At 41.9% G+C, this 72,089-nt stretch overlaps 2 protein-coding genes across 2 annotated transcripts; both read left to right on the forward strand.

The window, feature by feature from the left end:
• The first annotated feature begins 7,569 nt into the window (after window positions 1–7,569).
• olig4 (oligodendrocyte transcription factor 4) lies at window positions 7,570–8,929 on the forward strand. The gene has a single exon (XM_085257328.1). It carries the CDS (start codon window positions 7,737–7,739, stop codon window positions 8,511–8,513), a length of 777 nt encoding a protein of 258 aa, XP_085113454.1. The 5' UTR covers window positions 7,570–7,736; the 3' UTR covers window positions 8,514–8,929.
• A 5,674-nt stretch (window positions 8,930–14,603) lies between these two features.
• bsdc1 (BSD domain containing 1) lies at window positions 14,604–24,357 on the forward strand. The gene is made up of 11 exons (XM_085257637.1): window positions 14,604–14,686; window positions 15,210–15,264; window positions 17,781–17,897; window positions 17,994–18,161; window positions 19,259–19,313; window positions 20,096–20,211; window positions 20,299–20,367; window positions 21,820–21,904; window positions 21,988–22,470; window positions 22,633–22,736; window positions 22,835–24,357. The coding sequence occupies exons 1-11, from the start codon at window positions 14,676–14,678 to the stop codon at window positions 22,862–22,864; spliced, it is 1,293 nt and encodes a 430-aa protein (XP_085113763.1). The 5' UTR covers window positions 14,604–14,675; the 3' UTR covers window positions 22,865–24,357.
• The last annotated feature ends 47,732 nt before the right edge of the window (window positions 24,358–72,089 follow it).

Raw genomic sequence — 72,089 nt, forward strand, 5'->3', positions numbered from 1 at the left:
GACCCACACAAAAGGACGGCATCATGTACTCTCCGAATACAGTGGCGTTGCCGCCGGCAGCCTTATGAATAGACACATGGCAGGCCTATCCACAGATGGGATGGCGAGGAAGAGGGGGTGCGTGAGTGTGTTACCGTGGTGAGGGAGCACAAGCGGCGGTAACGCACTGAAACAATGGTGCTGATGAAAGGCAGGAGTCGTGCCTGGGCTTCGGGGAGGGAGATTATTGGGAAAGCAGGTCCCCAGTTTTATCAAGATGGATAACGCAGAGATGAGGGGGATGGAGGGGGATGGAGGAGACAGGACGGGAGGGGGGGCGCAGACCGCTGACACAAAGCCACCCCCCATGCATCAGTGAGCAGCCAACTGTTCGAAAGTGTGACCAACACAATGGCAAACAGATACACTTTGTGAGCATCTGTATAGGCTTGTAAGCATGCGTGTGACTTTTTTGACTGATTGGAATGTATTTAAATGTTTTAAGCTCATTCGGACTACTTGAAGCCAATTCTCACGTTTACTTAATTTTATGTCCTTTTGAGCCATGACATGTTATCAAAGCTTAGAGGAACAAAAAGGAAAACATAATTAAGCTACCCAGGTTCAGTTTCACTTGTGGGGCTTGCTGCAGAAAAGTTTTCTGAGACACTAAATCATAATTTGAATTAATAAATATAATTTTTGGATCAACCCTTTAAAGCAGAAGGAACGTAGAGGTGCCTTCTGCTTTAAACAATCCATCCATTCGCTTATCCTTTTCAGGGTCGCGGGAGCCTATCCCAGCTGTCATAGTGCAAGAGGCAGGGTACACCCTGGACAGGTCGCCAGTCTGTCGCAGGGCCAACACACAGAGACAGACAACCATTCACACTCACTTTCATTCTCACATTCACACCTAGTGACACTTAATGGCAATTTGGATTACCCAATTAACCTATCCCCACAAGCTGCATGTCTTTGGACGGTGGGAGGAAGCCGGAGTACCCGAAGTGAACCCACACAAACACGGGGAGAACATGCAAACTCCACACAGAAAGACCCGGGCCTGATGTTGGAATTGAACTCAGGACCTTCTTGCTGTGCGGCAACAGTGCTAACCACCATGCCACCGTGCTGCCTGCTTTAAACAATAAAAAGTTTATTTATTTATTTATTTGTTAAATCTGTTGTTTAGTTACCTTGTAAAGGTCCATTTTTTGGGGAACCAGAAAGTTTTATGTATGTATGTATGTTAAAGTGAAAATGGGTGCAAAAAGGAAGACTTGCAGAAAGCTGTCACCCCCTCTTAAAGAATACCTTCTGCCTATTAAGCCTCACCTATATTTGCTGCACCACCTGGCCAGGTAATAAAATGTATTATTAAATAGAGAAATACACATTTGACCTGATTTCTGCAGCAGAAACATCGGCATATTTATCATAAATATTTACATTCACATATTACATAGAATGTAAACGCTTGCAGAAAATCCTAATGACACATGTCCAAGTCCCTCACTGCGAATCCTGAGACCTGTCAGCCTTAGTAATAAAAACAGACAAAACATTAAACCCAGTGCAATTACTTTATTTTTTATTCATGACTCTTAAAATAAATAAAATGTTGTTTGCAAGAGTTTTTAGGCCAAGACAGACAACAGTACAATCACTACTAGCTGCACAGATTAGTACAAATACACAGAACAAGTATACTATGTATATAAGATAAAGTGTAAAATACAAAAAATACAACCAAAAATCACCTTAAATAAATTCAGTGAGACCGGCTGCTTAAGATTTAACAGCTGATTCCCCGAGTCGAGGGCTGCACAGTTTTTCCAAATTCAGCATGAAATTTCAGGACAAACAGGAGGAAAGAGTCACTGGGTAAGATGGGAATACAGCAAAAATAGGCTGAATATAACAGAAACTGAATATTCAAAATTAGAAACAGAGTGGGTGATTCATAACTCTATAATCCCAAAATGAAATAAACTAATAACACACAGCATGCAGTGATCATAGGAGTTAAACCAACAGAAATTTTGTGATCAAAAGTGCTCTTGCACAGTGCAGTTCCTCTAGTGTGTTTACACCCCGACTGCAAGTTTCACAGTTTTGGAGATATCAACATCAATACAGAAATTCAGCCTTCTCTTTAAGAGAACGGAACCAGATGGCATGCGCCTTGAGGTGCTCGACACACCACAAATTTAATTTAAAAGACTCAGCAGCAGTCTCTCCTTTCATTGCTCGGTTTATCAACATGCTCCACAAATACTGCTATGAGCATTTTTAATGTGTTTCACTATTTTCCTCTTTCACCAGACGTCACCTACCAAAATATCGTTGTGGAGAAGGAAGCACCAAGAGGAACCCTAGGATCATGTTAAACACAAATATACAGGTACATTAGTAGAAAAGAGTAATAAAGGCAGCAATATAACCTAGAATGTAAAAATAAAACTACTGTGAGCCATCAAACTCCTGTTTACTAAAAAAAAACAACAGCATTTTTCAATTTAAATGAATAATTTGTGGTTTCTACTCTGAAAAGTCAAAGGAGGTCCCCATCATTTGAGTCCCAGCAACCTGAAGGCTAACATCTGGACCCGATGCCTACAACTCCTGACGATGGTCTGCTCAGCAACCGGTTCTGCTCTGTCCCCTTTCACTCTCTCCCCCTCTCGCCTGTCTGTCCTCCCTCGGTGTCCCCCCAGGGTAATAGTGGGGTAATTTATGAAGTTCTAGCAGCATGGAGCAGGTCGGTGTATGGGACAGCCTGCTGACCGAGCTCCATTCAGCTCCAGAGGAGAGGGCCTGCACTCCTTTCATCCTGCTCATAATCAGCACCTCTCCCTCAGCCCGAATCCCCATCCTCACTCCTCTCGCCCTGCAGCCCTCCTCAGCATGCAATCCTTCATGGCCGCTTAAAGATGAAGGGGAAAGTTATTGGACTCTTTAGTGACTCATAAACATCCTAGGGGATTTTCATAGTGCCTTTGTGTCGCGGCCGAGATAATGCAATTGTTTCAGGCAGTGTAAATGAATAAATCACCGAGCAGTTTGTCCCAGCGGTGAGAGATAACAAAGGGCAGCACTCCCCGTTCTCAGAAACACTTGTCTGCCTGTTCAGTTACTTCATGAAACAACTTTATATCTCTCTGCACAGACACCGGTACTGAGAGGGAAATGTTTAGATCCACAGATGAATCAAAACAACCCGATTCCTCATATCAGCTTCTGCTGAACACTGTGATCTCACAGTCCTGATGTGGAAGCAACACTGAGACAAACGGTGGAAACTAAAGGCAGCTGTATGTCCTCTACAGGCTCTCAAGCAGCAGATTAAACCCCAGTGTGTGTGTGTGTGTGTGTGTGTGTGTGTGTGTGTGTGTGTGTGTGTGTGTGTGTGTGTACAGAAGATCAAGCCACTGATCCTGTTGAACAATGACCAGCAGAGAGTGAAGGAAGCCTTATGGTACACAGCGCAGGTTTGCTCTCCAGCTTAGCGCTTTATTGAGCCATGATAGGCCCTAATCTTGCCTGATCCTCTGTCACTACAAGCATATGCCTGTGATAATGCCCTCATTTTCTGGTCACCTGAGCACTTTCACTGGAGTGCACCAGAAAGGGCAGCAGTGAGGGGGTCTCTAAAGCCTAAAAAAAGTCTGTTGCAGAGCTCAGAATTGGATGAAGGGCCCTGAAAGGTGGCACCCAGAGAAGAAAGTCAAACACTCTAGTGCAGGGTTAAAAATTGAAGGATTATGTGGACACATGAAGGGTGGCTACGCTTTCATTTGTAAAATGCAGAGATCCTTAAGTCTCTCTGTGTGGCCCGTTGCCTCTGTAAACACATGAATAAGAATAAGATTGAGGCCAAGAATGGGATTTATCGGGCTCATGCATAAAATAATGGAGTAAAAGGAGGACTGATTACACTTGTTACTTGGATAAAGTTCCTGTCGGTGATCCCGATATACATTCTGTACTTTTACTAATACACAGCTCCTGGTTTCAGCTCTATTCCACTGATGTGCTGTTCCTCATTCGTTTCATATAAGTGACATTCTCGCTAATCTAACTTCATGTATGGTTAATAAGTAGCTTGGCACATTTTCCTGTATTTATAGATAATTTATTAAGACTATTGATGACCCACTATAAATCCCTTTCTCCTTTCCTTGTGTGTAAAACACAATGAAAACTGTGGCACAGAACCAGCCATTGAAGGGCCTGAAAGACTGGAAAAAAAGAATGAAATCTGGAGCATTGTGTTCAACTCAGTTAATTAGGAACTGACCCAATTAGCAAAGGAGAGTCCAGCAGCCATGTTGGCTCCAAGCCTAACGATGGGAAAATCCATATGCTCCAAATATCTGGCCCATGCTGGCTCTCAAAGTTCCCCAATTATAATATCACTGAATGGTGGCCGAGCCAAAGCACCCTGCAGGGCCCCCCGACGGAGCTGTGGTGGGGGGGTATCGAGAGCCCTCTTGATTCTCGGTTCTAACTTTGTGTGGGTTTGTGAGTGTAAGGGATCACAAGCCCACTGACACGGAGACCAGCAATAGATTTACCAAAATCTGCACATATTTTAAAATTAGTGGTTCTTTAGATTCAAGCTCAAGTGAAGTTGTGTTTCCTCAGTGTGCCCCTGTAGGAAGAAGGAGAATTTAGGCACAGATTATTAGAAGCTAATAAGCACACTTACCTGGAAATGACTGATTCCACGTTGTCCGTTTACTATAAGGGACCTGACTTTATCAGATAAAGGAAGATGATCAGAAGAACCGCATCGTCAGAGAGAAACAGTCTGAATTTCTAACCTGATTACCTCAAGCCTGATGGGCTTAAACCTTTCAAACATTTTTGTGTGGTCTATTCTCAAATGGGGGGTACTTTAAATGATGCATATGAGTCATGCACAACTCTGGGGAAAAAATCCACTATAATAAGTAGAATAAAGAAAATTTAATAAACCACTTTGCAGTCAGCTTCCATAAAACCTCACCAACACAAAAAGCAGCAAACACAGTTAAGTTCACTGCCCGAGGGAGGCCAATTTTAAGATTATTAATAATAGACAAAAATCAAGAAAACTGTTTTTTGTGGTTGAAATGCTGCAGCAATTCAACCACAAAACAAAGCAAAGAAAATCTGTTTGAACACGAACACGACCTCCTCACTAATCCCTCACCGAGGAACATACGAGAAAAACCAGGTTAAATGAAAGTACAAGGTCGTCTTGGCATCGCTGCATGATCACAAAAACATGCGTATTTAGTCGTATTAAACATTGGAAATGTAGCTTTAATAAATCAAATACTGATGGTGCAGTGCTGTGCTGCAGCCCTTTACATGGGCCTTTTTTCTATTCATACAAAAACCCCACTAATGCAAAAACAATCTTACACACACACACGCACACAAACACTCCTTCATACACCAAGTTGTTTTTTGCACAATGCTCAGTCTGTTGCACAACCCGCTGTCATTGTTGCACTTTTCTGTCTGGTGTCTTAGTTTTGGGGGGTTTTTGCAATTTTTGCATTTTGCACTTTATGTAGTCCTGTGTTTGCTGGTCTGTTATATGCTATATGTATCACCATGGTCTTGCACATTGTCTCGTTTCACTGTGTACTGTACCACTGCACATGACAATAAAGCAACTTGACTTGGAATTCAAATATATTTATATTATTCAAAACTCTTCTGAGAACCTCAACTGGATTTTAACTGCCCTCACATTAGTTATCTGAGAACAGTTAGAAGTTTTTGATGAGGACAATGTGGTTGACTCTGTAATTAGTTTGACTTAAAAATATTCTTGTAAAAGAAGAGATGTGATTTTGCACTGCTTTCAAAAGACTATTTAATGGTTGGAACAATTCAATGGGACTCTCGCACACTCTCTTGCTGACTGCTGAAATATTTATTAAACCATACTTTGGTCTGTCATCTCATCAGATAATCAGAGGACTGGTGAGATCAGTCTAACTTTGCTCGCATATGCATCAGCAGTGGCATTAGCAGGATATCAAAAGACTCAACATGAGAGCATTAAGCAAGAACAAAAACAAATTTAAAAGCAAAGAGCATGAGATATATGTCATAAATGTTGCACTAGGTTCATACTACAGCGAGTAAAAGATTTAGATTCATCAAAAGATTCATCCTGCTGTTTACAACGCAGAGAAAGGCAAATATTTTCTTAGCCGAGCAACCAGATGAACACAAAAATCCAGACCTGATGCCTGTGAAATGAACACAATATACTTTTCTATGATGGCTTTTCAGTTGTTGTGCTCCAGGCAAGAATCAATGCAACGAATCAATTCACAAAACTGCTGTTTTTGCCATCCTTAGAAAAGCATTATGTTCTCAAAGTCCTGGCCCTCCAGCACTGCTTCACTTGGTGCTTTGCTTGGCACAAGGAAGGCAGGAAATTCCTGAGCTGCGTGGTGAAAGCCAGCCTCTGAACACCACGTGGAGAACTCTGCTTGGTCACAGCGCCACAACATTAAAGCAGCAGATATATGTTGGATGCGAAGCCTGGAAGGAATTTTAATGCCATAAATTTAAACGAGGAAGAACGTTTTCCTTGTGTTCCTGATAGCTAACAAGATAAAGTAAAAAAACAAAGAACAATAGGTGCCAGTAGCTTTATGGTTGAATTATAGGGAGACAATGCTGCGCCCACTCATTTAGTATCTTTTTAACTACCTCCCCCTGGACTGAAAGACCCCCTTCCAGTGATAGTGATGTGATTTCACAGACTGTTTGGGAAACCAAGTCAAATTTATCTGACCCCTTTTGTTTTGAGCTTCTGGTTGAATTGTATCTAGTCTGCCATTAACGCTGCCCTTTACATGTTTAAGAGCCTCATATGGTGCCTCATACCTTCCTCCAAAGTATCTCATGGATACCATATGTAAATAAGGCCTTAAAGGCATCATCTATCTGGTGTTATGGAAGGGGGCAATAAAAACGGTGGCCTGCTCACTTTCACTTTAACATCCGCGTAGAGAACTTTCAAGTAAAGTAAACATGTTTTTACAGCTGAGGAAGAAACTTTTGCAGATTATAGAGGTAAATTAATACGAGAAGAATTTTAAAATTTGAGATAATAAAGTCATAAATTTATGTTTATTCATCTTTTTTTCTTGGATTTTTTCTATTATTATTAAATCACCTCTCCCTTGTTCCAGGATTACTTTAAAATCTGTGCTGAAACATAAAAAAATATGCAAATACTGCCAGTTTTTAATTAAAGTTTTAACAGAGCTCTGGTTAACTCAGCCTTACACAACATGGGATCATACCTCTGTTTGGTTAACGTGCAGGGGGGTTCATCAGCAAGTGGGAGAATTAATGTGGTTGTGGGGAGGTGGACTGGGGGGCGCAGGAAGGAGTTGTTAAGAGAGGGGGGTAAAAGTGTGTCCCTTCTGCAATTGGCTGGGGCCATAAGTGTCTCATTATGCGGTGTATTGTTCCTTTGTTGTGTCGGTGGTATAAATACACCCCAGCAGGCCCATGGGGTGACAGTTTAGACACACTCACTCCTGGGGAGAGGCTGAGCATCAGGCCGAACAGCACAAACTCAGGGAAAAGTGAGGCTGTACAAAAACTGCAGGGAACTAAGAGAGTTTGGAAACCTACAGTTCAGGTCCTAAGCTCAAGCTGTCACGATTTAAGAGTTTTGGGGTTTTTTTTGGATCCTTGTTTTTGTTCCTGAATTTTCTCCCTCAGCTGAAATGGATTCCGATGCTGGCTCCACCTGCAGTCGCTCCTCGTCTCCAGACCTGGTGGTGGATGACTCTGCAGGGAGCTTCTTCTCCAATAAGATGTTCCAGAAGTACTGCCACGAGAACAGAGCAGACAGTGAGGCCGGCCAAGGCAGGACGGACTGCTGTAGCGTGGGCGGTAAGAGCAAATCCAGATCTGAGCTCAGCAAGGAAGAGATGCAAGATCAGAGGCTGAAAGTTAACAGTCGAGAAAGGAAGAGGATGCATGATCTGAACCAGGCGATGGATGGCCTCAGAGAGGTCATGCCATACGCACATGGACCCTCGGTCCGCAAGCTGTCAAAGATTTCCACCTTGCTCTTGGCTCGCAATTACATCCTCATGCTTTCCAGCTCTTTGGAGGAGATGAAGAAACTGGTTGGGGACGTTTATGGTGGCAATGCCGCCGTCCAGAGCCGCACAGCTCCCCATCCCACCATTACCCCTGCGGCCACGACCGCCCACCTCCCTCTGCATCCTCTGGCCCAGTCCCTTCACTCTCTGGTGGGCAGCACACCTTCAGCTCTTCAGCATCACTCATCTTCTGCCTCCTCAGCCCCAGCTCCACACTCCCCTCCATCAGCCGGCTTCCTGGGCTTTCACGCTCCAGTCCAGAGCCTCCTGAAGGACCCTCTCCACCTGAGCAGCTCCTACAGACACTTCCCCGGCATGCCGTGCCCTTGCTCACTCTGCCAGCCTCTGCCCACCACTACCTCCACATTACACAGCCTGTCTATGAGCAAGTGAGCAGGTCTCTCTTAAAATAGACTGTCCGGACCACAAACAGGAGACTGATGAAAAAAAAAATTATAAAATGATGGCTGGGGCAAAACCTTGTACATACTGTATATACACATATAGCTATCTTTTGGGATACAAACTGCTGCTATTTTTTTATTAATTGCCTCTTTTTCTTTTCTTCTTTTTTTTTTTTTACAGAAGTATTCTAAATGTTCTGGGGATTTTTTTTCATCAGAGTAGCTTATGTGAAATAAGTGGTGATGAAACACTGTCAAAATGGAACTGTTGTGTCTGACTGGCACAAATGCTATTTTCCTAAATTAAAATGTTGTTTTGATAATAACTACTTCTGGGCGTCTTCTTTTAAATGTGCAGTTGATTTTTAGTTTGTGAAAAATGTCTCTTCTTTCTCAGCGTCACTATTTTGGAAACGTTCTGGACATGTACAAATACACAGTAATATCACAGCAATACTACAAGGGCATTTATTGGTGCTTTAAAGGACAAACTTAGAAGTGCTAAAGCTGACATTCAGGAAAAAAGGTTGTCATTTGTTGCTAACCAGTTTCAGACAGCCTAACCTCTGAAGAGCTAAAAAGGGACAGAAGGGCGAGACAATACACCAGAACAGAAGCTGAATGTGGTGTTCTTGAGCCTGGGGACCATCCATCTTCACCTCAACAGGGTGTAGGAGATGAAAGGACGACACAGGCGCCGGGAAGGCGCGTCACTTTTGTCTGACGCAGGCAAGGGACATAGCCATGTCCTCAGCTCTAGGCCAGCCATTTGTCACTGTCTCATAAGAACATGGATATAGGAACACAAAGGGCAGATTTTAAGCAAAGGACATAATGGAGTCTATATTAAAAAAAACAGGTCATTTTAATTCATACAGGATGAATATTTCTATCAGCACATTAAGACATCAAATCAAGTTCCAGCTTTCTTCTAAAAATAAAAAACTGAACAAGCATACGTTCACTTTACACACGCACACTGCCATGAACATGATTTAGTCAAACAGCTCAACAAGGACTAGCCTTCACTTAGCAGCAAATCAGGCGTGTAAAATACATGCTTATCCTCCCACGGCTGACAGATGAGTTGGAGACCAGGGGAGAGATGAAGAGATGTAAATCATTCTCACCCACCTCTCACTTTTACCCCTCCTTCTGCTCTTGAAAGTGCTGAATAGGTTCGAACAATAGCCATGCGTGGGACACAAAGGCCGGGGGAGTCCGAGCTCTCGTGCCTGGGACACAGACCCCCTCCATTCAATCTACATTTCATCATGGTAACAAGCGCTGTCTGGCCAAAAGGCCTGACACCCTCGCTCACCACAAAGGCGGTTAGCTCTAATATATGAGGCTATTGACACTGTAAAGAGCCCCTGTCAGTACTGGGGGATTGTCAGCTGTGGGATGTCTCAGTGGGGGGAAGCAGCTGCCAGCCAAACCAAGCGATGAAGCTTCTGTCGTGGGGACTGGCGCTGCAGCGTCACCTGGTCCCCAGTCCCTTGACACAGAGACCCCCGGTCCTCCCACAAGACCCCCCTTTATTGGGACACAGGTGGGAATGGGAAGCAGAACACATTGTAGAGATTAGTGGGGATCGGCCTCCCTTTGCTCTAGGTAGATAATTAGAGACAGTGACTTGTGCAAAGCTGGTGTTTCCTGATTGGCACCAGATGGTGTTAACCCACAGTACGGCATCAGCGGTCTGCAGAGTGCGCGCAAGTGTGGGTGTGATGACTGCGGTGTGTAATGGATATACCTCTTAAATCATACAATATGGACATGTCCTCTGTGCACCATTATGGTCAGCCGCTGCTGTCACCACAGTGCTCTTTAGCATACGCTAACCAGCAGTGGCAGCACTGGTTTCAGTCACAATGTTGTGCACAATTAACTCCGAAAATTACACACGCTGGTCTATATTAGCAAGGGTGGAACAAGTATTCAAATCCTTTATGTTTCCATTTTCTGCACTTATAATACTCAACAGTGAGTGAAAGTTATGCATTTAAAATATCGCCTAAACAAAAGTAGCTGCTCTGCTGAATGCCTCTGAGAATACAACTGAGAATATAAGATTAATTCTCATTTTACATACATTTGGTGATTTATGTGCATCGCCCAAGGCATGGTTTATTCCAAGCAACTTTAAAGATAGCTATCTTAAAATATTGCATCAAATATGTCCAAAAGACACAATTTTAGGAGGCTGAAAGCAAAAGGTACTGGCAGGAAGGTATTTGACATGCATTTATTTATTCTATCAGGTTAAAAACATTGTTTTCATGCACTCTGGATAACCCCAAGAACACTAATTTCATTACTGTTACAGCAACAATTAACCGAGGCACGGTGCTCAGAGCAACAGCCTTTAAATGTTTAATTAGAGCCCCGTTAGTCTCGCAACCCCAACTAATTTGACCTCAGCTGTCTTTTTGTAGACTGAAATATAAAAAGTTAAGATATAGAAAGTCATTTGCTCCAGGGATGCAAAACTGTATAATATATTTTGCAAAACAACACTCATAATTACTGCTGATAAGAAAAAATTATAATCATCTATTTTGAAAGAAAGATAAAATGATTTCTCTTCACTTTTTCCTCTCAGTTCAGTGCCATCACTTAAATGACTTCTAACTGATATTAATTTGTATTTTGAAGCTGTTAAATATTTAACAAATAAACACACAAAAGTATTACATCATCCTTTGATGTAGCTGTAGACTGTTACACCAGTTAATGCATTTTATTTGGTGTAGTTGATCCAAATGAATGTTTAGATAGATAGATAGATAGATAGATAGATAGATAGATAGATAGATAGATAGATAGATAGATAGATAGATAGATAGATAGATAGATAGATAGATAGATAGATAGATAGATAGATAGATAGATAGATAGATAGATAGATAGATAATATTAGCCATGAAGATATTTTGAAAGCCTTGAACTGAACATAAATTTTGATTATAAACACAGTTTATAATCTGGCAAAGACATATGGAGTCAAAAAAGACAGAAATATCTTTTAACAGCACAAAGGATGCACTGATGTTATTACACCATGACCTTTTGTAGATGAAATGTAGACAGATGGATAAGTTAACCGCTTCAGATACTGATCAATAGTGGAGTACTTATCCCAACTTGGCTCAGGCCAACCTGCACTGACAGAGTTAATTAGGGGACTGAAAGACCCAATTAAGAGGAATGAGGGGCCGGACGGGGGACTTGTATTGGAGGACATACGCACACATTGTGCAGATTCTAGATAAAAGAGAACTTCAATTAAGAGAGAGCACACTTCCAGAAGCTTGATGCCTGTTCTTTTTACATTTTATGCTTAGTAAAGCCCAGCTCCCCACCACCACCCCTTTTCACTCAGAATACTGATGAGGGGAAAGCACAGCTGCTGGGGGTCAACACACATATGCAGTATGGTGTGCACATACGCTCACATGTATGCACACAGATGTACAGAGGAGGGAGATTGATGGGGGGACTCAGGCTGGAACTGCTTAATGCTGATTAGTCAACATAATGTCTGAAGAAGGAACGCACCGGTCTGGATTTGATGGGTTTCATAAACAGCTTATTGGTTAAATTAGTGTTAATTAAAAGAGAAAAATCAGCATATTTTTAAATTATTACTTTCCTCCATGAAAGATCTGGGTTATAGTTTCTCATTGTCTCTCTGATGCACTTCTCCAAACTATGCTGTAAGATTGGTTGCCTGCTTTTGGTCACAACAGCAAGACTATTGTTTCCAAAAATGAGTGATGAGACCGTGTAACTGTCAATAAAAAATTTTTTGTAGGTCAATTAAACCCTCCCTTAATCTGAAAATTTTAAATGGAAAGGTTGTGTAATACTTAGGAAAATAACTGGTGGAACATCTTTAAACTAGTCAATAGGATATTAGGCTATTATTAAAAAAAAAATACCATCCAAGAAAAGCAGAGATTTCCAGAAGTAAAGGTGAGGAAAGCTAAGCACTCTTGCCTGCATGCAAGGGGCAAGGAAAAAACCACTACTGAATGGCGTTGGCTTTTGGGTGGTGAACTAAGGACAGCCAGACTTGGAAATCACTCCACAGGCTCAGGAACACCAATAAGAACATACAAGTTTTTGCAGCATCCAAAAAAGCACATCAACACTTTACCATGTCTGGAAAAATATTAAAAAGGCCAAAAAAAAAAAAAAGGCCAAAAAAAAAAAAGATCAAGAAACAAAGCAGACTTGTACAAGCCAAAGCTCAGTGAAGATGAATTAAGTGGAAATCTGTCCTGTGTTCTCAGCAAACTTAAATTGCAGAAATCCGGAATGTACATCATGAATAATAACTCTTGAAGACTGTTTAAAAGCAGCATCCATGATGGTGTTTTGGTGCATTTGTTCACATTAACGTTGAACATTACATACAGGTTTGAGTGAGCTGCCATAAATGGAAAGTGCATATTTCATCAATACAAAGCATTGTGGGCCCATGGTAAAAGAGCCTTGGCTGATCAGTTTGTTGGCTTCTGCTTGCCCACCTGCATTTAAAGGACTGAGCATAGATTCCCATTCAGATTAAGATCAGGGAAGTTTTCTGGCCATGGTTTCAAAATGTACTTGTCACGAATTATTACTTTTGCCCTGTGCCACGGTGATCCACCATGTTTCATAATGCATAAATTGTCACCAAACTGAAAGAAGTTGATCTTTCAGTATGTTTTTAGTTTTGTCAAAAAAGAAAGGCAGGTGTACAAGCAGAAGCTGTCACGGCTGCAGTGGCAGGCTGTGTGGAGGTAAGATAAGGACCCAATACGCAGGCACTGCTGATCTGAATGAGCTTTATTATGGAGAGTGACATACAAACAAGAGTGAGGGCAGCAAGAAAGAGAACTAAGAAAGACTCTAAACTGGGAAAACTAAAGAAACAAAACTGAAACCTGAACCCCCAGGAGGACATAAAGAGAGAAACTCAGGGCAATAACACGATGTGATACAGGGACGTAACAGAGCATGGAGGAACAAAGATGGACCAGTAACAAGCAAGAGAAAACACAGGGCTTATATACACACAGGAGCAATCAGGGAATGAGAAACACGAGGGAGACACAGCTGGGGTAAATTATACATAATGAGACAAGGGGACGCAAAATGAAACTCACTGCACGTAGGACTGGGAATATCAAAATAAAACAGGAAACAAGACACGATTCACAAAGACGCGGACTAGACACTGAGAGACAGACTGAAAGAATATGACACACGTGACACAAGGAAGATAGTGACTTAAACTAGAAACCAGAACAACAAATAACATCAAGAGAACAAAACAATGAATAACCAATAATCAGGAAATTAACTTAAACACAAAAAGCTGGGAAACACCCAGAGCAATGACAGTAGCTCACAAAATGTGATGAAGTGATATCAAATGATGAGGCAAGAATGGATTTCAATGAATCAGGGTTTGGCCCAGACTATGCTATCCAAGATGCCACAAAGAATTTCAGAAGTTACTTAAGAAATTGTTATGATTGTTCTTCACTAAATCATAGAAGCAAATAAAAACAATCAAATTTAAAAAATGCAGCAAACTTTATGAAACATAACTGTATTACTCAAATCCCAAACTCTTAAGTGCTTAGTCCTTTTTTTTTTTTTTTTCAAACGTGGTGCTGGCAACAATATTAGCACTTTCCACTTTTGAAAATAATAATTTTGTTTAATTAACATTTCACGATGCTTTTTACTGTAAAAACACGGCTTAAAACATTTATAGTAACGGTAATTTACGTTAAACAGTTTCTGTCAACTTGTGATTTGATTCTGTGCTATTGTTTTTACCTCATTATTGCAGGTACGCCGAAATACATGCGAAGAGAAACTGATCATACGCGCTCCCGAACTGTTTGGTCCTCTGCAGCCACCGTAGACAGGACACAGAAACTAAAATAGTTGTTTATAAAACCAAACATTGGTTTTTAATGGGTTTATTTAATTGAGAATGTGATGTGGACATTGGTATGCTGTAGATGAGAAGTCATTAAAGTCTGTGTTTTCTTCTACTCTTTTTTTTTTTTTTTTTTTTTTTTTTTTTTTTAAAGCCACGCTGTCGGGGTGAGAGTTCAGTAAATACTGATGATGTCATCGTGTGAAGATGGCTGAAGGGTGAGAGTGAAGTCGCAAATTATTTTAACTTTTACACTTTAATCTTACAAAGAGCGATGGTGTCATGCATTTGTTTTATGTCTCATTGTGTCGTGTATCTAACCAGATATAGTGTGTTTACTTTGCGTTAACTCTAGCGTGTAAAGCTCTCGGAATCTTTTCAGGAAGTGCGTTTGTTTACCAAAACACAGCCTGGCTAGCGTTAGCATATGCTAGTTAGCTTTTGCTGTTTATCTTTTTAAATCACGCAGTGAGAAACTCTGGGCTGTGTTGACTCATCATTTTTACGCTCAGTGATCATATTTAGCGTTGAAAATCACTTCGTGACTTATTCGAACATTTAATCTAGCAGAGCTGACGTTAGCTTACTCGTTATCTGTCAAAGCTGCGTGTGTTTCTGGAATCTTTGAGAATCTCAAACTCAGATCCTTTGATCGATTACGAACAGACTGTAAATGAAAAGCTTTGGTGCTGATTGTTAATATTTCCTCTTCTCTTTCTGGATTTATGTGCGTGGTCACAGAGAAGGCTGGTGGGGAGGCTGGCTGCAGCAGAGCTTCCAGGCCGTCAAAGACAAGGTAATGATGTCAAACCAAAAGACTTCCACGTTATGACAGTTAGTAAGCCTTTGTTTATGTTAATGCTCAGAAATATTATGAAATACTTTGAGGTTTTAATAAAGAGGAAGAGCCAAAATACACCAGACAACACATTTTCATAGAGTCATTGCTGAGTAACAGTGCCAGCTGTTTCTCAGTTTTTTTCTAGTGCCTTCAAGGGGCACAGTTTTAAAGTGTTGTGAGGTTGGATGCTGATCCACAAAATAAATCTCAATGGTATAAATGTGGAACTGTGTGGCAGAGAAATACGCATGTCACAAGCATCTGCTCTAAACCAGATTTTGGGCAAAGCATGTGGTTTCTTAGCACTAATGCAATTTTCAGAAGAATTATGTAAACCTGTTGCTTTCGCACTTTCTCTGGCATATTCTCCTCCAGAAACCCATTCAAATTCATGCCTCACAATTTAATGATTGAATCCTTTTTTATAACAAATCACCAAAGTTGAGTTTTTAGCAGAATAGACAGTTGTGGTCAGAATTTCCATCCATTTATCATGAATATTTTGGTAATTTTAGGCTTATAACGACTTCTTTAAACTGTTCTTTTTCCCAGGGTGGAGTGATTGTACAGCAAACAAGTGTTGGATGCACAAGGTTGAATTTATTTGGGATTTTCTCTAATCCACATGGGATCAAAAGTATACCCCCCAATAATATTTGGTTAAATGTCACTTAGAAAGTTACACCTTGACCAGATCCTTTTGGCACACACAGACAAGCTTCTGATAATTGCAGGTGGATATTTAACCACTCTTCTTGGTGGATTTAGTATAAATTGGTTGGTTTCTTGGTGTAGATCTGGCTTTTAACAACAGTCCACAAATTTTCAACATGGTGAGGAATTTTGGAAGCTCAAAGTTAGTCTGTTTTAGGCTATTTTGTTGTGTTTTTGGATCATTTTTTCTGTTGGAACAACCAGTTGTGTCCAAGCTTCAACCGTCAAGCTGCTGATTTGGAGAATTTGGAATTAGTTCTACGTCTTTATTATTCCATCTGCAATGCTACCGCCACGCTTGACAGGCTGTTCCGGTTGAATACCTCATTGTTACTTCTCCAAACGTACCTCTTGTCATTGTGACCAAACAGCTCAATCTTTGTTTTGACACGCTTCAAGGTATAGGTTTTGGAGGTGGGGCTCTTTTCTTGGTACCTCAGTCTATGGCGACGTAAAACTAGCTTTGCGATGGACAGTGACACTGAGGTTCCAGCAGTTCCCAGTTCATGGCAGGTTTGAGCATCTGAGCCTTGGTGGTTCTGGGTTGTTCTTGAATATGCTAATCAATTTTCACTCACCTGAAGATGACAGTTTGGGTCTTCTGGACACAAAGGAATGACTTTTACTTAAGTACAGTTGTTTGCACTGATGATCTTGGAGTCTGCAGTTGATTAGAAATGTCTCCAAGAGATCTTCCTGATTTGTGTGAATCTACAATTCTTCTTAGATCTTCACTGAGTTCTTTAGACTTTCCCATTGTTCTGAGTATTGGCCTTTCCAGTGACATCTGCCAAACATTCCTTATGAAGGCAAAGAGAAACAATAATGATGACTAATGAAGTTAAACATGCATAGGACTTGTCAGATATTATAGAACCTTCTGCACCATTTATTTAAATGTATACAAACAGTCACTTAAATCTTTTAGCCTATATGGATACTTTTGGCCCTGTGCGGATTAGAGAAAGCCCCAAAATAAATTCAAAGTCATTAAAGCCGTATGGTGCACAATCGTTCCACCCTGGAAAATGAACAGTTCAAAGAAATCATTAAAGTCCCAAATTCCCTTGACATTCATTCCTGTCATGAGTGGATGTTGTTCACACCTTTACGAGTTGTAGTTATGTGCTCCACAGTTTCAGAACCACTAATGGATGTAATATGTTTTCAGTCTGTAAGCATCCATTTTGGCTCCTTCTAGCGCCTGTACTGTAAGTGGACAAGGAGACACTCAGCAGTACTTTTATTATGGTGCTTCACAAAAAAACCAAACTGTTGTCAACATTACCTGTTGGACAGGATGTGAGAGGAGAGATGAAGACAGGGGCACAGTTTTATAGAAGAAATGAGTTATATAAAGCAACAGGGTTGTGTCAGCCAGCATTTGAATGTCATATCAGTATACGTTTAAAAACTCACTTTACTGCAACAGTTTCAACAGTTTCTCCTTTTTCCTTAATAAAAAATGTTGCTGTAAAAGCTGAAGAAAAAAAACATGATCTTTTATTTTAAATTTCATACTCGGTAGCATTGTACCACCACTCAGTTTAGATCAACTCGGATACAAAAAGATGAAATGGTTCCAAATAAATGATTTCTTTAGAGTAATTAAACAAAAGACCAACTCATATTTTTAAGAATTTTGCCACCGTCTTGGTGTATCGCCGCTTATGACTTTGATAGGCTGAAGCAGCAATTTCCTGAGAGATATGATAAGGTTGAATCTGGATTTTGATCTTTGTCCTTTTTCTTTACAGTCATCTGAAGCCTTAGAATTCATAAAGCGAGACCTGACTGAGTTCTCCACTGTGGTGCAGCATGATACAGCCTGCTCAATTGCAGCTACGGCCACTGCCGTCAGAAACAAACTTGCAGTAAGTATTAGGCTTTAACTGCATCGTGTCTTTTATGAATATCTCCCAAATGCCTGCTTACATGCAGATCGATTGTGTATTTATTCTGCTTTTTAGGTGGAAGGTTCCTCTGAGACTACAGAAAAAGTGAAGAAGAGCCTCTCTAGTTTCTTAGGCGTAATATCAGACACGCTTGCTCCACCTCCTGATAAAACTATTGACTGTGATGTAATCACGCTGGTGGCAACACCAGCAGGAACCACAGAAGTTTATGACAGTTCAAAGGTGAGTATTAAAGTGTTTGTATTAGCACGCCCGTTAATTCATTAGTTAAAAATGGCTAAACGCACATGAGGTCCGAATGCATCATGCTGTTTGCACCTTTTCTCACTTGTTTAGGTCTAGGCATCAAAGGCTGTTTAATGGTTTTGGTAACAGTTGAGATTTTGGTTGAAATCTGCAGTTTCAGTTCTTCACAGGGCCTCATTATTGTTTCCTAAATCTGATGCTCACAGTACAGTCAAAGGAAACTTTTTTGTGACATTAGCTCTCGAGAATAAAACAACAGGTTTTGAAGATCTAACAATGAGAACAGGACATGATACATGAGAGGAAAGACTTTGGACAACATCCTGACCTGACTCACCCAGCTGTTAATTATCCTTATGGAGGCCCAGCTCCACAACCAGTGGGTGCAGTTGAGTTTACACTATCATTTTTGCTGAGACTGAACTTAGTATTTTTAATTTTGGTCTCTAGCTGGATGGAGGATCACTAACAGACGGAGTTGTTCTCCTTCAGACTAAATTATATTAACACTGAGAGACTCCCTAAATCCTGTTCTTAAATGCTCCGGGCACAAGTATTACTGGAGCTGCATAGAGTGGCGTAAATTGATTGGAACACTATCATGATAATGTTCCCTTCAAGGGATTGTGGAGGGGAGAGATCCTCTGAATATTGACCTCTTTCTTGCCATTTTCCAATTCCTGCTATGTATCTACATCTCCACCCTCTCCTCTGCCTTTTGCCCATTTTCAACAAGTTTTGCTCCTGATAATGTTTTGGCCACTGTCATAGGGCTGTTTTGGAAATAGAAGTTACCACATATGGTGAATATAGACAGACAAAGGTTGCATGATACAGATAGACCTGGTAAATTAACTTGTTAAAGCTGGAGCACAGAATTTTGTGTGAGACGAAGAGAGAGCAAAAACCTTTTTGCTGAAAATCTTTGAAGAAAATGCTTCACGTTGCGTTTATCAAGTACAGAGTCCGTCTCCAGTTTTAGTCTCTGTTGTGTTATCAAACTGCAAAAGTGAGCACATGATGTGCATGTGGAAACGAAACGATCTCCATTCAGCGTTTGTTGTTTCCTGCAGGCACGTCTCTACAGTTTGCAGGCTGACCCAGCAACATACTGCAACGAGCCAGATGGTAAGAAAAATCATGATCAACTGGTTGATCTGTGAAGGTCTGCAACCGGTGTTCTGTTGCAGACATTTACAGTCGACACTTCATTAGGTACACCTTGCTATTGGGTTGGAGCCTCTTTAGCCTTCAGAACTCTTTGGAGCATAGAGTCACACAAGTGCTGTAAACATTCCTCGCACGCTTTGGTCCATATTGACATAATAGCATCACATCAGCATGATCCTGAGATGCTGTTGTGCATATATTTTTTGTAATGAGTTATCAGCTCAAAGCAGTCTGACCATTCTTCTCTGACCCCTGGCATAAACAGGACGTTCTCTCCCAGAGAAATTACACTTATTGGATATTTTCTCCTTTTTTGGGCCATTCTCCGTGAACTTTAGAGATGGTTGGATTGGAAAATCCCAGCAGATCAGCGTATTCTGAAATATTTATACCAGCCCATCTGGCACCAACAAACATGCCACATTTAAAGTCACTTAAATCCCCTTTGATCCCCATCCACGTCATTGGCTGATTAGATATTTGTAGTAAGAAGCATTTGAACAGATTTGCCTAACAAATTGGCTGCTGAGTGTGTTTTATTTGTTGACAGACGTATTGATGTAGTGTTTTGGTTACTTTGAATGTGTGTTTTGTTTTCTCTTATACCTCTGAGAGACCTGTATTTACCTTTTGTGGGGTCTATAAAATCTTTAGGCTATATATTGCAATCTTTTGATCAGATTTACTGGAGTCCTCCTTAAAATCATCTAAATAATGAAATGTTGTTTTTTCTTTGTCAGGCCCCCCTGAACAGTTTGAGAGCTGGCTGTCCACCTTCAGCCTGGAAGATAAGAAAGGCGAAATCTCTGAGCTTTTGGTCAACAGTCCCTCTATACGAGCGCTTTATACCAAAATGGTATCACTTGTTGCTCTCTTCGAACGTTTGCTCCTCGTCTCCTTTTGAATAAATAAAGAAGATAAGAACTTTGTCTCTTTTGTGCAGGTGCCAGCAGCCGTAGCACATTCTGAGTTCTGGCACAGATATTTCTACAAAGTCTTCCAGCTGGATCAGGTAAACCTGCCGTTTCATATGATTTTCTTTTTTCCTATATACACATCTTTCATGCAACTTAAATATTTTGTCTTGGGTGCCACCTGCTGGCCAGTTTTTGGACTTTTCTAGGAGGTTTACCAACGTGCTCAAACAGCAACCTTAAAATGAGCCACATACACAAAGAACTATTGAATGAAATTTTCTTTTCCAAATGTGAAAGCTAATCCAGTAACATGGTCTGTGTTTGGGCGGGAGGATATTTGTGGTGTTTTCTTGTCATTATGATTTCTTCACACTGACACGAACTCACAGGAGACGAGATTTGCTGAATAACAGCAGCATTCCCGTTGGTGCCTCTTTGTATTCTTTCTGCACGTTGCTCTCAGTGTGAAATAGGAATTATGCTTTTAACGCCTAATTAGCCCGTGTGCATTTCTATTATGATGTTGTTGTTTTTTTTTCCCCAAACGGAGAAGACGTTCTCCTCTTCCCATTAAAGTTGTTATTCAACACATTATTATGGAAATAAAGGCTGCGGCAGTAAAGAGTACTTTTATGTATCAAACACAATAATTTATTTATGAGAGTCTCTAACATTAGAGCAGATTGTTGATTGCAGTTTTCTCAAAAATTGCACATCCAAACTGTTTTAAAGACATTTGCAAAAGGAAGGCAAATACAATCAGTACATTAAAAATTAAATCATGTCTGATTATGTTGGAGCCAATGTGAGTTTTAAATCATCAGAGCAATACAAACTTTAAGCTGGTCACAGTTTTACACTAAGTACAAGTCCTGTTTGAGGTTTATTAGGTTAAAGTTGAGTTTAAGGTTAAACTAAAGAACTGGTACTTGGCTGTGTTCATGTGATTGAATGTCCTCGGGGTTTGTCACTCATGGTGAAACATGAGATCTGCTCATCTGAACAACCCCAAACTCAGCTGATGCTAGCAACCTCAGTTAGCTACGCTGCATTAATAAACTGAATGGTCACATCAGACATATATCGGCTAATTAGCGCTAAGTAATTACTAGAATTTAACTTAGCAAATAGCACCTGAAACACAAACTTCTTGTATGGTCTGAACTGCACAGCCGTAAGATTAATCAGATACGTCCATTAAAAAGATCTGAAAAGGGTTAGGGGTTAGCTGTCGATCAAAGTGGCTTTCCTCTTTTTTTTTTTTTTTTTTTTTTTTTTTAATGAAGGGAACATTCATTTTTTGTGCCAGCTTCTAAATGCTGCTTTTTAATGCTCTAAAGCTGAGACGCTTTGGGGGCCAATGTACTTTTGGAGCCTCAGATGGCGATTAGAAGAACTGTAGATGGTGGCAATTGACACTGGCTCTGTTTTTTGGGATGGATGGATGCTGCTTGGGACAGACATATAAAGACTTGTTGAATTTTTAATGGGTCTATGATTCACAGATATTGAGACTATAGAAGCTTTTGTTTTTCTGTGTTATCTAGGAGGAGGCGAGGAGGTTGGCGCTGAAGCAGAGAGCAGAGCAAAGTGCGCACACAGAGACGCTGGGCTGGGAGGAAGAGGAGGAGGGTATGTTCGGGAGATTTAATGGTTATCTGCCAGCTTTGCTTTGAAACACTTTCACTCACACTGGCTCCTGCGTTTATTGTCAGATGACTTCCTTGGTGCCACGTCGTCATCTCAACTCAACCTCACGCCCCCGTTGGACAGCAGCAACCTAACAGTTCCTACAGGGGCCGCTGTGCTGAGTCCCGTTCTGTCTCCAAGCGAAGAGCGTGAAACCACCTACTCGGTCAGCAGCGACAGCGTCAGTCTGCCAACTCAGGTAGAAGTGCGGCCAGAGCCCGTAACCGCAGAGAAACTGGCAGAGAAACTGACAGAGAAACTGACAGAGGCCAGCTTGGAGGATGTTGTAAACAAGACGCAAGACGAGCAGAGGCCCGGAAACAGTGACTTACCTCCTGAAGCTCAAGTGGAGGCCGTTACCCAGCCCGAGGTCACAGCTGACGGGGTGTCAGCGCGAGCCCCGGCCTCAAAACCGGAAAACTCAAAAGAAGATGGACCACAGGACCTGAGAGTTTTTGAGCTCAACTCTGACAGCGGGAAGTCTACGCCCTCCAAGAACGGCAAGAAAGGTGCGATGACCTGAGGCAGTTGGTCTTACTGTTCCAGTTGAATCGAAACAGGATTAGGTTCAGGGATGTGTTTATGAGTTTTCCACTTAATAGGCTTAGAAGAAGCCGCAGAGTCAAGGTCATAAAGTCCCAACTTGTTGTGTCTCTCTCCTCCATCTCCAGGCTCGAGCACCGATGTGAGCGAGGACTGGGAGAAAGACTTTGACCTGGACATGACGGAAGAAGAGGTCCAGATGGCTCTCTCTAAAATCGAAGCATCTGGAGAGGTTTGTGGAGTTTTGTTTTTTTTTTATGGGGGGATCTATATGAATAATTCATGTTGTGTACATTCTGCTCACTTTTTTTCCCCTCCTCCTCTCACCAGCTGGATGAAGACTGGGAGAACTGGGAGTGAGTGCCTCTGCTACACGAACCCCGTCCCGCCATTAAAGCTAGTTCTCTGCAGACGAACCATGCTTAATGTGTTTTAACTCTTTGTCCACTCTGTCACCATGTCATGATTGTCAGTGGGGGATTTTTTTCTGGCGGGTTTGGACCATATTGGTAAACCTGTTGAAAAGCGCAACGGGAAGACCAAGGCAATACGAATTAGAGTGCTCTGTCAGCTGTAGGCCTCTAGCGAGGGAAATGACTCTTGGCTATTTCTTGGAGTAACTTCTCACTTTAGAGAGTGTATGACACTAGCGTAGGACAGGTTGTAATCATTCTGACCTTAAAGCTCGAGGGCGAGTCGGAATGTGAAGGGTTTCACTGCAGCAGCCGGGGAGGAGCTGTTTCTCTTTACTTTCTTTATCACATAAAATTCATCTTGTATATGTTGCGAGTGTATTTCCAGGCGATGACTTAAATGCTGGCTGCGAAATAGCCATAAACTGTAATGCTGCTTGTCTCCTTTCTAAGATGAAACACTTTAAACCTGACTTTTTCTTCTTTTTTTTTCCTATTTGAGTGATCATGAATGATGACACTTTTCTTTCTCATTTGTTTTATGCAAGTGAATCTTCAAAATGTAAAAAATATTTTGGCCTTTTTTCGTTTCCTTCAGATTGCTTTTCATTTTGGACTCACTCCCGACGCTTGGTGTACGGCTTTGTAAAACACACAGTAGTGTGATGATGTAATCCAAATGTTTTTGTGACACCATCTGAAACACAACCAGCTGACGTGTCGTTATTCCCTCTCTCCTCGTCGCGTGATTGATTCAGATATACAAGATTTGTGTTGGTGTCTGTCATTTTCAAGTAATTATAAGTTGTTTATCTGTTTGTCATATGTGGGTAGAGGGAGTTTGTTAAGAGAACAGTCACAGTTGACCCAATAGAGTTCAGACCGGTTCTGGTATTGTGATTCCAGATGCTTTGGTTTGAATTTGAGGAAAGCTCGCAGGTTCAGTCAGAACAACAATCCTATGATTTTTTTTTTTTTCTTTTTTTTTTTTGTTTGTCTTCATTGGTCCATCGTCAGAACAAAATGGCTCAGCAGGCAGTGTGCCAAGTAGAAGAAAGGGTGAAGTGAGCACGCTCCACGCTTTTCCGATTTCCTTATCCATCATCTGTAACGTATTGAGGAAAAATAAGCCTAGAGGTGTAATATTTATACTACAAGAAATGCTTAATTATTGTATTATGTGCTTTAGATTGCATGTCTGTGCAATAACATTATGCAAAACATTGTGCAGATGGTCACTGTTGAGTTGTATGTTTAGTTTTGTTTTGGCTGTTCTTCAGGTTTTGACGATGTGTTGCATGTATATAACTCTCGGCTGCGTGTTCCCTTCAGAATCACACGTTGAACTAATCAGAGCTGTCGACTTCTTTTTGTTTAACGTCAGTTATTTCACTTTATTTTCCAGGTGATCTCTGTCATTAAAGGATTCATGGCTAACGAGCTCCGTGTCTTGCTTAACGGCATACTGCAGGACGACAAGAAAAACGTTTAAAATGCACAATATGTGGAGATACTTAAGTTTCCACTAGAATTTTGCAGTTTAATTTGTAAAAATTTGGCTACTACAAAAGTACTTATATTAGTGTCTTTGTCAGGACAAATTTGGATTTAAGATGAAAAAATCAAAAATGATGCGAAAAGCTGTGAAACTACTTCTAGAGGTTTAAATGTACGTCTGTTCATACATTCACTGCCTACATAATTAGGTGCACTTTGCTGGTAGAGGCAGGCTGTGGTGTTCAAATGATGTTTGGTACCAAGCGAACCAAAGTCCCCACAGCGTTAAACCAACATCAGAAGCCTGAGTTGTTAATAGCAGGCAGGATGGACGTTTACACCACATTGTGACTCTACCATCTGAAATTCACAGCAGAAACTGAGACTCATCAGGCCACGCAACATTTTTCTAATCTCTGGTCTAGTTTTGGTGAGTCTGTGAGTTTTAGCATCACTCTCCTGCTCAGAGCTGACAGGACTGGCAACCAGTGATACTCGCATGCAGACCTTGGGTGTAACGAGTGGTTATTTGAGTTACTGTTACCTTCCTATCAGCTCAAGGCCTCTGACATCAACAAGGCAACCGCTTGATATTTTCTCTGTTTTCAGACCAACCCCAGAGTTGGTTGTGTGGGAAAATCCCAGCACATCAGCAGATAGGTTTGACCTCTTTCACTGTGCTTTTTTCTAATCTTTTTTGGTCCAAGTTCTTTGGCCGTTATTTAAATAAATGCGTAATATTAAGACGTACAGAGGTATGGAGAAATAATTAAAGCTTCCTAATAACACCTGAGAGTTGCAGGTATGTTCGAGCAGGTGTTCTTACTCTGAGGAATAACGGAGCCATCTGTGGACTTTACAGAAGAGCGCTGCTATGATGTGAAAATAAGAATACAAATGACTGAATGTGAACTCAAAGATGTCTAAAATTTGGAGGAAAACATGGGTGAAAAATGATCACAAATTTGAATGTGGCTGGTAAATAATTTCATATTTAGCCTTTAGGGTTGGAAAACCTTCAGTTCTGGCATATATGCTACAGCAAGAGCATATGTTTGCAACGACCAGCCCTGCCACCTGATGGCGCTGTTGCTCCATTTAGACAGTTTTAGTCACAAGCTGCCACTCCTTTTCTTTCAGCTGCAGCATCCATCTCACACACGGATCAGCCACGTTTCAGACACACACCGATGTTTTTATCATCAGTTGCATTAGTAGTTTTCCTTCTTGCATTTTTCACACACAGTCTCATCTAATTTGACACCCTCCCCCTTCCCGGATGCCCCGAGGGGGCTGTCAGTGAAACGCTTTGGTGGGTGCTTGTGGCGGCATCTGCTGGGCTAATGTAGGTCACAGTGGAGGGACACCTGTACAGCGTGCTGCCTCTGCAACATGGATGCTGTCTGAAAAGATGGCTACTGTCTGCCTGTGTCTGTATGGTGGGTGTAGTCATGGTGGGGGACTGGTGATGAATCTCCATTTCAGATTTTCAGATTTTAAGCATGGATAAACACAACCTTGAACCTTGGTCTCCTGCGGCTGTGTTTATGGATATAATAAAGAAAGATTAGGCAAATCACATTCAGCTCTTTATAGCAGGAGGGGCCATACATGAATGACCCTAGATGTGTGTTTGTGGTGCTTACAGCTGGCTCCCAAGGACAGAGTCACCTAAAAGACTTGACCATGTTTACCTGCCTATTTCTTTTATATTATTATTATTAATAATAATAATGATGCTGTTTTATGCTGAAACCAGCAGACTCACAGCACTGTGGTAATGGGTTGTGCATATGCTGCCCTAACTGGACCTCAAATAACACATCACATTCTTTCGTACCCTGTTCCCACTCAGAGGCCTTAGTCAGCAGAAAGGCTGTAAAAGAATTTCCTGTCGAAGCCCACCGCTCCCTGCGCCTGGAGTTGCATGCATGTGTGCTTTGCATTAACGCCGCCTTTCAACAGTGTCATGTAAAGATCATTTTAATAGTGTGTGGGGGAGAGAGTGGTGGGGGGGAGGCAATCAGAGTGGAGAAAGAAATATTCCCCTCCTGAGGATCTCTGCAGCGCCTCCCCCCCGGTAATCCATCCTTCACCAAACTCTTCCTGCTTCTCTTTCTGGCTCTTTGACTTTCTCTCGCTCCCATCCACGGCCACATAGACACTAACCGGGTCCCGCACGTAGACCTCGAGTCTCCAGCAGAAAAATGCATAGAGAGTCAGGGTGAGGTCATTGTCTTGAGAGCGAGTATTATTCTCGACACCCTAAAGGGAGAAACCCTGTAACCCCCTCTGCCTTTCAGTAAGCACAAAAGACTCCCTTTGAGGGAGGAGGCCGTATGGAATGTGTTACCAGGGTTTTCTATAACGTCCGGCCTCCAGATTCACACCCGTTCACCCCTGCATCTTTGTGCTGTCATGCAGGATGTGCGTGTTTTGAAGGTTTGATTAAATTCTACATCCATTAAGGTTCAAAACTAGCGTTGCATAAGCTTTGATGCACGTATGATTCACCTTCCCTTTCACAGTAACTCTGCAAACTACATGTCTAACATACATTAGTCTCCTCCCTTCCAAAAACAGAGAAAATGCAGCCACCATGCAAAGATCTGATCCATCTCTGAGTCTTGTGGGGGAAAAGAAGAAGGAGAAAAAAAGGCTTCTAAAGGACTCTTGAGATGCCTCTAGATTTTTCCATGACAAACCATCGCCTTTCCCAATGCTGAGCGGTGGGAACTGGCTACTTTGTTTGTGCAAAGCGGTGTCTGGGAGGAATGCAGGGTTTAGTCCGGGAGGGGACAGTTGGGGGAAAGTATGATAACTCCCACTCCATTCAGATTTATGGTGAAGACAGAGGGGCTCCTCTGGATGCATGTCAGGGGACCAGCAGCGCACCGCCCCTCTTCTCCCGGCCTGCCAAAGCAAATGTTTAGTCAAACCCCCTGGCTATTCTTTACATCCTCTGCTGTCTTTCTCTCCCTCTCTCTGCCACAGTATGGGAATGTTAACAGCAGTTTTCCTGTAAAGGTTTTATTCTGCACACTTTGTGTGAGCAGGAGCTTTGAAACCTGAGTATACTTCAAATTTCGATATAATTTTGTTTTTTTTTTAAATGTGGAATCTGCACAGTTCTGCACACATAATCCTGCAGTTCAAGATGATTCAGGTTTCTAAAAGACCTTTAGCTTTTAAAGGTCATTTTCATTTCATATTAGTTTGATATTTAGGATACCGGCTCCTTAGTTTTGCTGCAGATATCTTCATATCTGTATGCCAAAAACTGAGCTACAGGCAGCAGTGAGTTAGCTCAGTGTAGCTTGAAGGTTGGAAAATGGGAAATACACTGGGGGAACTGCATGAACTCTTTGGAATTTTAAGGTTAACAATCATCCAGCCTCTGAAAGCCACAGATTACAAACAAGGTTGGGAATAAATATTTAAATGTGGGCCTCGCTGCACTATATTCCTGCAAATGTTGAACTGGAACCTGATTTACCTTCTGTGTGTTTTCCTCAAATAAAGACATTTTCATGATAAAACGATGCAGAAATAGAGACAGACTGACTCAGAAATATTCAGAGCACAGGAAAGTAAGTGTTTGGAGAACCACTGACTCTCTGCTGAATGCTTTCACAGCTCAAATGATTCTTACGTCCATGCCTGCTTTATTGTTTTACTACATAAAATTGCATATTTTATTTGGTAGAAGAAAATGTCCAATTTCTGAAATCTACCAAAACCCAATAGACAAACTACTTCTCGCTTCACTCTATGAGGATTTATTTCTCAGACCTGACAGTGCTCCTGTTTCTTCTCCATCCTCAGGTAAACTCTCAGTGACAAGTAAGCTGAGGTTAGCGTGTCCCTTTGAGTGGGCATGTGAACCTGCTTGAATGATCACAGTAATATCTTATCACTCTAATCTGTTCACAGAGTCTTTCCTTACACTGTCATCTACTCAGTGAGTTAAAAAACATTCTTTGTTTAACAGCTTACTGAGCACAGTGTATAATGTGTGAGTCATTTCACAGCAGAGTGAGACTTTTATGAAAGTTTTAAAAATCCTTTAAAACCCATCTGTTCCCCGCTGAGCCGGGCAGACACAATAGCCCACAAGTCTCCACCTGTGACTCAACTGTGCTCATTTTATCCTCTTCTCCAATTCTTTTTAACAACCAGACCAACAACTCTGAATGTCCTGTTCCTTCCCCTCCATTCTGCCCTCCACCACCTCCTCCTCTTTTCATTACTGTCCCATTCATTCAGTCATCCGTTTTATTCTCAGGCTTCTCCACTGCTCCGGGACACCAACGGACCCATTCATCTTTCTCTCACTGTCTCTCTCCTTTCCTCCCTGCCTCCCACCATCCCTGGTCTAATCACAGGACCACACACTCCCTCATCTCATCTGATGTCTGGTAATTGAAGGTGAGATTGTTTTTGTGGTGGAGGAGAGTTGAGGCGCAGCCGAATTTGACTGTCTGCACCATGCAAATTAGACTGTCAAAACTTCACGGAAGTCTCCATTATTCTATGAATATAAGCCGGCGCTAGCTAGGCTGTTACATAAATCTGCCTTGTAAATTGCTGAAACCAGGAGGGAAGCTGGTGCACAGTGTTCTCTTGAGATAAGACAAACTGAGGACTCATAAGGACTCCTGCTGGTCTGAAACTTCACCCTTATAATAAACAGAACAGTGATTTTAATGTTTTTTATCCTTTACTGTTTGCAGATTCAACCAACATGCCTTTAGAGGCGGTGAAACCGGTTGGTTAATCATGTTTTTTGTGTTCTGTAAGTCAGTCTATTCATATGAGCACATATGAAGTGTCAAAACCAGGAAACATACAGTTACAGTAAGTCTAAGTTTGGATAATCAACAGTTTTTCTAATTTTGCCAGTACAGTGAATTTTAAATCAAACAATAAAGATGGAAGTGCAAACTTTCAGCTGCAATCTAACTGTTTCAGAATTACAGCTATTTCTATACACAGTCCTTCATTTTCAGAGACTCAAACGTAACTGGACCAACGAAAATAATCCTAAATATAAGAGTTCTTTTTAATACTCGGGTAATAATCCTTTGCGATTATGAATGTCTGATATCCATAACCATGGACATCACCGAATGCTGTGTTTCCTCGTGGAAACGCTCTGCCAGGCCTTCAGTGCAGCCACCTTTTTGTTGCGTCTTGTTTGTGGGCCTCTGCCTTCAGTTTTTGAAAAGCTGCTCTGTTGGGTTCAGGTCAGGTGGCCATTGAACAATTTCCCATTTCTCTGTCTCGAGAAACTCTTGGGTTCCTTTCGCAGATTGCTTTGGGCCATTTGCACTCTGAAGCGCTGGCCAATTATTTTTGCAGGATTTGGATGAATCCAAGCAGCCCCGAACACTTCACAGTTCATGCTTCTGCTTCTATCAGCAGTCACATCATCAATAAACACCAGTGGCACGGTTCCACTAGCAGCCATACGTGCACATGCCATAACATTGCCTCTGCGATGTTTGACAGTTTATGTGGTATGCTCTGGATCATGAGCTGCTCCTTCTCTTGGTACAAGTTTGGTTTCTGTCCAGAGGATGTTTTTCACGGCCGAGCAGACTGTTAGATGTTTTATGGTCGTTCTTGTGTGTAACCGGGGGTTTGCACCTTGTTGTAAACCCTCCTGCAGGTTTAAAAGGTTTGGTTTGTAGAAACACACTGCATTGGCTCTCAGTTGTGAGGTGTAACACTTGATTAAAAAAAAAGATTAGAAGTATTTACACCAACCTGTTCATTTCATCAGGTTTTAGCGAACGTGAGGGTAGGCTGAGCTTGTGGGTGAAACTTTATGCTGATCACAGTTTCTTCTGCAGTTTGCACTTTCGTTTTTATGCAGTTTGTGTATTTGTCAGTGATGTTTCTCAGCACTAATGTTTGTGCAGTGTGGTAACTGAATAAGGCAGAACAAACCGATCAACTCCATCTTATCCCTCTTGTGCCTGTCATCAGTTTCTCTTGTGTTTCGCCTGCTGTGGCTCGTTTGTCTGTGTCACCTCTGTATGAAGACATCTCTTGATGTTGGACCTTGACAATGAATGTGCTTAACCATGGAAATACATCTGTCATCATGCACCTTAGTTCTCTTCTGTGATCTTTCAGGCCTTGTGGTGTTGCTGAGCTGGTCAGATTGGACGTTGCTGTCGATTTGACCACTTCTATCTTTACTCAGATTTAGTCTTTCAGGTTAAAACCCCTGAGACGTTTCGAGGGGTCCAAACAAACATTTATGCACAGGAAATTCTTGCTATGTTTGATATTGTAAAAAAATGTTATAATGTAAATTTAACACTTTCAATAAGCCATGCATGCTTTCTGTCTCTCTGAGCGCTTTATTTAGGTTTTCTGCTTTTCACTTGTACTGACTTTAGACTTCCTACTGAGAGGTCCTGTGAACAGCTACCAAATGCAAGTTTAACACTTGGGAAATAGCAGAGATGTGTAGAAATAGAGACAATCTCAGAGGTATGCGCTTTTTGTGTGTAAAGTAAGAAGGAACACGACAAGCCCGTTATATAGCATCCTCGGATAATCCTAATCCTAGCCTGCTGTTGTGTCCAATGTCAAGTCCTGTGGCAAAAGTCATTTCTAGGTCTGGGCTTAGCCTTGAAAAGGAATTTTTTTTAAAAAAAGGAGGAGAAACTGTTGGTTTGCATGCTGCCAAAGCTGCTGCTGGCCTGCCAAACCTGCTGATCCTAGTGCTGCGGCCGCTGGAGGACCCTCTTCCTCCTCCTCTGTCCCAATCCCAGTCCAGGGGATCTGACAGACACTGTGAGAGTGCCATCTGCCCTTTGACAAGATTACACAGTGCACTGGGCCAAGAAATCCGCCAGCACAGCAGATTAAATATGAAATATAGGGCAGAAATAGTTGTGCTGCTGCATGTCTAGATTTAGTTGTACCACGTCCATGATGGTGCTATTAAAACACTTTTATTCATGTCTCCACTTCAGTCTTTCAGTATTTTTGTGTGTCATTGTGTGTGTGTGTGTGTGTGTGTGTGTGTGTGTGTGTGTGTGTGTGTGTGTGTGTATCTAAATTCACACCTGAACCTCTTGTCTCCTGTTTTTTAATTCTAATAAATGCAGTCCACCTTTGTGCTGTTTATTTGCTAAAGTCGTTGGTGGTTAATTTCCCCCAGAAATGGAAGCTGAGAGAGAGAAAAAAAGAAAACAAATCAAGAGACAACTGAGAGCGAGCAAAGACAATCACTTTGCCTGAAAATGGTTACTATAGAAACTGTGCCTTTCTTTCCTCTCCCCTGGTCCATTTGGAGTCGCACATTTTTGTTTAACACTGGGTGCAAATTAGCACCACCCATCCTCCTGTAGTCTGCAATCCTGTTGGTGTTGCCGTAGTTGTTATATACTGTAATTGTTAGATATGCCAGCCTCAATTAGTAGGAAAAAGAATCCTGTTCCATAATCGGTATTACAGTCCCAGTTATGAGACTCCTTGCAGGAAGTCCAAAGAGCCATCGCTATAGCTCACTTGCAAAGAATTCCACAACCGACGTTTGTGTTTTTCCTCTTTGCTGTATGAATGAACAACCTCGTCAAACTCTGAATGTGCCTGGAGAAAGAGGGTTGTGGGAGGCTTTTTGGCTGCCTGAGAACGAGCTTTCTTCACTTCCCTTGGAACAATCCAGATCCACACAACCATAACCCTCACAGTCGGAGCCCTACGGCTCGACACACGATCGGGGTCAGAGCAATGCAAATGCAATGCAAAGCAGTGTGAGTGCACGCATCCTTTTTAATGTCTCATGCCTGGTGAGTGAGTGAGACCGCTCTGATTTGCAAAGCTAATGCTATGCATCACATCACAAAAACAATGGAAAAGTTTTATGCTCTAAGTTTTTTTTGTTATTATTATTATTATTGTGGTTTCTTCCCCGGGCATGAATGATGTTTTTGTTCTGCTTTTCATATTTTTCTGGACTTTTATCTTGCTGTACATCGCATTTCTACTCTTCTTTCACACCCCTTCATCCGGTCCCTCTCCCCACTACATTACCTCTGGCTCTTTAGGTCTGGATGCCAAGCTGTTTTCTCTGAGTGCCCATATATAGATTACTCACCAAGAAATCATGTGGCACAATTGAATTACCACTGCTTACAGAGGCCTCTATTACTGCTGAGGCATCTGAAGAATGCTCCTTTTAACCAGCCAATTGCCGCCAAACCATCCACGATCCCAGCACACAAAGGGACCCTTCTCTGTTGCCCTCGTTGGCCCTGAGGCACTACTGCAAATTAATACATGCAATTTAATACAGGCATAACAGAACACTGCAAAGGGCACAGAAAATAGGTTACAGCTTGTGTTACAGTATATATTTTCTGATAATACATTTTCACTTCTGCACATTTAGTTATAAATCTCAGGTGTGTTTTACAGGGCTGCTGTCTCCCTGCCTGTGTTTTCTGTGACTATTCCCCTTTTTCTTTCCAGCACAGGGTGTAGCGGTTGCTGACTGGCCTCGATCCACAGCTGCAGATGTTCAGTCCAAAGGAATCCACCATAAAGATCTCATAGGCAGCTCTGACTGCTGGTACATATAACTAACAACTGATGTCTGCATGTCAGGAGAAAAGTATCAACGCCTTTTTTTCAAGTATACTTTGGTTTTCTTTACCATTTAAATTATGTACAGTCATGTGGAAAAGGAAGACTCTGTGCAGTCCTGTAAAAAACACCAGGTACACCCCATAATTCAATAGTCTATAGAACCACCTACAGCAGCAGTAACTTGAAATAATTGTTCTCTGTATGACTTTATCAGTCTCTCGGATAGTTGTCAAGGAATTGTGGGCCCCAGTTCAGTGAAGTTTCTGGGCATTTGTTTATGCACAGCTCTCTTAGATTCCACCACAGCATTTAAATGGGCCATTGCTACACACTGAGTCTTTTCTTTTTCAGCCATGCTGTTATAGATTTGTTGCTGTGCTTGGGATCATTGTTCTGTTGCGTAAACTAATTTCCATTCCGGAGTATTGTATGGCCTGACCTTGGGGTGAATTTGCTGGAATGTCCACTCCTGGGAATTTTGTGGCATTATATTAGCACACACCTGAATGCTTAAGAACAGCAAGCTGACAACACTTCTGCTATCATAGAGGTTTTGACACTCATACTTGCTGATGATCAGTTATTAAAGTGCTTTTTTTCTTTTTTCACAATACTGCCCAGAAACCTTGGAAACCTGACTTTTTTCACATGACTGTATATAAGTAATCATATTTGTACCAGAACTGTGGATTCATCCAAATAATTATGTAGGAAAGACTTTTGATAAGGGGTCAAGCAAGCAGGGGAATAGTTGCTCCGGTGTTCTGATCCAGATAAAGTAAAACTGGGGGAGGTAGTGAACAGGATGCAAGACAGCAAACATGGCAGGCAAGTATTGGAAACACTGACTTGGAACAAACAAAACTTGAGCACCGAGTCTAGACCGTTACTGCACAGCTGTAACAAACAGCTGTGCAGTATACTGAAAGTTGGCGTCTGAGACATGCAGATGAGTGGCAGTAGACCCAATCCTTAAATACAAGGAGGTCTGATGAGTGATGGGAAACAGGTGTGCCAGTCAACCGACAGCAGGCAGTGGAAGGATGCCACGCCTCCCCCCCCCAGCACTGTTCACTCACTCACATTAGAGAGGAGGTGAAGAAAGAGGGAGAGAGCGAGCACAGAAAAAAGGAGCCAGCACAGGAAGCCAGTGGAACCATAACAGTATGAGGCTGGCAGCTTGTCTCAGTTTGGATATTTTATCATGGAGGACAGTGGAGATTAAACACGCTTTTGAAGAATGTATTTCATTTTGCAGGTATGTCACGAGAAGCCAAAGCATTAAAAGTCTTGTGCGATATTAAAGTGTGTTTAAACAACAGACTGACAGTTTTATCAGAAAGCTCACTGCGTTTCTAGAGAAGTCCCTGACATTCAGATTAATACTGTGTCAACGTGTTTCTGCATAACTGTTTTGTACTAATCAAAGTAATAAATAGATGTGTGTTAGAAATTTCACAAAAATGTGGCAGCAGATGGAAATCACCAGAGTGTTTATGTCCAGAGGATTTATTCTCTCATCAATATTGCGTCTCATCGATCTTATACAATCAATATCTGTACGAAATTTTCCTCATTACCTAGCCTGTAGTTGCTAAAATATTTTGACTAAGTCTGTACAAAATTTACTGCGGATACCACAAATGAATGTACAGAATTTTTGAAAATCCATTCAATAGTAATATGCCATAGTTCAGTCTGGGCTATAGTAGTAGACTCACTGCCCCAGCGTTGCCTTTCATAGAGAATATCTGGTTTACAACTGGCAGTGAAGGAAAGAGGAGAAGAAAGAGATGCGAGTAAGAGAGAGAGAAAGAGGAAGTGAGATGGATCCTCAGACGTTTTATTACCTGGTCATTTCCCTTTTCGGAATGACAAATTTATATTCATAGTGCTGCTACGAAAATAAATACCAAGTCCTTTAAAGGTTAATGAAATAGCTCTGGCGGTCTCCCACTGCCATCATCGGCACCCGGCCTACGTCTGGCTGCTATGGCAACGCTCCCGCTGTTGATTTATGCTGCAGATAATTAGGAGCAAAGATGACAGAGCCCACAGGTGTGAACACAAACACTCAAACACTCATTCATACTTATGCACAAACATATGCATATGCCGTATACTTGCGCTGTCACACGCTGCTACAAAATCTCATTATCGAGTGGTTTTTGCTTCCTAGATTTAATATCCCCTCTAATTTGGCAGCTCCAATCACCGTCCGTCATTCTCATTCAGAGTGGAAACTTGGCTGACTCTCACTGCAGATACTCTTTCTCACACTGTACACAAATGTATGCCACTTGCCAAGCATGAAGCCATGTCTCCATTGCACTAGCTGGGAGAGCATCCTCATTTTAGTTTTGACGCATTTCTAGCATGTAAAGGCAGATGGCTTGAGCACGATTTGAGGCTGCGGTTTCAGGAAAGCCTCACAGGGGAAAGATCCCCTTAAACTAATGAGAAGTGAATAAACTGAAAAGGGGGAAAGAGGCTGGGGCATGAAAACAAGAACGAACAGCCTTTAAAGCCGGTGGGGTCATACATAGATAGAGAACTGGAAGGGGCGTGTATGAAAGTGTGGTCTCGCTCGTGAAATTCAGATAAATCATCTCCAGTCCAGTACTGAAACAAGTGGCGCCTCTTTGTTGTAGAGCAGGAGTGGGCAATTCCAGGCCTCGAGGGCCGGTGTCCTGCAGGTTTTAGATCTCACCTTGGGTCAACACACCTGAATCACATGATTAGTTCGTTACCAGGCCTCTGGAGAACTTCAACTACATGTTGATGAGCTAATTTAGCCATTTAAATCAGCTGTGTTGGTTCAAGGACACATATAAAACCTGCAGGGACACCGGCCCTCGAGGCCTGGATTTGCCAACCCCTGTTGTAGAGGAAGGTGAAGTCAGTGCACAGAGGTTCTCCTCCTCCTCCTCCTCCTCCTCCTTCTTCTTCATCACTCTGCTATCTGCAGCCCTCTGCAGCTCACTAATCCTGTTCAGAGGCTCCCTTCACCTCAGGGTCCCATTGAGAGTGTGAAACTAATCCAGCCAAATGGATTTCATCAAGTGAAATGGAAAGGTAATGATACCTCTGGCACTTTGGGGCTTTAAATGTCTACTTCAGTATTTTTCTTCTTTTCCCCTCCTTTCGTCCTGCCATGTTCTGAGAGGTTTTAGGTTCCAGCTGAACATGGGTGGAGTCTCTAAAAAAGTGCAACTTAGCGTAGAGCCTTAATACACTTACAACAAACACACACACACATATACACATAAATGTGCTTTAGACCGAGGAGAGCTGAGAAGCATCATCCTTCCAGCCTGACAACCCATAACCACCCTCCTCTCTCCCCAAAGGCCTTACTGCAGGGTCACTTAATAGACTACATTTCAACGCACTGCAGGCACAGACGCTTGCAGGTGACATCACCAGATGGATGATGGGGGCCACTGCAAGGCCGAGGGCTCCTCTTTCGTCAGACCAGTTCACTTTAAAAGTGCACACTCCCCCATTGACACGCTCGCCTGGCTCCTCTACCGCCCCTCGCGCCCACTCCACACTGCAAAAACATGCAAAACCCAAAGTTTGCAACCCCAACCGTAAAAATGATGGATGAAGGCGTGAAATGTGACCTTTCTTTTTGCATTTTTCTGTCACACTCTTCCTCCATCCACCTGCACACCTCTCCAGCCTGTCTGATGTGCTCGCTGGAATGTGCTGTGAACCGACTGTTTTTATATAGTATACAAATACTTTGTTATCTGCACTTTACGTCAGTATTTATCAGTCTGACAAATTTTACTTTTACTCCCTAAATTTTAACACAAATATCTACAACTCCACTTTCTACTCCTTAACTTTTTAAAACAGGCTCATCACTTTAAGGTAAGACATTTGAGGGGAGTTATTAGTTCACGTAACTGCGTGCCTTCAGACATCAAATCAAGATGTCTATTAGCTGCGGTCGCAGTATTTTAGCATCTAGCAAGTGCCACTGAAAAGGAGTGCGTAAGTGGCAGCTAATTTCAAATGCTACATTTCAAACAGCTTGACAAATATCTGCAAACACACAGTTTTTCTGTGTATTTGTGCATATTTGTGAGATAACTCAGAGATGGAGAAAGAAGCAAGAGAGTGGACAAGAGGTAAGGTTTATTCGGTGACATGTGACAAACCTCATTCATTTCAGTGTTGTTTGCAGTACTGTGACAAATATACAGTAATGCAATATCCTGGACTGGTGCACAGCAGCTGTGCTCTTCATAGTCAGTTTAAGGTTACTTCAAGGGAAGCAGATATCACATTATATTTAATGTGATGATGCTGATTAGATTGACTCAGTGAATTCCACCTTTATACCAGCTTTACACTGTCTAGGAGTGGGAAATCAACCATATAGCACAGGTAAGCTGACCGCAGCATGTGTACAAAATCTAGTTGCATTCATCACAGAAACTATTATCAGAAACTATTGACTTATTTCCAAGTGTTTCTTTCCCACACCCAGAATTCTGGGTCTGCCAGAGGCCTCCCTCCTGTAAATAAGGAGTTCTTGCTTATCTGATCACCAGGCATTTCTCTGATACTGTAGGGTCTTCAGCCAGCTGAATACTGTAAAGACTGTTGTGAACTTGGGCATTATAAATAAAACTAAAATGCAGTTCTTTCGTGTCATTACAGCTTGTCATGAACATTGTGATTTTTGCCCGATGAAATGTGTCACTGTTTGCTGCCATTTTAATGATATATTGATATAGGATCTCAGAGACTATCAGCATATAAAGATGGAGATGCTGGAACAGCTTGAAAAGATTTTCTGGAGAAAACATTTGCAAGTGGCGGCACTCTGCCAGTCTGGTGGAGTCTGGCGCTCCTACAAGCACCATTTGTAAGCAGTGATGAGGCTGTAGTGATGCCACGGCTGGTGTGCAATGCAACCAAGGCAGTGACCATATTGTAAAGGTTTAGAATATGCCTATTTGTAATGTTAAACCAAATAAATGGGTACTCTGTGGCACCAACGTGTCCCGACAAAGTGTCCGTATGTGAAGAGTTAGCAGTGAGATCGACTTCCTTCTTCTGGCAGCTTAAAATTAAATCACATTACATCGCAGATGGAGTAAGTCATAAGTTAGGCATTAGATTCCTGCTGCGTTAGAGGCATGGGCAAAGAGAGACTTGATGCATTCCTGGGTTCCAGATGTGCACATCAACTTATTGTATTTCCTCAAAGAGGCTCATGCTATCCTCAAAGTGGTGACATTTCATGGAAGAAGATGAAGTTTGGGTTAAAGACGGAGAGTGAAGGGAGCCAAAAATGTGTGAATTCTCCTTCTCCCCAACATATGAAACTACAGAATCACACACTGACACATGAAAACACAGACCAACCCATCAATCACTTGCTAAATAACAGCATACTTCTTTTTCCACTCCTTCAGCCTGCCTCGTGGATGCATGAGTGTTTCACTGGCGAGTTTTATAAATGATAAACAACTGAAGTGGAATTGTATTCACACCCATCAAACAGCAGGCTCAATACGAGAGCCAATGGAGAAGTGCTTTAAGGAGGAAAATTCTCTGATGATTGCTGACTCCAGAAAAACCCAAATCAATATCAAATCCACCAGTTTCTCTGCTGAAATACTTTCCTCCCTCAGATTATTTTTGTCTGGTTCCAATAACCAACACATGGCAGTGAGTAAGAAACACTGACAAAAGCATTACACTGTCATTCTGCATATTAATAAAGAGTCCTTGTCAAGGGAGCTCATGCAGAATAGATTAATCCACATTCATGCGCCTTTATATCCATCACTTCTACATATTTTGTATTCTGGCATCATAATTTCTGTGCATTACTAAAGTAGCCTACTGCAGGACCTGGTTAGCAAGCAGGTGCATCATTAGGTCTATTGCAAAGAAGTAGGATCATTAGTTCTAAGTAACAGACTAAGAAAACTAGAATCCATCACACATCCCACAAAAATAATACTTTTTTTGTTCAATAGTGCTCTTATAAATGCTCCAAAACCCAGCATACCACAAACACAGTCAAGAGGTTCAGTTCAGTCATTTGATTGGCAGTGGTTAAGACTAGCAGACAAGTAAGTCCTATTAACTCTGTAAAATATCTAAGCCTTAATAGAATTTAAACAGTTGAGTTATTTTTAAAAAGCCCACTTTAAAGTAGAGTTGGATGTCTCGAGACCGGTCTTGGTCTCGCCTTTTACGTGGTCTTGGTCTCGTCTTGGTCTCGACGGACTTTTGTCTTGGTCTTGGTCTCGCTGTCTCGGTCTTGCGTTCTCAAATCGACATAGTGTTCGGGAGATTTGGAGTCAACCATCAGCGGAGCGGGGGGATGGTTTACTGGGCTTAAGCCCGGGTCATTTTTTCAGAAGCATGGGGTCTTTTGGAGTGTAATTTGTTAGTTAGATGCCTGACTGACAACTGTATAAAACAAAAACAACACACGAAGCACAGAGCGCACCGTCGTAAATTCCCCCTAATTTTGGTATGATCCGAGCTCAGGCACTGGGCGACTGAGCGCAGCACCCATGTGAGCGAGGGGGGGAGAAGCTGCTGCCTGCGAGTTTGCTGCAGACAGAGGAGAGCTTAAGTTTGATTTGATGTTACAATTAAAAAAGTCTTTGTGTTTTTATCTGAAGAGTGTGTAAATATCTGGTTTCGACTGTATATTTGATGATGTTGGTGTTTGGCTTGATTGTCAGCACAAAGAGGGAGAGAGAGGGGGAGAGAGAGGGAGATGGAGAATGAGGACAGAACAGAGATGGAACAAGAGCAGGTGAGACACACATGTTAGTCAAATGGTTGTTTGCCAAAACTCATCAGAACATGCATCCAGTGTCTAGTGTAACTTTTTAGATACCATTTGTTACTTTTCAAATTCTATATTTATTAAGTTATGCAGGCTTATGAAGGCTAAATAATTATATAAACGTTTCTCAAATAGTGGACTTTGGTAGAATTAAAAAATAAGTGTAGTGCAGGTCTATGATGATTTTTAGTGCTACTATCATCTAGTTTTGATTCTGGTTCTGTTTTGGTTAAGTCCTAAGTAGTCCTGATTTTGAACTGTTGTAGTCCTGTTTTAATTCCGGATCAGTTCTGGGTCTGGTTGAATTGGGGTTTAGTCCCTGTGTCTTGATACGGCCCGACTTTGTTCTGCCTTGCTGCTTAATTAAAAACTAGTTTAAGGTGTCCTGCATATGTGATATATATTTTTCCCTATATGAAGTCATTTTTTTTTGAACAAAACTCAAAACAGAGCCAATTAATCTTTCAGTCATTTCTACCCTCACTTAATTTCCTTTTGCTGCTCAGCTCTCACACAGTGGCTCAGCTATGTTCCAATCCCTCTATATTGTGGCCAATCACATGCGAGGATATAGGATAATATCATTATGTGAAAAACAGAGAGGGTGAGAGATGCGACAGTCAAGTGGAGCATCTGTCTTTCCTCTCAGTAAGTGAGTGAAACAGTTGACAGCGGTGAGGAGGGCTGTGCGAAAGCAAAAGCACATAAATATGCCTGACACCCGTAAACGTAGCAGCATCTGGCTGCAGTTTAAAGACTTTTTTGTCTCGGTCTTGGTCTCGTCTCGACTTGGTCTCGGTCTTGTCTTGGTCTCGGATTAGGCGGTCTTGACTACAAGTCTACTTTAAAGTTATGAGGAGGATAATTAGTTTCAGATGGAATAAAAGATGGACGTAGCGCTGGGGTCTGAAAATCAAAGCTACATGCAAAAGCCAAAAGAATAAAAAAGTCAGTTCAATTTGCAAATTTCTAAAAGTAGTTTTATCCATATGGTCATTGGCTGATGAGTCACCAGATCTCAATCCGATACAGCACCTTTGGGATGTGGTGGAAAAAAACATTTACATCATGGATGAGCAGCTGACACGTCTGCAACACTGTGTGATGCTGTCATATCAATTTTGAAAATTTCTGGCAGTTTTTAAGCCAACAGGGAATCAGAGGTGTAGGCAAGGTGTAGGCAAATAAGTGGCCAGTGAGTGTACGTGACAAATGAACGTGCCTTCCTGACGTCTCGGATGTACTAACGCAGCAGCCTCATTGATGTGGTGTGCAGGAGGGGGTGGGCCGGTGTGTGTGTGTGTGTGTGTGTGTGTGGGGGGGGGGGGGGGGGGGGGGGTCCGGCCACACCTGCCAATGAACACCCTTCACCACATCAAAATGCATCACACAAGTAAATGTCTCTCAATTCAGTGGTGAAATATGCAAAGCAACACGTTAAAACGTCTCTGCCCTCTGTCATAGCACATTCCTCATTTTACACTGCAGCCACAACACACCCAGTCAAATCAAAGTGTTCTTTTGTGAACAGCACAACCTCGTACCCAGGGCATCCCATCCTCGACCACTCCACAGTCCGGAGTAAAGAGCGAGCTCTGGAGTTCCAAAGCAGAGGATTACAATAAACCGCCCCACCCCAAACTCTGGTCCCACGCCAAGCCTCAGATATTTCACTTTTGTTGACAAGACACTTTTCATTCCAGTACTCCCCCCTCCCCCCCTTTTTTTACTGCACCCCTCATCTCCTCACTTACAAACTATCCATCCCCATGTGTACAGCAATGCATGCATGATGAGGACTTGTATCATGAATCATCACAGATGTTTTGTTGGACGTCCACACTTTAGAGAATTGTGGTTGCGTATTAAGTCCACTCCTTAACATTCCATACACACATATGGAAGTGTTTACATCCAGGGAAAAACTGTTTGGGGGTTTGAGCCACTCGAGGCCACAGGATCGAATGTGGGACGGGGGTGAAAAAATTATTTTTTTCACACCCGCACCAAAAAATGATGGGATAACTGTAAAGACCAAATTCCCTGTAATCCCATCTTTGGCATTACAACCACTGACTTAATTTCTGTCTTTCTTGGTTTCTTTGGTCACCACCTGTTCATCCAGATCCACCGTGATGAAGAGCATGAGAAATTTATCCGCTTTTGCTTTCTTGATAACCCTCTCCCTGAATGAAATTATCCAGCAGTTCATGTATTTCTTGCTTTGACCCTGTGCTTCTTCATCTTCTTTATCTCCTCCTCCTCAACTGCAGGGAATCTCCAAGATCTCATTACTGAACCGAAATGGCTGGAATACAGCGCCTGATTAGCTCCAACTGACCTTTAGTTTGTTTTCCAGTAATGCAGAGCAGCACTGAGTGATATCCTCAAGTCATATTCATGGCTCCACAACACTCTGCATGCATGATTTTTGCTCTACAAACCAGATGATGAGAGTGACCCTGCTCATCCACCCACACCAGACTAAATGCATTTATTTAACATGATTTTACTCAGGACTGTTTTAGTGAGACAGAAAAAACAAACGTGTCAGAGAGATAAGCCAAACTGCCTCATCCTGTTAGTATTAGTGTATTCTCAAAAGGCCCACCGCACCCCGGCTCTGTCTTGGCTCGTGGGCTCTTGTACATGGTTGAGACGAATGGGTGGGATGGGGCCCGTTCTCACTCCCGAGGCGTAACATGTCGACGTTTTGTCACGTCCCGCGGCGTTCCTGAGGAACGCGAAAGGAGAACTTCGGCGTTCTTATGGTACGCGGCGGGTGATGCCTGGAATCCAGTGCAATGACGCTCCTGCGGTAATAGACGTTCCAGCCCTGTATTCCAGCCCTAAACCTAACCTTATTCCTGATCTTAACCAGGACTTTAATGATGTTAAATAGTGTGTTTCTAAGCGATTTGAAGAGAAAGAGCAAACATGTGTAGATGGAGTCCAGACGGTTCTCATATTCCCTCTTTTTTCCGAGGTCGTCATTTAGGAACGTGGTGGGTAGCCGAAAACGTAATATGTTGACCTCACCTAGCGTAAAATGTTACGCTTTGGGAGTGAGAACGTGTTGGATGGGGAGTGCGTAAGGTGACTTGGATGGCTTTATCAACCGTGAGTAATTCCTCCTCGTCCTTTTCCCCAGCTCCCTCGGTTCCTGATCTCTAAACACTGAATGTAAAGTGAACATCTGTCCATCTATCTATCTCTATCTTTACCTCTCATCCTCCCATTCGCAGCTGCCTTGGCTCCAGCTCTCTTTGGGGAGGAGGTGGGTAATTATGTGTGGCCCGGTCATGGGGAATGAGACAGGACACAGGAAATACTCTTTTGTGGGCTTTTTTATTCTCCGACTGTACTCGGAGGAGCACAGTTTTAATTCTGTAGTTTTGAGTGAAACGGCAAAATTTAACTATTCCACTGGCTCAGCCTAAACTGCCTTTCAGGGTCTGAGACAACAGTAACTATCATATGTACATGTTAAATCCAAACAGTATAGACAACAGTAGTGACCTGTCAAGAAACAAATACAACAAAAAAAGAGAAAACAAAACAAATAAACACATTGTTTACATCCCACAACTTCGCAGGTCAACTGGCAATAAAGTGCACTGTAAACTCTCTTTTAAACATACATTTCTATGGGAGAACATCATGAACTCACTTCGGTTTCTCCACACAGCTACTGTGCTAGGACAAGTACACACGCAGGAATCACACAGCAAGTAATCTCCCCTCTGAATCAAACAGAAACATACAGAGTTATGCAAAGTGAGTAAAAGTACAAACTTAACAACTTTGAAATCTGTTAGGACACTGTAACTACTCACGCCAACCCGCTCTTCAGTCCCTTTCACAGCACGTGACCATTAAACATGCACCCGTCGCGCGTTAAGAACTGTACAGAAATGGTCACAAACATGGAGTCATTGCTAAAGAAACTTAGCTAATTACAGTCTACTACAACACTGGCAGTGTTGGTCAAGTTACTTGAAAAAAGTAATCAGTAACTAATTACTGATTACTCCCCCAAAAAGTAATCCCGTTACTTTACTGATTACTTATTTTCAAAAGTAATTAATTACTTAGTTACTTAGTTACTTAGTTACTTTTTAAAAACACGATTTACAACCTGAAGAGGTGATAAAGTGATAGATCTTTCAGCCCAATTCTACTTTTTCTACATAATCCATCATACAAAATGTAATCAAATGGAAAAGTCTCTTTTTAAAACTTGTTTTATCAGTTTTAATCTTTTAACTTTATGCATCAAGCAAAACATTTAATTATATGCAACATTCTCTGACTTGAATAAATTAGTTTAACATTTAAACCTATTTTCTACACATTCCAGCACATAAAATAAAATATTTTTTGTGTTTTCACTCACTCTTTCAAACAGATGCAAGTAAAACACAGCAGAAAATAAATAAAGTCAAAGACTCAGCGGTCCTTTTGCTCTATTTTCACCTGTAAAGCAGGAGCAGGGTAGGCGGAGGGTTACCCTGGTGCAGGTGTGCTGCGGTCAGTTGAAGAATCCGCGCGAGTGTCTCTGTGAGTTTCCCATCACGTCGTAGGTACTCGGTGCTTGCTCGGAAGTTTAGGGGTTTTTTTCGCTGTAAAAAGAAGTTTTCTTCCCACGCACGATGGACGCTAATGTTTTTGTCACTTTTTATGGAATCAAACTCAAAGTAAGGTCAGTACTTCCACACTTTAAACGCTGCACGCTCATACTCTCTCCCACAATCGATATATTATCCATTGTTGATCTGCACACAGCTGCTGTCACTTGGTCACTGTCATGAGACATTCTCGCAAAAAAATCACGGTTTTAGTAACGCAGTAACGCAGCGTTCCTACGGGAAAGTAACGGTAATCTAATTACCGATTTTGCAATAGTAATCCCTTACTTTACTCGTTACTTGAAAAAAGTAATCAGATTACAGTAACGCGTTACAAGTAACGCGTTACTGCCCATCTCTGAACACTGGTGACAATATTTTGCAGTATGCTACACTTTTTAGCACATTTACCTCGTGTGTAGCTAGCCACAGAATCTTTTGCAGTCTCTAACTCTCCAGTGCTCCCGCTCACAGCGCTCAGTGTGACACAAACTTGAGTGCATGCGTGCTCTGGCTTACGGCGGCTCTTAAAGGGACAGTATACCCCCAAAACGCGAGGTCTAGTCATCACCATGACAACCCTACAACAGACCTCCGGTAGACAGGCAACCAGTCAAAAACACAATTCCCTCTTTTTAAACCCTTTCCATGCGTAGTATTAGTTCACTTGGCTACATATGTGACGCAATGAGAAACAAATAACACTTGCTTATAGCCGTCTGCTGGTTTGGATTACACTGATTGGCTGGTGTGTGTGCTCCAGGGCCAAATTTTTGAGAATTTGTTATTAAATGTTTGACCTGTTCTGGCTGCCAGAGGAGAAGAAATACCATCTGCACCTTCTGGAGAGCTTCCCCTGTGATCGGGCTCTGATGTTGGGCTCAAGCTGTGAATTACTGTCTAAGCTGGAAACGAGGGACTCACATGAGCCGTGTTATGTTTTTAGAGCCTCAAACAGCTGTGAGGTAGCCATTTGGAGCTGCCCTTTTTCCCTCAATCAAATTACACAAACTGGAGCTGCTCGGGCCTGATTGGATTGTAAAACGCTGGCGTCCTTTGACATTGGTATCAGCGGGGTTGTGATGAAAAGGAGCTAATTCCATATTGGATATTCTTACGAAGCCCAGTGCAGTGCAAACACTCTTCTTCTCAAACATGGTAAAAAATTATATTATTTAAATGGATCTGTTATGCTTTTCCTTATTTTCTGTCATACTGTGCTGTGCAAAAGTCTTGAGCCACCCCTCGTTGCTGCGTGTTTTTTCTTCCAAGGATCCAGACTTGTATCTTTGGGCACTTTGTTACCAGCAGCCTCTAACAAACACATCATTTATTCAATTTCTTTAGTTAAAGTTATGAAAACATGCCTGAAAAAACACAAACTGACAGGTTAAATGATCACCAAAAAGGTGATTCTCAATGAGCTACCAGCCAAAATCTTGGATTATATCTTGGGATGGTGTGCACGCTGTGGTTGTCCAGGAAATTGGACAAAGGAAGACGTTTCAGGCCTAAAAAAAAAAAAAAAAAAAAAAAAAACTATATACAGCAGATAAGCAGTATCTGAAAGTCATGTCCTCAAGAAATAGGAAAGAAATCTAGCAAAGACCTGACAGGACCTGAAATATAGATATGGCCCTACAGTTGATCCATCTACTGTTCACTGAAGAATCATCAGAAATGGTCTCAGTGGAAGTTTGGCTGCCAAGAAGCCATTCTTAAGCAAGGGAACGAGGGGGGAAAGGCTGATTTATGCCAAATTACGCAAGAACTGGACTGAAAATCAGTGAAACAGGCCTTATGGATGAATCCAAAGTTGAGATTTGTGTTTCAAAAAGCATGTACAAAGTTGTCAGGACAAAGGTACAACAGCAAGTGTCAATTGTCATCTGTAAAACACAGTGGAGACTTTCACTAGCTGGGCCCAAGGCTGGACTGGGACAAAAAAATCGGCCGGGGCATTTTGACTAGAGACCGGCCCACCAGGATAAAGATTGAAAATGTGATGTCATTCAGGGGTAAAACCGCAAAGGATTCTGGGAACTTGTGGCAAGAGGTACTAGCGCACGCAGGCTTTCAATTGAACTCAGTTACACAGCGATAAAAAGAAACACAAAAAATGGCAAGAAGCTGTTGCATTATTAACTGCAATAGCCGGTCGCATGACAGCCACGGGAAGCCGATCGTTTGTTTTTTTTTATCGGATTACGTCGTTGAAGAGAAATTTTTTAAGCCATGTTTCCGAAGTAAGAGCCGACGGATGGTCTGGATATACCAAATATAACGTCCCAGAACACTCCAGCTCACATGTTAGTCTGCTCCAAGCATTCCCACAAAGGTCAGTCTTCTGTTGTAGTTAATTGGTGATATAGGTTACAAGCAAGTCTGGCGCTGAACAGAAATTGTCGCACTATGCCCCTTTATTTATTGTGCATAAATAGTAAATTGTCCTGACACAATATTGTGTTTCGCTTCTGTTATTACCATGGTACATTGACAAAAACATACTTTTATTCACAGGATAAAACAGTTGTTTTGTATCACTAATTGTCCAGTACGATTACAGCATACAATATTATTGTCACTGCTACATTTCTGTAATGAACCAGAAATTATTTCTACTACTAATTAATTACCGTTGAGCTCAAAGGTCCTATTAATAAACGGTTAACGAATGTGTATTTATGACGACGATTTGTGAGACTGGTAAACTTACCTTTGTTCGTACGATGGTCTTTCGTTCTACTCGGTGCATTTCAAGGTCCTGTACCCATCCGGCGGTAAACTGTACCTGGGCTTGTTGCAGTGACCTGAAGTTACTAAACTTCATGAGTGCATGCACTCACTCCAAGAACCGTGTAATTATAAATCTGAGCGTGGTGAAAGTTGGGCAGCATGCTAACGTCCTTTGTCCACTCTGTGTGCTCGTAAGGGTCTGACCCTTTCACACCTTAGATTTTTTCCTCGTATCTTTTCTTTGTCTTTTCGTCGAGTCTGTCTTTGTACGGACCGGCATTGTTCTCCTTTTGTTTTGTACATTCCTTTTTTGTGCGGCAAAGAAAAAACAAGAAGGTATTGGAACCGGAGAATGAACGTTTTGTGGTGCTGCAAATGCTTGCATTTGATGCGGTACTTGGATTGTTTCGCCACGAGTTCCCGGCATGCAATGCGCGAAAAATCACGTGATTGCAAAACAAGGGGGCGGGTGCATTCGGCCTCCTCGGCTGTAATTGGTCCAGCCCAGAGTCGATCATGACCAATTGGCCAATCCAACACCTTTCATTATATACACCCTTCCTAAAAAAAAAAAAAAAAAATCCATCGGCCCATAAAAACAAAAAATCGCCAGCGGCCCACCGGGCAACTGCCCGGTATGCCCGATGGCCAGTCCAGCTATGGCTGGGCCCACATCCTCTTTTTAGGTTTGGCAGTGTTTTACACTGTTTTACAGTGAATGACTTAATCAGAGCTGCGGTTTGGGGAAAGCCTTGATGGGGACTCTCAGATCCCTGTGTACTAATGAGAAGTGAAGAAGTGAAAGAATTGACCAGACACCTTCTGTCCCTTCAAAGGGACAGAAGGTAAAAACAACCCATTTCCATCAGTGGATGAACTCAATGGTTGCATGAAGGACAGTATAAAGTAGATAATGAGCATCCTGAACTATTAATCATTCAAAGTTACTCTACTAAGAGACCAGGAATACAAACATTGAGCTGGAAATGAGCAGAAAGAGGCACTTTAAGGTCATAATCCAATCACACAAGAGTGGTTTGCAGTCCATCTCACCTTACTCTCTGTTCATGAGGCTTATAAAGGACTTATTTTCTTAATGGACATCAAAGGTTTATGACCTTATAATCCACACTGTCCCTCTTGGACAGAGGGACAGGATGGATCTCGCTGCTTTCTAAATGTATTGCAAAAGAAAATATAAGGTGTTATGGTAAGCACCTTACTACACCTATTAAGTTTCATTTTGACAACATCTTCCTGTTACTATAATTTTGAGAGTAAAAGGAAGTGAAGTGCAGTAGGAGAGCCACAAAGATCTATTCAGGGATGAAGTTTGGGTAGATGAATGGATCCTCGAATACACTAAACACCACATTTAACCTGCAAAGTGCTGTAATTCAGATAAAAATTTGTGTCAATGAAGTTTTTGTGTCAGCGACTAAGTCGTTGCTGCCAAAACGACACATTCCTTCAACAGCGTCTAAACCAGAGTGTTCAACATGTTTGACACTGACAATGAAAGCCTTCTGTGCCAGACTGCTATTTTTCTCGGGATAACTGACTGCTGTTGTGTATCAAAGAAAATATTCTTCAATTTCTGTTTGTTTTTTTGTCAGGCAAAAGAGTCTGTAAATGATTTGAGAATTTTTAACTTTTCAAATGTAAATTACTTATTTGTAGATCTGGGTTTTAGTCATAGAATTATTGGTGGGTTATATCACCAATGGGTTCAACATATAAGAGAAATTATTCCTGTGCTCTGTATTATATTATGAAAGCTGCCAGTATGGAATGAGATTTAGGTGATTAACTTCTTGCCATACCTAAAGTCATGTTAAAAACAGTGACATCTGACCTTGTCGTAGTACGATCTGGTTTAAGGTGTTCAGATTTCTGTTAAATTAAACTGAATTGTATTTATATTGTTTATATTATTTCGTCTAAGATGGGTTGGGGAGCCGGAGGAGCCTGAATTCTTTCTTCTTTGGCACCTGTGACTCTTTGGTCTCATCCACAGCTGGTATTTAACATCACGTCTCTGCCAGATTGTTTTCTATCTCAGCGTGTAATCAGGCTTGTTCTTGGCCACTCACTGTAATCCCATGTACTTATCACTATGCTCCTGTGCATGTTCTAGCACCTTTCTGCTAGACAGTTGCTTCTTCTCAATCTTTATTGCTGAGGATTCTTTCAAGGAGATGTACCACTTCGCCCTGCCTGTCTGCCCATCCTCCTTTAACTTTCAGACTTCTTTTGGAGAACAAACCAGTGATCCAAGCTCCATCGTCTCCTGCTCCAAGTAAACTATCCCACATCTTTGAGACTTTTTTTTTGTCATCCAACCATTACACTCAACCTCTTCTCTCTTTCAGAAACACTGACCTCTGAGCTTGGACGTCTCCTGCAAGAGTTCAGTTTGTTTACATTCATTCCTGTACAAAAACCTCTGTTGTCAATAAATCTGTTGAACTGTGTCCCTGGTGTATATTAAACCCATTATTTGATCTCCTAATTCCATCAGAAGAGTGATTGTGAAGCCTGCAGCCAGGGCAATTACTGGATCCTCTTGTGAACACTCATGGCCTCCCTTTTTGTTTACAGACACCTCTGGTTTCACTCTTGCTGTGTACACTGCCTGAGGATGAAGCTGCTCTGATGACGTAAGTCACGTATATTGTGTACAAACAGGTTTTTGTCTCGTCTTCTCCAGAACCTGCAGCCAAAAACTGAAGTCACTGGTTTCCGTTGCTAATAGAGACACTTTTGTTTAGCAGCAGTTGATCAACATACTTGACAGAGTAACTGTAAACTTATTGGTAGCAGTTTAAATCGTGTTTTTATTTGTGGCAAATTCAAAACCATTTTAAACATAATGAGATGACAATAATCTATTTCCTTAATAACGATTTGTGCATTTGCTTGCGTGTACAGTACGCACAGTATCTGAAGTGTCCATGTGTTTGTAGTGCAGAGGCAGCTGTGTGCGCCTGTGAAACTGTCACACAGCGACACAGTTTCGCTGGCTTTGGAGCCTGAGCAGTTTAATCCTTCAGTACGTAGAATTAATTTGCTGTTCCTTGACTCCCTGGCCCAGAGCACAGGGCCATATGGCCCAGCTGGTCATTGTGCACAATGACCAATCATAGAAGACACAACTTAGAAGCAAAGGTGAGGCAGAGCGTGATGGGTGCTGTTAACACCCGGGATCAGATCTGTTTGGTGGCACAGCAGTACACAATGAAAAGCAATAGTGACACTTTGCAACTCTCTGAGGGTTGCAGCGATCACTTCTGCTGCCACGCTGGGACATTTTTGATTGACGCCGATCAGCGCTGCCACTTCCACTGTGACAAACCTGCTGTAGTTATCGCCGCTCTCACTTTGTCGAATATTTGAGGCTATCCATAGCTGCAGTCATCTGCGTGGGCACCCTGCTACAACAAGTGTTGTGTCTGTTTAACACACTGTGACTCACGCATAGTGAATATTTTACACCTGACCCCAGGGCTGGAGGGAAAAGTCCACTCTGAGACGTATACTGTATGCATTACACTGAGACTGCAAAAAGATTTCGCTGTTAAAGCATTTCAAGCGCTACTGCTGGGCTGTAAGTAGCTGTTGGACGGGCTGGACTCAGTTTTTACTACGACGATCCAGTGAGTAGTTGTTGATTCTATCATCACTCAGAGGAGTGCCAGGGTGAGTATTATAAATATAGACATGTTTCAGGCTGTGATAGCAAGTCTTGGTGCTACAGAGATACGTCAGACCATCACTACGACACGTACCTCCCACCATCCTCCTGCGGTGGCTCCTAGCAACAGAATTTTCCTGAATGTCAGGAGAGTGAGAGATGGCGCTGGGTGTCTCATTATGACGGCGCGAACAAACTGCATGCCTAAAAACAATGCAATTACCTACAGTGCGTCATCTCTGTAAGTCATATGTTGCGTATCATGCATCCATCAGTTTGACAATGGCTGCTTCTCTAAAGGGAATGAATGGAAAGTCGGTTCTGTTATTTCATTTACCCGCCTCTGTCGTTCTTCTTCTCTCGCTCTTGCGTCGTTTAATAATTCCGTGTGCTTTCCTCCACTGAACTGGAGAATCAATAGTCTTTTTGTTCTCCTGTACGACATAAATCATCCCATTAAGAAATCTTTTGTTGCAAATGGCATCTCCTCCCTTTATCTGATACTCATTCTCTCAGTTTCTCTCTTTATCCCATTCTGCTCTGCAAGCAGTCTAAAACACTCCTTTGGGATGCTGGCTATGCTGTAATTCAGAAGTAGATTAAGAGAAGATATAGGGTATCTAAAGGCAGCAGGCCTGGGAGAGACAGCACTTGAGAGACAAAGAAGAGAACGAGGGACAAAGACAGAAACAGAGAGCGGCAGAGATTGATGGCTGCAGAACTCCTAGTATAGTAAGCAAAAGTGGATCAGATAAAGAAGAAAGAAGGACACGAAAAACGAGACAGGCACCCACATCGATAGATTCAAACAGACGGTCTTTGTAGTTGGACCACAGGAGCAAAGTTAGACCAGAGCAACTCAATTCAGACCTCTTAGTCTTAAAGACACTCTGGTGATCGGAAAATTAAAGACTCTACAGTCTCAAATGGATTGGAAAGACCTCATGATGACAGCATCAAACTAATATCTTTGGTTAGTTAGCAATTAATTCACCAATTTACTAAATCTGATGGCAACAGTGAGTATGGATCAAGCAGGCTAATATGAAAAGACAAAACGCATGCGGGGATCAGTTACTTTCGTCTGGTTGGAAGCCTTTTTGTTTTTCCCAAGTTTATCTTATTACACATTGAGAAAAATGTGCCATTAATCACAAACTGTGGAAAAAATAATAATTTGGAACAGAACTCCAGAAAACATCAGGACAATGAGTTTGCCGTTGTCCGGTCTCACATGCAGAACACATCAGGAAATAATTTCAGGAGCGTTCTGACTTCTGGAAATAGTCTGTTTGGATTAGAGGAAGGTGCTGCTTGTTTAGAGAGTGCAGAAAGCTGAAAACCTGACACCAAATGGTTGCTGTGGATTTGTTTAATATCTGATCTGACTTTTGGGAACGAAGCACCTTTTGTCAGGGTGCATGAGATCCTGGATCCCACCACGGATGTGGATTAACTAATCCAGGTTAACGGGTTGTTATCAGGTTAAAAGTATTTTATATCATCCACCATACTTGGTTAGCATTTCATCTAAAATAAAGAGAAAATGGTTACATCTACTCAAGGTATGTGTCATGGTCTCAATTGCATCCTTGATTTCTGAATTGTTTGCGATTTCCTTTGCTTTTCTTTGCCTTTTTTTTTTTTTTTTTACTTTCTTCTTTGTTTGTGATGGCCTGTCCCACCTATATTAGTGTTATTTGTGTCCTGCAGGTTTAAGATATCACCCTGGGTCAGCACACCTGAATCAAATGATTAGTTCTTTACCAGACCTCTGGAGAACTTCAACACACGTTGAGGAGGTAATTTAGCCATTTGAATCAGCTGTGTTGGATCAAGTACATCGACGCTTGAGTCCTGGAGTTGGTGTAAAGTTATTACTTCTTATCAGTTTTCAGTAAAGTTGTCTTAAAAATATTGAGTAAAGTAACCTCCAGCCTTCATTGAAAATTTTCTAATTAAAATGCAACCACACTAATGCAGGATCTTGAACAAGCCCAGTACATAACTCAGTTTGTGGTTTAGTCTATACAAATAACATCTCGGCTTAAATCACTGTTTTTATTCAGCTGGTTAATGACTGGTTACAGTGACATACTTGTCAGACTAAATAATGAGTTACAGTTAGGAATGACATGGCTGTCAAATCAGCACAAAGCACTCATTGGGTTTGTTCAGGTGCAGTAGTTTTCCCAGCATGACTTCTCTCCTCCACCTGCAGCCAAACTAGAAAACCACAATACTTCAACCTGCACAGTTTGGAGCAGCTTGTCTCCAGCTGGCCCGTGAAGCATGGCGTCCTGCAGGGTCCGTCCGTCACTCTGTCGCAGTTCTGTGCGTCTTTGACAACAGGGACAGGTAGAGAACCGAGTCGCAGTGCAGCACAGTCCTTCTGGCTCACAGAGAATCTTCATCATCCTGAGACACAGTTGGGCTGTTAAACTATACAGCACCAATAACACAACACAACTTTTTGCTCGGTCATCCTCACCTCCTCAGTTTCACAGAGTTTTACCACTTGCAGAAAACACCTGTGATGTTTTCATCTGTAAAATGTTACTGGATAAACTTCCAGTTTACCTTCCTACCCTTTTCTATCCCAATAATTACCAGCTATGGTCTTCCAGATCATTGCTTTTAAGTGTTTTGGTGGGTCTGATGGAGCTGGACATGGGTTTACCTTCCTGAAAGACCTAAGTGTGCTTATACGTATTATTAAAATTAAAAGCACCATAAGGAATGTGGTGAAGGAGGCGTGTGGACGTTTTTCTTGAGGGCCCCCATGTTATAGATCCAGTATTTTACAATATTTAGCATTTTTTATATTGTTTGCTGCTACCTTAGGCAGGTCTGCATTTGGTCTCAGTGTTAAAATAAAGTAGAAAATAAATTGGTACTGTGCCTAATTAATCTAAAAAGATGAAAACGTATCTTTTTAATTTGTATGGAATTGAAAAAAGGACGTTTATGACAGAAGAACGTGACATGAGAGCCGACTGCAAATGAACAAACATTTCAGCACTAAGTGAGAACCATAAATACAGTGCAAAACAATAACACACCTGGTGGTTTAATCAAAGCAGCTACAAGACGCACTGCCGAAAGCAGTCCTTATAAACAGTGGAAGTACAACTCAACTGAATTTCAAATCAGCGCAAACTCTCATGCAACCTGGAAGACGTTAGCGCCTCAGCAACATCTGCAACAAATATGAGACTTCACACTGAATTGAAGGTTAATCTGCAGTTCTATAGTATCTGTTTTCTTAACCACTTATCCAACTGAGGGCATGAAGACAGATGACTGGAGGCTCAACAAGGTTCTACTAAGGAAAGGGGGCTTACAGCAGATCCCTAAAAAAGCAGAACATGAGCAAATAAAAAGGAAAGTAAGAAATGAATTTGAGCTAGGTTATTTTAACCTGCACAAGCAGAACTTTAAATTGGTTTGCACCATTCGTGTGGACTCAAATCCACAACTTGGGAGATCGGGTAAGAGTTCACTGTAAAATCAGGGTTTGGTACACTGACAAAACCAAGCAGACAAAACAAGAGAAGAAACATGTGAAACATGAGAAGACAAAACCAAAACCTCGGAAAAAACGTGATGGTTTCATCTGCATGGGAGTCTTACATTTTGGTATACTCATACACCCTTAAATATAATGCTGTAACTGTGTTTTGTCCTGACTGGTGTCATAATATCCAAGCTGGTTCAATGCTGCACGCTGATGTGGCCAAAACAAACACAGACACACACAGAAAGCCAAATATCCATATTCAATATAAGTAAAGGTGATGTGATGTCTGCCTGCATGCTGTGTGCTACGCCGTCCAAACATCACTGTATCATGATAACAGTCTGCCCCAACAGGCGGCACCATCCCTCCTCCACTCTCTCTGTCTCTGTGTTTTTCATAGAGGGGGGTCGGCACACCCCAGTAACAGGTTTGATTGGAAAGCATCTAGCCCCCAGCAACCAATCCCCCAGCAGCAACACACACACTCACACATACACACTCACACACACACACATACGGTTTCCGTGGAAACTGTGGTGCAGGGGGTAGACAGAATGATTCGGTCTATGGAGCGTGCCAGACTGTGGTGATGAGGGGACGAGGCCTCCACCACCTCTGTGGTGGTGGGGGTGGCGCTACTGGTTCATGATAGAGAAAAAATAGAGACGAGGAGTTTAATAAGGGAATGATTTGGGGTCAGTTTAAATGTTAGAATACATACACAACACCGACTTAATTCATTTCTGTCGACTCGCAGTTTCCAAAATGAGGATCTCAATCTCAAAGGGCATTTTAAATCAGAACTGACCTGTTAAACTCTAGACTACTGTTCGACACATGCAGCTGAAAAACCTCCAAATTAAAAATTAAAGTGTGAGGCCAAAATGGGCTCGAAGGATAAGAGACATTTAGGAGAACTTGAAAACTGGCAAAAAACAGCAAGTATATTCACTAAACTGGGGCTCTATTAAATAACTGTAGAGCTATTTCGAGTCATGTAGTGATTGCACAGTTCATCTAGAAGCAAGTGTTGCCACTTTGATCAATCAGAAAAAACCTTTTGGGGTATTTTTTCATGCATTATCAAAATAACCTTAAATGGTTTTCACTGGTCACCAGCACAGAAAAACTGCATGTACAGAATTACCCATCAAATCTAAAGTTTTTACAAAAAGCTGTAGTTATATTTCAACCACAGATTTTAAATTCAGAATTCCTTGAGTGGTGCATATCTCTCCTAAAAGTCTCCACTGGTGACGTTTTTCTAGGCCTGGACCCGGTACACCAGCTGTAAGAAGTTAAATAGGAGAAACTACCAATGTAGTAAAAGTGCATTTTTCAGTACCGCCATCAGAAAGTGTTGGCGCTACTGTAAAATTAATCTCGTTCTTTTTGAACAAATCGAATAAAAACAGGGCAGCGATGGCGAACGAGCTGGCTGTCTGGATTGTTCTACTTGGAGCCGGATGTCATGCAGCTTCCAAAAACCAGGCTTTTTGGAGATTACTGACTCTGAACCAGTTCTCTCTGGTTACTGGAACGGGATTAACTGCTGCTGCTGCTGCTGTGTGTGTGTGTGTGTGTGTGTGTGTGTGTGCCTTAGGTTTGTATGTTTATGCATGCATGCACATATGTGCATGTGTGACAAAGCTGGAGAGCAAGTGAAAAAAAGAAAAGGGAGACATGGAGAGAGGCCAGCCATGTGTGTGTTTGTGCTTTCCCAGCATCCTTTGTTGTCTGGCCTGATAAATGTGGCTTAGCCCAGAATCGTCTGTTTAATCTTGCCGCCATTTTGTTGTTTGGTGCCGTCTATGGCTCTTCCCTCCATCTCTCTCTCATGGCAGTCATACGTGTAGCGACGGGCTTAACTGCCCAGCATGGTAACCATGGCAACACTGACAGAGGTTTATCAGTGGCCATGGCGACGGCTGATGCACTGTGAGGTGGCTTGCTGTGGTTAGGGGATGAGGTGGAGTCGGTGGAGTCAGAGCAAACGGCTGAGGCGGGGGGCAGCCACACCTTGGTGAAGAAGATGGACAAACACTGAAAGCTCAGTTTTAAGGTGGTCTGTGTGGTTTATTTCTAAGCATCAGCAGGGACATGCATGCGTGAGTGGAGGTGGTTTATTTTGTCCTTTTCTGGCCGGGTGCCTGACAAACACATTAATCCTGCCCTGTTAAAATCAAACCTATAGGACCTCATACATTTTAATGTTTACATTTTAATTTTTATTTCATCACAATTTGAGTAAAGAGTGCTTAAATTTAACAGCAATAAATCTCCAAAGGAACATCTCTGAATTCACTGTGCAAGTACATATAAATAGAGACTAATATTAACTCTCGACTGCGAGGGTGCAGAATTTGTTAGCCATGTCTCTCTGCACATACCCAGCAATAATTTTTATATTAGAAATAAATATAGCAGTGAGTCACTGAGCTGGGATTGAATTTCCCTTAACAGCTTTTTAATTATTATTATTTTTCTCCCCTTTTAGTAAACAGTGAGTACGCTTTAGCTATCTCTGGGTGCAAAGTTCCCAAAAGGAAACAAACAGTGAGCTGTTACAATGATGCAGAGTCTTCAGACATCCATGGAAAGGAGGTTTTACAACACTAGCGACAAGCTGGTGCTTGTCACAATCCTGGGCCGTTTGACCCAGCGCTTTGAATTATAATATAGTTTGATGTTTATGTTTAAGTTTATTTAGACATCTTAAGCTCCTACGTTTCTCAGTTATACTTCTTTGTGTTATCACCACCTATAATTAAGTCTCCCTTGTCGGTTCGTCATGTTGAGTCTGCGTGTCTTAACCTGTCCTGCTCAAGTCATGCGTCCCGTTGTTTCCTGTTTTATTTTGAAGAGGTCTGGTGTCCCATGTTCACTGTTCATTCTAATCAGCTGTTTCCCCATGTGTTTCCACTTCCCCTGATCACCTCCTGTGTGCTTTTAGTCTGTGTTTTCGTTCCTTCCTTGTTCAATCATCTGTACTTATGCCAAGTCTTCACCGTTCAGGTGTTCGTGTTCACATTCAGGGTTTTTGTTTTTGTGTTTAGCCTTAGTTCAACCAGTTTAGGTTAGTGTTTAGTTTTACCTTTGCCCCTTGTTTTATAAAATTAAAACCAGCCTCTAATAAACAGCTCGCTTTGAGTAAATATTAAGTTTGTTTCCACACTGTGTTTTGTCTGCATTGGGATCCTCTATTCTCCACTCCACGCAGCCTGCATCCGCTGACTGTGACAGCGCTAAGCTAGGCCAAAAACAAAAACAAAAACTTGGCCAATAAACAAAAACTTGGACCATTTCTAAAACACTAGTCAGTGAAGACAGGCCAAAGAACAGAATAAAATACATCTGATTTGTGACAGTTAACCATGTTACTCATATTTAAGAGAAACAACCTGTGTCCAGCCTCCAAAACTTGTTCAGAGGTTGGACACAGGAAGAGAAGAAGACACAGCTGAACATAATCAAGACAAAACTCTAAGTAAGGACAATCTATTAGTAAGAAAAACAGCAAATGAAGACAGAAATAACCAAAAAAAAAAAAAAAAACTCACGCTGAAGAGGCAAGAATGATAATAACCTAAAAGAACCACGAAATAAAGACAAAACAAGGACCCGAACTTCAAAGCCAAACTTCAAAAACAAAAAACCCAGCGACTGTAGCAGAGGACTTGTTCACAACCGAAAATTACTAAATGTACCTGTATATTGTTTACATGTTTGTTTGAAATAAACATTGCAAGGAAGACAACGGCTAAACATACATAATCAGTTTTTAAAACCTGTGTCTAATTATATGCTCTTCCATCTTTTATCATCAGCTGCACATCTGAAGCGTAGGTTATACTCATTGCGAACATGGACAGCGTAAGACCCAATGACTGTTCAGCTGTTCTTACGCTCTTCAAGTCCACTGGCTTGGAACACGTGATGTAAACTCTCCACCAATGATTCCACGTGGTCATTAAAAAAAAAAGGGGGCGAGGAGACATCCGCGTGGACTAGAGTGGACCATACTGGAGTCACAAACGCAGAAATATAATCCCTGCTTTACTGCTAGATGGTGACAATAAAGCACTTAGAAGCATCAGTAATCACAAGTTGTTAGCCAGTGAGCTAATTGCAACTTTGTTTTCACTATGACTTTAAAGGAGTGACAGAGACCATAATTTATAACACGGCCATTTCTCCATTGACTTCTATAGGATTGCAAATCTTTTTGTAACCACAGGTATCACCCCTGGTGGCCATTAAATAGAATGCAGTTTTAAGGCATTTCTGAATGGGCTTCTCTCTTTTTATTTTGCGGTAAGATTAGAAGCTGCTGTACAAATAAGAGAAACGTGCAAAGCCAGAGATGACTACAACTGTCAAAAACGAGGTTCATCACAACCTCTGCATGGTAAAACGAACCTTTCATGTATCTTCCATGACAATGTGCAGTTGTTTAACTCCATTCTGGCTTTCAGTGCCTATACCCTAGCTTAAAGGTGTTCTGAAAATGAAACCAGAGCCAGTGCATCATCACTTATCAAGCAGATTAAAGAGAGATGGGATAAAAAGCGTGTCCAGGAGAGAAAATCAATACAGGTAATTAAACCAACCAAGGTTGATCAGGTGGCTGTGAAGTTATAACTTTTTTATATTTCATTTTCTGACTGATAGATTAATTTAAATCAGTTGTATTTAATAGCCTCCCAAATCCTTTTTCTACAGCATGTGTGAAACAGCATTGACTGGGCACCAATCAGCACTGTCTGGTCTTAAGGGACAAAAATCTTGCCTCTCGACTGAAATGAGAATTTTCAAATCAATTTCTCTTTTTCCTCTCCCTCCACCTCGAACGGATTTGATTTTTTTTCTTCTCCTCCTCCACCAGAGCTGAATTGTAATTTAAAAAGTGTTTGGTGTAAATACTGCTATTGTTGGAGGCGTAATCAAACATTCATGAGAGAGAGGGATCTAGGGAGAGATGGAGAATCTAGGTCACAGCGTCTCTGAGACGGCGGCTTCACCGAGTCTCTTTTTCTCTCTCCTCTTTGTCTTCTCAGCTAGCTTTCCTTCCCCTCTTTCCTCCACTATTCTCGCTCCTCTTCGCCCCCCTCCTCGCCTCTCATTTGTATTCCTCTACTCCCTTTCTCCTTACATCTTCTGCTTTCTCATCTCTCCACATCTCCTCTCTGTCTGCATCTTTCCCAATCTTAGAACCATATTTTTTCCCCTTTTCTTGTCCCACATTTTACAACTCGTGATTCTGATTATTTTTACATGTGACTAAAAACACACCTGCAGTCATGTTTAACCACAGCTGTACATACCTTAGCCAGTAGATAAGCTACTAATGCCCCCCTTGACCATCATCAGTCAAGGAGAAGGTCATGCTGTCAGTGCCTTTTACAACCATCTCCAAGCCAACTGTGGTGCTCTGAGCACCACATTAGCAGAGAGTGACCTTGTGAGCGTGTCCACAGTGTCAGTGAAGACAGAACAGATGCCACCAGGAACATCGGGAAGAGAGGGATGCAAAATTAAAATGAAGGAATTTTTTACTGTTCCTCAAAAAATAATCCAGTCTTGAGTTGGATCATCATTATTATCTGTAACTCTGTTTCATGCATATATTATGCTAGTATATACAAGAGTGGCTTTTTTATTTAAAACACCAAAATCCTGCAGATTTGTGGCGCCTTATCGACATCCTAAATCACACAGAAAGTGCAGACAGGCATGTGACCTGCCACACAGCCATCCATCTAACCTCCTGATGCACACTTTGGAGCTCTTTAAGATTGTGTGTATCTGTGTGACACATCTGTCAGTCTGACACCCCAGACTGAGAACACAAAGCAATGAACCATTTAAAATAAGCCTTATGCCATCACAGGTTAATACCGTGTCCGCCTCATAAGCAGTAGATGAGAAAGTTCAACATACAGATGCTTATTTGAGATTCTTATCATCAGACTACTCATCATTTCAAAGGCATTTATGAAAATGTCCCTTTTTACTTGGTGGCTTAATCCAGGAGTGATAAACACCTACAAGGTGTTGATGCCCTTGGTAGAGATTATTCTTAAAATCTGATTTGAGAAGAGTGCTGGCTGATATCACACTCTGTATAAAAGATGGAGGAAACCTTCACTTTTTACTTGTATTTTTTAAATGCCCACTAGAGGGCGATAGATGTGATACAAGAAGTCTTTCGACCCTATAGATGTCTATGAGAAAACCACCTTCGACGTAACCTCTCTAAAAGCTTCACTGATGACTGTATGGGCTCAGTCACTCACTTCAAGTCCAACTAAATAAAGCACTAAATCCAGTTTGCAGTTTTTGGTCTAAGTAAGAAGGAGGGATAATCCAGGATATGTTTGCTGGCTGATAACATAACTGATGTCGTTAGCGAATGAGAGTGTGGTTCCACTGTCAGTTTCCCCTCACGTTCACTTCCCGGTTTGAAAACACGAAATGGTGACTGTCAAATCCCTGGTAGCTATGACCATTCTTTTTACTGTCTGTGACCGACAGGGAAAAAATAGGTGACCCTGATAAGTAATGACACATTGAGTAAGATGGAAATGTGGATTATAAATGATTTTTTCCATAATGTCAGACAGAATATATGTCCAGTTAATAGCAAGAATGTTTGGAGTCATCACCTAGAAGTTAGCCTGTAAACCTTTTGCTTTAAATTTTTGTTTTAAACACAATTTAGTTTCAGCTAAGTCTCCAGTTTGTGTCAGTGTCCTATGAGTCCAGTAGTGTCAGCTAAGTGTCCTGTGCTGGATTATTCTCACTGACTATAAATTTCAGACGCACCACTGTGAGGATGGCCTGCTTTGGCCAGTCAGAGGAACTCTCATTTATACAGTTTTATATATAAGGCAATACTCGGATTGCTGCCTTACTAGATATATTTCCTGCTTGCAGTGAAACATGCTGGTGGTTATTCTCTTCATCTGCAAGGTTACCTGTTGCTTTCTGTTCCATTTCCACAAACTGAACTTTGCAAAAGTGCTTTTGTCTGTGTAGCACCGCTGGCTTGGAACGGACTGCAGAACTACTGGAAAATGACAGAATTCATTTTATTAAGTGCTTCTTGAGACTAATTCCACAACATGCAACTGTTAGATTTCTTGTCATTTTAATTGAAGTTTCATTTTAGTTGTTTTTGTGTGTGTTGTTGTTGTTGCCTGTGTTTAATTGTGTAGTTGTTGTAACTGTGAGATACTTGCTGCTGCCTATTTTGGCCAGGTTTGCCGTGAAAGATAGGTTTTCAATCTCATTGGGATCTTTGTGGTTAAATAAAAATAAAGTTTCAGTTTAGTGTTCAATAGTTTCAATGTAAGCTTTTTTTTTTCTTTCTTTTTTTATTAGTATAATATGGCAACACTGATGAACACTAAAACTGTGGACATTTTATGTATAGTTATATAAATATAATTCATTTTTACTTCAGTCCATTATCTTCTCTCATTATTGGCAAAAATCTCGTTTCACTTCATTTTTAGCTAACTATAATAAACAAAAAATGCAATTATTTAAAAAAAGGCTGCTGATTGCCTTAATTAGTTTAAGCTGATTAGGAAATGTTTTTGGAATTCAAACGTTCTTCGGATAAATGTTGCATTTAGTGGTTATTTGCAGATAAATTAAGGCATTTTAATAAGTCAGCCTAAACATTTTCAGTTTTCATGGTGACTTTTGAGAACAAAACATTCTTCCTTAGGTAAGCACAAGTAAATTATCATTAATTACATAGTGTAATTATTGATATTTTAATAGGATGGTTACTTTCTGGTCTCTGCTGGTCTATTTTGTATTGAAAGCAGCTTTGTTCTCCATCTAAACACACTGAAGCAGAGCATCCATTGTTGCTGCTGTAGCCAGTGTATCGTGCACTGCAGGCTGGAGCAGTGGGTATATCTTATATATGTGTGTTTGCATGTTTTCCTCCAGCGCATGTTGATTTTAATACCAGTCCTGCCGTGTTCCAGCTGATCAAGAACCTAAATCCCTCTCTCTCTGTCTGTGTGTGTGTCTCTCTCTCCCACCCCCCTCTGCGGTATTAGAGGGTCTGAATGCACTGGCCGCCGCAGTAGACCCACTGGCATTGAACTCTCTCCAGCTAATCCATTTGTATGTTTTCAATTACATATCGGCGGCAATGGAACAAGTGGACAGTAAGCTCCTGGCTTCTGCCTGGAAAACGCTGTCCCCTTGTGACCTAAATATCAAGCTAAAGAAGAGAAGTGGGGGGTAAAACAAAACCAAACCATACAAAATAGGTCACATATTTCCCAGTTTCACTCCACAGGATTGGATTGTGCTGAGGAGGAATAATCACGGTCATGTTTGAATCTGACAGGCGGATTGCAGGGCTGCTGCCTCCCCCCCCAATCGGTCATCTAGGACGGGCCAACTGGCTGAAGGGATGACTCAGTTTTCTGTGGCAAGCTTCGGTGGAGTTGCACACTCCGTTTTGGCTCGGTTGTAACCTCAGACAGCAGAAAATCACAGGGACTTCGTCCACGGTCTTCAGCTTGGTTGGTGCAAAAATGAGTTTACACATAAAAATAAACAGCATGAACAGAAAGACATTACATTACAGCTGAGATGTCCAGGGCATTAAAATGGGATGAACCACATTAGAGGATATCAGTTTTTCCCTCAGTTATTTTCAAATCCCTCAACTCCATTATTATTTTCTCATTTAATTCTCCCTGCTCCTGGAGCTCCACCGTTAAGTCTAGTTTTCTGTCTGGCTTTCGCTCCTCTGTCACCGTCTCTTCTGTTTCTGGTCATTACTCACCATTATCAGGGGAACCTGTTTTTGGCTCAGCAGACCTCCAGCTGAACCTCCAATCCTCCCTTTTCCCATCCATTCCATTCGACTCCACACACCACCACACACACACCTCTGCTTCGTACAACCTGATGAAGAGCAGCTTTGACAGGCTCATCAATAACTCAAGGAGGCTTGAACACACAAGCAGCTGCAGCCGGAGGAGATTTTGAGATTCAAGAATCTATTTTTTTATTTTTCAGCTGTGTCTTTTTAGCATCCCCGGCTGCCTCTAATATACATTCAACATCTCGCCTTCTTTACTTCCTAACACGTCCTCTGCTTTCCCACATCCTTACAAGCTTTCTCTCCATCAAGCAGAAGTCCTTTCATAAATGTCACATCACATCAGGCAGCGCAGCGTCGGTGGAGCAGACGATGCAAAAGAAAAGCGAGACAGAGGAGAGGGGGCACACCAAAGGTCCCCTGCCTTACCCAGTCGTGTCTACCTTACCTTGAAGTAAAACTACATCAGGGAGCAGAAGAGTTAGGTCCTCTTCTTCTTTGGCTTCTCCCAGGTTTTACCGTTTACTGTCTGATATTCCTGTGTGGCACTGAAGACGTTTTAACCCCTATGTCTAATTCAGAAGTTCACATGTAAAACACAAGCATCCTGACATGCTCATGTGTTCTCCCTTTTAAAGAGGTGGGTGATGATGCAAAGAATGGTGGAGGAGGTGAGATCTTGAATGTTGCAGTTTGGCAACTGGATAAGAAGTAAGCCCACACATAAGGAGTAACAAGGTCAAATGTGCAGGTCTCTTTCTGAGCTTACACATGGCATAACAAGCGTTAGAGTGATAAGTGTGCATTGATGTCTGATTCCTTCCACTTTATGTATGCCTGCAGGTATGTGAGCACATGTCGCCAGCAGCCTCTGTACTTCCGGTGTGCGGCACATCTAATGTATAAACAGAGACAAGTTTAACCCGGCACGCATCACTGGCTCTGTGTCGAGCGCACTCCACTGAGCAGGGGAAAGTTTTCATGTTTGGCATTATGTCAAAGTGCTCCTTTAGAAATAACTCATGCATCAGTAATTGGCAGTCCTCAGAGCGTGGCTCTGTGGCGGCGGCGAGTTTGACCGATTGTGCCCCATATGATGTATTGCAAAAAACAATGCTTGGGAGTGTGCTGCTGCACTATTATCGCAGACTGAAGGGCTGCATGTGCAAAGTTTGTCAGGCAAAGTTGCCTTTTGTAATAAACTCAGAGGAGAACACGAAAGCTTTAAATCCCAAAGCAAAAAAAGTTGCTATATTTTGTTGCTGAATACTGAATAAAACATTGTATTGATCAAGTACAAGTTCAGCTGTAAACAGTTGGCAAAAGAATCTCATGGGTAGCACTTCAGGAGCTTCTAAACACCCAACACAATCTTCTTTATCATGTTAGCTTAAAAAGTTAAACCTAAAGCAAATGACCTTCCAATTTCAGCTTAAATCAATATAAGTTTAGTTGTAGCATTACTAGTTGATATTTAATTTAGAGATTAAGTTGGTGATCTAAAAATAAGTGCACAGGAAGGATGCATTATTAATGATTTACTAATCTTTAAACTCTCTGATGATACCAGAAACTAATTGTCTATATAGTTTGGAATATTCTTATTCTCAGTATTTACTGACACTCTGACATTTCAGACTAATGATCAAAGACATCCTAGGACATATCGTCACCTTGTTTTTCTTCTCCTGATCAGTCCAAAACAGAAAGCTATTCAGCCAATATTAAACAGAGAAAAATCAGCAGATGTGTAAAAACCACTAAATTGATGTTGTTTTACCTTGAAATCAATAAATTGGTCATTAAAATGACATATTTTCACTTTCGGAACAGTTTGGGTCAAGTTACCTTTAAAAACCTTAAAATTAATTTAAATTACAAGTATATTGAATCCATTATTGAATCTATTATTTCAGAGGATTACCAGTTGAGACGAGCAGCCCATTAAAGTTATTTTTCTCTACCACAAGTGAACAGCTCTCACAATTCTGTAAATGTTATCAGTGGACTGATAACATCCAGTGGGTGACAGTTCCCTGCATGCATCCTGCTATGATGTGGAGTTGAGTAGAGAAACCAAATGCAGGACACTACAATCAGAACTAAACTAAAACTGAGCCTAGACACAAACACAGAAATGAAGTAGAGGAAGGCACAAATAAACTACTACAAATGCTACTCCTAATTTACCTGAAACAAAATGTGAGCTAAAACAAAACTAAAACTGAGCACTGCAATGAAATTAGAAACCAAAGCTTCAAAACCAACACAGCTCAGACTCGCACAAAGGAAAGAAGAGCTCACTGAATGTCTTCACCCTGATCAGCTGTAAGTGGTGTTACTGCGAAGTGAAGGCCTTTGGGAACCACAACAACTCAGCCATGAAAATCCAAAATAAATTCAGACTTGTGCCCTCAAACTTTGTTTTTTTTTAAATGTCATTTTAAAGTCAACATTTGTACTTTTCAATCATTCCACCCTGGAAAAAGAACAGTTCAAATTAATCATTAAAAGCTCAAAATTACCACGATGTTCATGCCTGGATGGAAACTTCTGACTACCACTGTATACGACTATATAGAAATGCTAGTATGCACTGGTACAAATGTTACTTTTTGACTTGTTGCAGCAAAAGAAACTGAAAAATATGGTTAAAAAACACCAACAGCAAGAAAAAATGTTAACTTTGTGGCACATTAGATCATCACTGTTCGTGATAGGCAATTAAGATGTATCAAACAGCTGATACGAAACACAGTGACTCATGCAACCTGTCATTACTCATCTATGAAGCGTATCACATTCAAAACAAGTCTTCACAAAGAATGACTCATTAAAAAAAAGTTCTCAGTGTGAATACATCAACCTGACTTTGATCATGGGGAATAATAATGAGTCAGACTCAGAGAGACAGAAGAGCTGTTAATTCTTGACGGGCGTCCACAGGGAACAGGTGGGTCCGAGCGCTGTCTCTCAGGTGGTGTCGGGGGGGGGGGTCAGGTGCTGGATGGCTGCTTCTAATTAAACTGTCTCAGTGACAAGTGTATATGCATCCTTCCCAGGCCATGCCACGTGGAGCCGGGCTTAACTGAGCGAATAATGGCCGCCTGGCGAGAGAAGTGTGACCTCACGGCCCCTCCCCTCTGGCTATGTTGCCAATTAGATGAACACTAGGTAATGACTGCATTGGCGTTGTTCATCTGGATAATAGATAGGATAGGTTACGTTCGTGTTCTTGTGTGTGTGTGCTTTATTTTTGCTCACCCTGATGGAGGCCAAGCCCTCACCACCTGCTCCGGGAACGTTTTTAGGGCAGCCTGTGTCAAATTATGACATTAGGAGTTTTATTAGAGCCCTGGCACTCTATAACAGATACACAGCCTTAGGTCTGCGCTGTCAGAGTGTGTGTGTGAGCCAGCTTTGTCAGCTAAATCAAATTTGTTGCGCTCCATGGATCTTCTATTATAACAGGCTATTTCAATAAAACCTGAGTACCTCCCACCGTGGCCGTTCTGGAAAAACTGGTGCTTAAGTTTATTGCACATTAGTGACATGTACCCAAAAGGTTTCCTCATGGGTGGAATAGCCGTGCAGCACAGACACATTCGCGCACATACATTCACTCAAAATGGCAGCTAAATAGCTAACCAGGTGCTTAGCTGAACCAACAGCAGAAGAAGGGAAAACAAAGTGGTCAGCATTAAATCACCTCCATCCACAACTGTGTGTTACTGGGAAGCTCTGTGAGGAGGCACAGTGCTGATAATCAGTCCCAAGAAATCTGCAGTGTTGGGAAATGAAGGGGGGGGGGCTTATTGTCAGTCAGTTTGTTGTCATGTTAGCTTTTCATGCGCGTTCAGTCCATACATATTTGGTTTTTATAGTTTTGCCTCTGTACACCATGAAAGTGGATTTTAAAACAGCCAAGATGCAACTGAAGTCCAAACCTTAATATTTTAAGGGGTTTAACAAAACTGTTTAAGGCATTATAACCTTTTTTAGACAAAGCCCCCCATTTTCAGAGACTGAAAAGTAATTGAACAATTATTTCATGGCAAACTAAACAGATAAAAGATCTGAAGTTGGTTAAATGTGTTGAAGTCGCACGGTCCATCAGTATCTCTCAAGGTGTTGATGCAAGTGGAGGTGCCTGGTGATGATGTGACTGCTTACAGAAGGTGTGCAGGGCAATACTCTCTGCTCAGACTCAGACAAATGCTGCAAACTGATCAGGCATTGCCTCACCTTGCAAATGCATAATGACCCAAAAGCAAACTGCAAAAGCAAACCAAGTTTCTCAAGGTGAGGAAATGGGATGTTCAATAACCAAATCAGTCACCTATGTCAGTCTGACCGAGCACGCTCTTAGTTACTGGAGACCAAACTGAAGGCAGAGAGACCCACAAACAAGCTGTGAATACAGGTGGCTCCAGTGCAGGGCCGGAGTGGGATGGGCCAAAGGACTTTCATCAATATTAAAAACAATCCGTACATTTAAAATAATGTTAATTAGTTTGGTGTATTTGGTGCCTCTGAAGATGGGAGATTATGTATAAAAATAACTGTAATTTATTGTTTTAAAAACCACCATGGATGTGTACAGAGGCAAAATTACAAAATAAAAATCCCAAATTTGTGGACCTCCCTGTTTCACACAACATGGGATTTTCTGCAATATCACTGCTGGAAATAATCCTTTTAGTTTTGGCAGTGGGTGATATGACACGACACCCACTGGCTCACTGTGAATTCCCAGGACAATGACTTGCTCTAACCCAATATGTTCTCATCCCAGGGTGTAATATAATGCCATTTTGCTGGATGCCACCTGTGTCACCCTATTCTCGTTGGAAATATTGGCAGCCCAGACACACCTGTCCCATTTTCAAGACCCTGTTTGGAGGTTTGACAGAGATCTTTGCGAGCCAGGCGACAGTGGTTTGTATCTCACTGAGACCTTAGTGTTTTTCATAGTGTTTCACTTTGATTTCACCCAATGATCTGTTTCATTTTCCTTTCACTCAGAATAAAAAAAAACCTACTTAGGTTTTGGAAAACATAACTGTGGTTATGTTAAAACGCGCACACTAAAACAAGACGGGCTGGGATTGATGGGCCGTCTCACTAATGCCATAACTCGAAGTGTTGAGCTCTTCTGCCAAAGGAAACTGTAAATGAGCCATGCTGCGACAAAACAGCATTAACTCACACCGCGGGAGCGAGATTGGCCATTTCATGGATTTTGAACATTTGACTGTTTGACTTTCAGCCCAATTGATGGCAGCGCACGCGTCCTCACATACAGCTCACCAGGAAATGTCCAGAAAAGTTCAGAGCTGCGGTGCATGTGTGAAAATGGATTTAGCGAGGCATCGCTGCTGCTGGAAGAGGTGCAGGGTACTCGCCTTACCCTTAGAAGAAGGGGAAAAGAAAACAGCAACTGCAGGATGGGTGGAGAGGACTGAAAGAATGCAGGAGCAGCGTTCCTCCCTTTCCCCCTGACTCCCCCTTCCTCATCACACTCCTCCAGTCCCATCATTCCTTGTGGCAGGAAATGGGGCGTGTGCCCTTTGACCTGTCAGGAATGTTTTCCTCCTCCGTCCCGGTCGCCCCTGACGGTCAAGCCCGTCACAAGCTGATAGAGTGGAGCCTATGAAACAACACCGTCACCTCCTGCCCTGCCCATCCATCCGCTTACGCACCCCTACGTGTGCGGTTTACAGAGAAATGCCTCATTCTTATCTCCACTCATTTTCTGATCTAATCACATAACTAGCTGTGTGCATCCTCTCACAAAGTGTTAACAAAAGTCAGGAAGAGGATACCTATGATTTGATGCGACACGGAGCCTAGCAGGCTCAGAGAGAGGCCTATCTGTCCCCGTGGCCCGCTGCCAGCTGCAGAGTGAGGTATTGCACTACAGCTGTGGGTGAGCTGCCTTTGGTAATGACTGTGAATGGGCTGTATCTACGGGCCATTACTCTATGGACTCAGCTGAGGCAGCAGGGTAATGCTGACTAATGGAGATTAACTTTTCGGCTGATGAATAGTATACCCCGCCGATGAGGCTCAGCAACAGCCTCTGTCCCCGTTTGCTGCTGCTTATTTGTTCGTTTTCACAGCAATGACCATTAAAAGGAAAATTAGTTGGCATAGAGCTGTAGATAAGTTGTTGTTGAATAGAAAGGGAGAGTGTATATGCTCGCCAGCTATTAAAGTGTGAATCTATTAGACTGTATAAACCAGACAGCGAATTAATTTGTGTGTATTTACCTCAATGTAGCAGCGAGATTGTTTTTCCTGCAGTAAGCGCTTTGTTAATGAGATGACTGAAAAGCAATATTGGATGCAAACAGAAGTCTCCTTTTATATGAGTTGACAATACACTCAATTACCAATATTTGCCGAGCTTCGGGCCGTGACATTAAAGAGGAATTCTGTGGTTTTAATATTTCATATAGAAACATATCAGGCATGGGCTCATGTTATGAAAATAACCCTCTGTTTTCATTCCTCCGCTGACCGTTTCTGGCAAGGTGCCCTCTGGGGCTTTTCAAGATGGCTGTTTCATCTTATCACCTATTAGATCCAGATGAGACCCAGGCCTCCTCCTTCTGACCGACCCTGTCTCAACAATTCAAAGCAGATGGTGGCTAGAGCTGGCCAAAGCCTCCATCTGAAGCTGTTGCGCCGAGACAAGATGAGCCCGTGTTAGCTAGCTCGCAAATTCTCTTCCATTAAAGGGAGCGTGATGGAATGTCAGCGGCTGTTAAGCCGAGCTGAAACTCATATACCGGAATAATCGTTTGATTTAAAAACATTGATCCTAAATGCTGTTTTCCTTTTGCGCAGCAAAAAGTGTCAGTCAGGATGACACTGAGGCATGATCTCATAAACGTCCGAGAAACAGAATATGAAACAGAAGACTGATGAGACCCCTCCCTTAAAACACACATCATTACACCCGCACAATCCAAAGACAAGGGTCACAACACGTCACACACTCCTAAAACACTTCATTTTATGTCTCGTATGTTTTCTCCGAGGCCTCTTCCTTGGTTATACAAGATACCGGTTTATTTTTCTCAGTCTTCACTTGAAAGTGTTGTGGGCCAGTGTTTCTTTGGCACCTCTTTTATTTGATTTCTATTGCTGTTTAAATATTTTTAGTTTACAGAAATTAAAGAGCTTGCACTTGTTTTTTTGCTTGTTCTTCAGTTGTTGCACCTCCAAGCAAACTGTGAACACCTGAGCTGCGCACAGTGACACACTGTGAATCTACTGCAGTCTTTTTTGACACTCGCTCACTATTGAAAAATTAGAAAATGACACACACACACACACACACACACACACACACACACACACACACACACACACACACACACACACACACACACACACACACACACACACACACCAAAAAGGAGGCAGCTTCTCTGTTGTCAGGCAGATTTATTTGCAGTTCAGTCCTCATGTTCTGGAAATAACATCCATGCGGCAGGTAGTAGGTGCTTTAAGATGCAGCTGTGAGCTCTGTTGTCTGATGAAGAGCAGGTGTGCTCCTTTTCTTCTCTTTCTGTCCCTGTTACATTGTTAAAGCTCAGCAACCAACAAAAACAGCAGTATCATAAGAAATATAGAATATTTCATTTCCAATTTGGGTAAATTGTTATTCAGACAGAACAATTATAGAGCATCTCACAGTCCTGGTCAGTGGCAAAATACGAAAGACTGCTGACTTGACAGAGGTTCAGATGATGATCATCGACATCCACAAGGAGAGGAAGCTGCAGAAGCTCATTGCTGGAAAGGCTCGATAGTTATTTTATCGAAGTGTATTATAAGGAAGGCCCACAAGCATCAGGGATGACTGTGGCCGCTGGTGTCAGTGCATCAAGAGCCATGTGACACACAGATGTCTTCAGGAGAGGAGCTGGAACTGTCACTTTCCTAATATTAAGGCAGGGACCAGCATCAGAAGGGTTTGACATGGCGCAAGGAGAAAAGGAACTGGACTCTTGCTCAGTCGTCCAAAATCCTCCTTTTAGATGAAAATAAATTTTGTCTTTCATAGAAATCAAGATCCTAGAGCCAAGACGAACAGGGGAGAGGCAGAAAATCTGAGATATTTGAAGTTTGGTGTGACGTTTCGCCAGTCTATGATGATTTGTTGTGCCGTGTCATCTGCTGGTGCTGATGTTGGTTGCTGATGCTCTAAAATCCATTTTAGAGCATTTCATGCTCCCATCTGCTGACAAGTTTTATGGAGATTTCCTGATTTCCTTTCCCAGCAGGACTGAGCACCTGTCCACAGTGTCCAAAGCTGCTGCCAGATGCAATCAGCTTGAAAATTCGCCTGACATGAAGCCCAAAGAGACTTTTTGAGGAATCCAGAATCCAGGGGAGCTGAAGGCTGCTATCTAAGCGAGTGTGACAGTTTTGAAGTCTTAGCTGGTTTCCTACCACTGTTCATAAACATCTGCGATGTTTTTCTGAATAGAGCTTAAAAGCTAAAATTCCAGATATGGATTAAAAGATGGGTATCAGCCCAAATCAAAGCATTCCAGCATGAAATTCCAGGCCTCGTTACCCACCGTGTCGTGTGTGCTTGCTTACCCTCGGTTTCCTGCTATCATGCTGTGGGGGCCTCTCCCCTCTTTAATCTGTGTTTACATTGCCGTCTGTCTCAGTTTGCCCTGCTTCCAGCCCCTGCCATGTCAAGAAACAGGGATTCCTCTCTGACCTTCTGTGACTGGATGACCTGTGGCCTTCCATATATGCGTTCACACTCCGAC

The sequence above is a fragment of the Mchenga conophoros genome, linkage group LG19 (genome assembly GCF_057382185.1).
Source record: "Mchenga conophoros isolate Kocher_MC1m ecotype Shallow Benthic linkage group LG19, M_conophoros_male_GT1.1, whole genome shotgun sequence".
Classification (NCBI taxonomy): Eukaryota; Metazoa; Chordata; class Actinopteri; order Cichliformes; family Cichlidae; genus Mchenga; species Mchenga conophoros.

Coding starts and splice junctions, on each gene's coding strand:
- olig4 (XM_085257328.1), top strand. CDS start 7,737: ATGGATTCCGATGCTGGCTCCACCTGCAGTCGCTCCTCGTCTCCAGAC.
- bsdc1 (XM_085257637.1), top strand. Junction 15,265..17,780: donor TCCAGGCCGTCAAAGACAAG/GTAATGATGTCA, acceptor TTTTCTTTACAG/TCATCTGAAGCCTTAGAATT. Junction 20,212..20,298: donor GAGCGCTTTATACCAAAATG/GTATCACTTGTT, acceptor TCTTTTGTGCAG/GTGCCAGCAGCCGTAGCACA.